This window comes from Gracilinanus agilis, chromosome 6 (genome assembly GCF_016433145.1).
Source record: "Gracilinanus agilis isolate LMUSP501 chromosome 6, AgileGrace, whole genome shotgun sequence".
NCBI lineage: Eukaryota > Metazoa > Chordata > Mammalia > Didelphimorphia > Didelphidae > Gracilinanus > Gracilinanus agilis.
In genome coordinates this window covers 133,197,142-133,269,230 of record NC_058135.1, presented here as the reverse complement: position 1 = coordinate 133,269,230, position 72,089 = coordinate 133,197,142, and the positions used below count along the sequence as shown (strand labels likewise).

Here is a 72,089-nt window from a genome sequence, read left to right as displayed (position 1 = left end):
TGAAGGGACTTCATTTCCCAGAAGCCGCAGCCTGGGCTCGCAGGTAGCGCCCAAAAGGAGGAGTCTGAGGTTCCGGGTGAATTACACGACCAGATCTTAGAGGCGGGACGGAGCTTTATACGTCATTTCGATCAAATATATCATTTCACAATCAGGGACACAGGGGTGATCGGCGAGTTTCCTAAACCCCTAGACTCGGGGTCCTAAGCCTCGGACAGGTCCCATTCCTGGAGAGTGAAACTCCGAGGGCGCACCCCGCCTCTCAGCTATTCTCTCTAGATTGGTCGACTTCGACGTGGTCCTCCGCTCTTTCCTCCTCCTTCTTCCTTTGGGAGGCGAGCGCGCGCAGAAGCAGCCTGCTGTACAAGTGAGAGAACTACCTCAGGTGGTAGAGGAGCGGCAGGCGGGCGCAGGCGCAAAGGCTGACCGACTCTGGCTTTGCATCAACTTGGAAATCGAGGGAGGGGAGGAGAGAGAAAGCCTGGCGAGGGCCCGTACCTAGGCGCATGCTCAGTGGCGGCGGAGGCGGGACCGTTAGTATCAGTTGTTGGGCTTCGTGCTTCGGCTCCTGACCTCGGTATCGTGTGATCCCTCCCCCTCCCGGCGCCTCCGGCGGCAGGTGAGGCCCAGCCGGGGGCAGTCCCTAGGACGGGGTGCTGACGGCCGCGGGGACTGACTAGGCAAACCCGGCTGACGAGATCCGCTGGAGCGGAGCCGGGCGGGGCAGGCTCTGGAGGGAGGCGAGGGGCGGGGGAGAGGGCCGAGGGCCCCAGGACAGCGGCGGGGTGGAGAGAAGCGCCTGGGCCCCCAGCATGGGGGAGGGGCGTCGGGGCGGGGAGGCGGAGGTGGCGAGCGGGCGTGTGTCTGCTCCCAGCCGTGCGGGGAAAGGGCTCCCGCGGCTTTTGCAGGCGGAAAATAATGCCGTCCTAGGCCTCATTCTCCTCGTCTGTAAAATGGGGGAGAATAGGCCCTGCCTGTAAGGAGAACTATACCTGAACGGGATTTGGTGGTGAGGAGGAATGGGGGTAACCGGGGTCTAGAGCATGCGACAGGCCATGGAGCGCTTTATGAAGGTTCCTTTTGATCGTCTGGACCACGACGCCCCCGACCTGTGGGGTAGGAAACAGCTGTCACCCATGCAGATGTGCATCTGCTCTGTAACCCAGTAATCTGAGGCTGAGGCATTCATAGTTTAAATGACTTGTCGGGAAGGTAGGGGAAAGCAAAAAATACTTAAAGTTCCTGCCATTTCAGGCACTTTACAACTATCTTATATAAACCTCACAACACCCGTAGAAGGTAGGTGCTGCTGTTAGCTCTATTTTAGTTGAGGGAGGCAAGTTTAAGAGGTCGGATTTGAAGTTGGGTGTTAAATTCCAAAGCCAGCACTCTTTTTTGATCATCTAGTGGCAGGGTTAGTTTGTGTCAGATAGGATGGCTACCTTATCTATCCTTAGGCTCACTGTTTTTCTCGTTTGTTATCTATAAAATAAGGAGAGTTAGACTGGATTTTATTTTTAAACCCTTACCTTCCATCCTAGAAAATCAATACTGTATATTGGTCCCAAGGCAGAAGAGTGGGAAGGGCTAGGCAGTGGGGGTTAAGCGACTTGCCCAGTCATAGCTAGGAAGTATCTGAGGCCAAATTTGAACCCAGGGCCTCCTGTCTCACAATCCACTGAGCCACCAAGCTGTCCCCTAGACTAGATCATTTCTAAAGGCCCTCCCAGCTCTAAGGCTTTGTGATCATAGGAAATCAAGGTTGTGTACTGATAACTATGTATTCACTAGCCTTTCAGTTCAGAGCCCCTAACTTTAGAGCTCTTGCAAATGGCAAGGTATTTGAAGTTGGGGACTAAGGCTCAAGTCCTCAATTTAAGCAAATCACTGAGGTCGGTTTTTTACCCTTTATCTGCAACATGGGGTGCGGTTGACTAAAGGCCCTTGGGGTTGAAATCCTATAAAACTAAAGCTACTGACATATAGTGAGGGCACTTCTGATAAACTCAACAACTCTGCTTTGCCCTGATTGAAATTTGAAACTAGAGCCAGAAGAAAAGCCTGACTGACCCAAGGGAAGCCTACAGCAGCTGTTTAGGGAGAAAGATTAACAATAAAGATGAGGAAGCATAAAAGGAGGGCAAATTTGTGTATTCTTTTTACATTTGAAGGGAAAAATAAGCCAGAAACAGGTACATATAAATTCTCAGGCAAATATGTATTGTGTCCGTATTAGAATTTGTGCCAACATTTTAGCTTCTGCCTATAAATGAAAGAGCATAGTGTGGTAGAAAGGGCCCTGCACCGAGTTGGGACATAGATTAAAGCCAGGCTCTATTACATACTATTTGGGTGGCGTTAGGCAAATCAGTTCTCTTCCCAGGACCTCTTGCTTTCTCACCACAAAATGATTATGGACCAGATGATGGCTTAACATGCCTTGTAACTGATTATGACAGATGAGGATTGAGTATGGATATAAAATGAATTTAAATAAAGGGAAATATGCCAATAATTGGGAGTAAAGTGGGCAAGTCATTATAGAAGTAATCAGTGAGAAACATACTAATATGTGGATTTGTAACCATGAATATTTTAGCTTTAGCCTTTCCTTTGGTAGCAGTGATAGGAAGTTTATCGTGTTTTAAAGATAAAAAGATTTGGTGGCATGAGAAAATAATGTATAAATTATATTTTTAAAAGGAGTCAGGGCAGCTGGAATATATGGTTTTGAGGCAGCTAGGTATCTCAGTGGATTGAGAGCCAGGCCTAGGGATAGGAGATCCTGGGTTCAAATTTGACTTCAGATACTTACTAGCTATGTAACTGTGTGCAAGTCATTTAACCCCAGTTGCCTAGCACTTACCACTTTTCTGCCTTAGAACCAATATATAGTATTGTTTCTAAGATGCAAGGAAAAGGTCTAAAAAAGGGGGGTGGGAGGGCTCAGCATTTAGCTGTGAAATTTATGGGCAGTTAGGGAATTTAAATCAGTGTCAAAAATAGATTAGTGCTTTTTTTCTCTCCACTTGAACTCATGTTCAGCATCTTCTGCTAATTTGATTATCAGTTATTATCTGGTGTCTAGAATTGGCAGAAATAGGGCATAAGAATTATGATTGAGAAAATCTGTAGAAGGTCTTTATGCCTGATTAGAAGGATTAGGGAAGACCAGTCCAGTTCCAGAACTTGATCAGGGAATTCAGAGCTATACAGGAAGGTTCCTACTATAGGTAGTAGGCCTAAATAGTTCAGCCTAGGATAGATCCAGAAACCCCTAATTCATATAAGAATGAACATCTCCCTAGATTTTAGGTAAATTGATCTAAAATCTATATCAGACTACATGTCTGATACTACATCCATATGTTGGAGTAAAGGAAGAATTAGGCCTGTAGTGATGAGTAATTGATCATTCTGGGAGTTGATGATCATTACTGAAAATCTGCACCCACAAAAAGTGGATTTTTGGCCAATATAGTCATACATCATTTTGAAAATAAGCTTATCGTGAATAAAAAGGTAGTCAGGTTACCTAATCTTTGTAATCTGGATTTACGTGATGTCACCTCTGATCTTCCTTTTAGCTCTACTTCTTAAATTCTGTGAGCCTAAGTAGATAGTACAGCGTACCAAAGCATATTAAGCACAAAAATTGCTGTATATAACAGGTTCAAACCAGTGGATGAATCATGTCACAAAAGACCACCACTGCAGAAGATTCTATATTAATCTCTTGTCATAGAACCCAAATATTCTGGCCCAGTCCTAACAAGAAAAATGACTGCCATAAAAATATACTACTTTGTGACAGTTGTGCCTCCTTTGTGAATGGAGATCCTTGAGAGCAGGAATTGTTTTGTTTGCCTTTCTTTGTACCCACACCACTTAGTATAGTACCTTGCATCTAATAACTGCTTGCTGACTTTGTTTGGAAACATTTTTTCTACGCCAGTTTGTTGGAATTTTTCTATGTAAATAATCTGTGGTAAAACAGTATTTACTCAATTCATGCAACAAACCCACCAAGCCCTGTACTAAGAGCTGAGAATAAAAGAAACCATTTTTGTTCTCAAGGAGCATTCCTTTGGGGAAAACAACCTGAACACAGATAAGGAAGTACAAAATACATACAAATTAGTTTCTTGGTAGGAGAAGGAACTAGTAGCAAGAGACTAGGATAGACTCACTACAGAAGTAATACTTAAGCTGACCTTTGAAGGAAGCAAGGGAGGGAAGGGAGAGTCAATTCCAGGCATGTGGGATAAGTCTATTCAAAATCAGGGAGATGAAAAATCCAAATGATTTTTATAGGAACAGCAAGTAGACCAATTTGCTCACACAGAGTACATATAAAAGAGAGTAATGCACAGTATTCTAGAAAGGTAGGCTGGAGCCAGATTGTAAAGGGCTTTATACTTATCATAAAGGCAGTCGAGTGCCACTAGAACTTTAGAGGAAAAATGACATGGTTTCAGACTTTAGTAACATCAGTTTGTCAGCTACATGGAGGCAGATTAGAAAGGAAAGAGACTGTAGGCAGAAAGACTGATAAAGAATGATCAGGTGATAAGGAACAGGCAGGAGAAGATCAGGGAGAAAATATCCAGAAAATCCAAAGAGAAAGCTTGAGGGGATGGTAGGGCCTTGTAAGAATGGGGGAAGTTAAGGCTCATTTTCCTTCCTTGGTAACTTTCCTATCTATCTAGCATGTCCTGCAGACTTATGTACATTTGTGTATAGTTAACACATTTCACATTTGTTGCTACTTAAAAGAATTAGTTCTAAATTGGTGGGGGGGAGTTGGTCTTTTTAGGTTGGAGATGGAGGTGCTTAAATCATTCTATGCTTAGTGACAGATGCCTAATTTTAACTTTATACTAAAAAAATAAAGATAAGTGTAATGCATTTCCTAAATCAGAATTCTGGATTTCTTGCTTTGTATTATACATATGCATCCCCGCCCCCACTGTTTGTTTTAAACCCACATACTAGAGCACTACTTGTATTACACATTTACAGCACATATTCCTGCCCCCCACTCTACTGAAGAAATATTTGTTAAAAGTAGATATGTGTGACAGTAATGATAATGGCCAAGTGGCAGCCTTTATCACTGAGAAACCTTCCAAGGATCCTAAGATGGATGGTTCTTTGCTGCTTTGTTCTTTCCTGGCCAAGAGATTGGGAAGGAACAGTGGTGGCTTGTACCTTATTGGAAATGTGCCAATTGGGTGTCCAATGATACAGCAGGCCCTCAAGCTTCTTACTGGTAATGATCCCAATCTCTGCCTTAAGAACACAAATTCAGAAGTTAGACTTGGTCTTAAGAGTCGTTGGGTCATTTGGACAGTACAGGAGAATAGGGAGAGGAAAGGCTGTTTTTGATAGAATTGATAACCCTTAATCTCTTATTACTACATTATTCATATCCTTTTTTGGGTATAAACTGACCCTGAGAAGATCTTGGAAAAAAGAAATAGGTAAGTGGCAACTGTTATATCTGGTCAAATGCCAGGAGAATTGGGGTCAGTTTATGACAGACATTAAGCAATTTGTAGTGTATTTTAATTGCATAATTGGCAATACTCTAGGGCAGGGGTCGGCAACGTATGGCTCTTGATCCATATCTGGCTCTTTTGAGGGCCAGATGTGGCTCTTTCCGCAGGAGCCATAAAGTCAATTTTTTTTAGGCGCTGTTACAGGAGCATGCACTGTATGGCTCTCACAAAATTACATTTTTAAAAATGTGGCATTTGTGGCTCTCACAGTCAAAAAGGTTGCCAACCCCTGCTCTAGGGAATATATATTTAATAGCATCTTCTTTTAAATGGGTAAATTCCTGCAGATATGCATGTTCTATATATATATATATATACACATACAAACATGTTTCTACACATGCATTTGTCATACTTTTCACATTTGTTAGTACTTGAACTTATAAGAATTATTTTTAATTTTTTTTTTTACCATGTTTGGGTTGGATAGAGGTGCTTAATTAAATCAGGTATCTGCAAGGTAACATATAAAAAAAAATACTGTTCCTAAAATATTATATAAGGTTAGTAGTACCCATAATACTTAGCTACCTTCCTCACAAAGTTCTTGGGAGGAAAGTGTTGTGTTGTATAAAAAATGAATTCTCTCCACAGAATGATAAGTAGAATGTAAGCTTCTTCACAGTAAAGACTATTATTTTTAACTTGTATCCCAAGTGCTTTGCTTCATTCTAAGCATGTGATAAATGCTTTTTGTCGAGTATTTCAGATATAGCATACTAGTTTGTGTACCAAAGCATTCAAACCAGTCAGGCTTGGGTATAGATTTCAACTTTGTAGTCTTTGCAGAAGATTTAGTAGATATTTTTCTACAACTGGCTATTTTGAAAAAGCAGTTATTTAGCTCAAAACAAGATTCATTTGCCCCTTTTCTTCCCTCTATTTGTTTGGGCCTTTATACAGAAACAGCCCATATTCAAGTGTGAAAGGACCTTTGTTTGGTCATCTGATGGGATAGACTGAACTTCTGAATTCACTGGTATAGTGAATTTCCAAATGAGCAAATTCCATCTACCAAGGAAGATAGCACTTCTCTGAGCCTTAAGAGAATTGTCTAGAGCAGTGATGGGGGCAGCTAAATTGTACATAGCTCATTATGGGCTGCATATGTAATGTTTTATGTTTTTATTTACTTTGTTAAACATTTGCCAAATGCATTCTAATCTACATAGTCCACAAACAGTAAGAAGTTAAACAATTTGCTCACCATCACAGAGGTAAGACTTCCTGCCTGAGGCCAGCTTTCTTTTCATGATGCCAGGCTGCCTCTAAAGTGTTCATATGATACAATAACCAAACCAACCACGATTTTCACAAATGAAGTTTTTCTTACACAAATATCTTTTTTCCTTTTGCAGAATATTTATCAGGGACACTATATTCAAGAGAAAGTTTATATCCTAAGATGATGAATTCGGACATGGATGGTATGGCTACTACTTTTATCCTGGTTCATTGTTTTAAGGGACAGTTTTGCTCCAAAGCCACTATCTTAACTTTGGCTTTTTTTTTTTTAAATCACAGCTGTTGAGGCTGAAAATCAGGTGGAATTAGAAGAGAAAACACGACTTATTAATCAGGTGTTGGAACTGCAGCACACACTTGAAGGTTTGAAACTTGCATATTATAATTTTCTTGAATGAAATTCAGTCAACAGAAAATTCGTTGGTCCTTTATAGATTAAGAGAATACCTTTAAAAAACCACCCAAAAAAGATATTTAACAAACTGTTATTGGATGCATTGCTTACTTTGACCCCCTTCCGAGACAGCATTAGCTATTTGGGAGAGGGAAAATGATATATTTCTTAAGTATGGAAAGGTAGTAAAGTATAATGAAAAGAGTCAGGAGAAATTTGAGTTAAAATTCACCTTTGACTGTTAATAGTTAAATGACCCTGGGGGAGTCTGCTTCAATGTCTTGATCCCAAATATGGAGATAAAATGCTACCTACAGTGCCTAACAGAGTTATTTGGAAGCTTACAAGAAATTACATTATTTAAACTACATGAATTCAATGTCAGTTTTTGTTGGATTGAGTCCTTGATTTTGTCTTGTAGTATTGGGACTTTCTTCCTCATTGTGTCCTACATGGGGGAGGAAGTCACAAGATTTTAAAAAATTCTACTCAGTAAATATTCCCCTTTTCATGTTCTTTGCATTAGTCTCTCTCAGCCTCTGTAAGAGAGGCATTTTCACTAACACCCGTGTATGCCTTTCCTAGGAAAATTATTGGGAAAAATTAAACATCACCATATGTCCATTTTCTCAACCATTCTGCCAACTAAGCATCTAAAAAATAAAGATGACCCACAGGACATATTTAAAAGTTTTTTGAGTAGAATTCATATTAATTTGAATATAAACTTCAAATGTGCCATTAATCACACATTCAAGCTGAATATGTGATTACTGGCACATTTGAAGTTTATAAGGTTGGATATTAGGGAAACTTGATATGGTTTCCAGATGAGGTGGCCCTAGGGATAGGAATCGGACCTATGATTTCTGTTATAGAAATTCTACCAATAATGCAGGTTAGTTTATGGAGTTAGGAGGACCTGGGTTCAAATCTAGCCTCAGACACTTCCTAGCTATGTGACCCTGGGCAAGTTACTTGAGTTGTTACTGAAACAGAAAGTAAGGATTTATTTTTTTTTTAAGTTGTGTGGGACTCTGAGAGATTAGTTGATTTGTACTCAGGCCTTCTATCTCTCAGGCCAGTTTCTCTGTTCGGTACCACCCTGTAGATGTGAACTATATGACAGAAAGGAGGCAACATTACTCATCACGTAGTAGCTATTGGTGAGGTAGTTTGTAGTGCAAAAATTATTTGCCCCCACTTTATAAATATAAGGAAACAGAGATTGAAGTGACTGAGCTAGGATTTAAACCCATGTTTTTTAATTGAACACTTCTTCCATAACTTGCCTATTAAACTCAACTGTTGGGATTTTAAGCATATTTTAGCAAAATAAAATTTTGATACAATGCAGTTCTGCCGAGTTTAGCAATCTATTGAGGTATTTATCTATTGAGAATTAATGTAAAATATGTTTATTGCGGCAAAATGGGAAAAGATGTGTTTATCAAAAAGCAATATGGCTTGAATAAACTTGAATTGATTTTACAATATTATGCTGGACTATTTTCTAAGATATTATTGTCCTATCTGAACATTATAGCCACTTATTGATGAACATTTCTCTATTTGCAAATAAAAAGCTTTGCAGAATGTTACAAAGGTGGGAAAACAACTTTTTTGTAGTATGCCCTGTTAACAGGCAGTCTCAATAAAGCACAACCTGACTAAATAGCATGATTGTTTAGGTTAGCAAATGCATTTTGTTTCCTAAAAACTCATTTTTCTGTCAACAAGGTAATTAAGTATTTTTCCAGCTTTTCCTTTTTCTCTAGGATCAAGTTGAATGAATGAGAAAACAGGATAATTAATCACAATGAAACCTATGAAGCATTTATCAACTAGTTTACATGAAATAATGTGAAATTGTTTCAAATAACTTATTGCTGTTTTAAATTTTTTTGAATAGATCTTTCTGCACGAGTAGATGCAGTGAAGGAAGAGAATCTGAAACTGAAATCAGAAAATCAAGTTCTTGGACAATATATAGAAAACCTTATGTCTGCTTCTAGTGTTTTCCAGACAACTGACACAAAAAGCAAAAGGAAGTAAGGAGTTGGTCCCTGTTTTACTTCTTAGTATTGCTGCTGGGCTTACTCGTTTTTCTCCTTTTCAATCTGCATAGGCTCTTTAAAATTAAAAAAACAAAAACAAAAACAACCATTAGTTTATGGCTTCATTGAATACTTTGGAATATATGGCAGACGTAGGCAGAGTTGAGAGCACTAACATAATTGGAGGTTACCAGTGACTTTATGTATATGTTAGACTTTGAAAATGTGCAAATGTATCGTAGAGACTTTATAATTAGAATTGCATATATTTGTTAAGAAAACTTGAAGATGGATGTTTTGTCATATTGGATTTCATTTGTAGGGTTAAGTAAACAGCTGACTCATTACAGAATCACTTAAAACTTAAAACAAGTTAACAAAATAATTTCCATTTTGTGGAAAAGTGACCAAAATCACATTCTAAAATGTATAGCTTTATCTTAACTTGCCAACCATCTTGTGCCTCTTCCCATTGTATCTTTTTTGTTCTCATCATCAGTTTACCCTAAAATTTGGTCACTTAACTAACCTATTTAAATACAAGAACCATCCAAACTTTAGCTGTTTAAAATAAAAGTTTTTCCCACTGAGACATATAGTATAATTTGATGAGTTAGACCTGTTGGCTTGCCCCTAGCAAACTGAAGAAGATGGACAAATGGTATGAAAAAAAAAAGTAAGATTACTCTTTGGAACCTTCATTTGCTATGAGAAATTAATGTGTATTTCAAAATAGGAATACATTTCACAAAAATAATTCCAGGTTACATCTCAAAAATATATGAGCAAACTGTAAACATATGAACTCTAGTCGATCCTACTCCTTGTCATTTAATATCTAGTTTCTTTGATTTAGGTTGGGTTGTCATTTGGAAGAAAGTGGGGTAAGAGTAGTAAGAAGTTTTAAACTTGTCTATTAGTCAAATGTCAATCTTCAAGGATTCCAGGGTCCAGAAAGAGTAACATTTGCAAAAAACCTTTTAGAGTTTATCAGTATTACATGCTTAAAATGGCAGAGTTTTGCTTGTAGTACAAGTTAATTATCCATTTTTGAACTCCCTAATTATCTCCAAACCCAACTATTTGGGTTTTAGGCATGTTTTGGTTTAAAAAAATTTTTTTTCCAGTACAGATTCCATTTAGCATGGGAATCTGAATATCTATTGAATTAAATGTAAAAATATTTTAGTTATGGCAATGGGAAAGAGACCCACTATTGTCAGTTATAATATTGGCTTTATTAGACTAGAGCCACTTTTAATCAAGGAGTAATCTTATGTTTTTATATGGATATGAAATTAGACAAAATGCTTTTAGCTGTGTGTGTTGTGTGTGTGTGTGTATATACAAATGCAGATATATATATAGAGAGTAGTGAAAGTTAACGTTTTGCATCCCATTTGTGACCTTTTATGTAATTTATGAACACTTAAAATTGTATTGCAATTCTGAATTTCTGTTAAATAAAAGCTTTTTTTTTTGATTTTGTGTGATTTAATAAGGTTGTCAAAATTTGTATGTAGTTTTCTCTCTAAAATGCCCAGTAACTGCATATGCCACACACCTCAGGGATCCTTCACCTGACTGGAGTTACCTCATTTTCATTTAATGAAATGTCTGTAAGCATTTTTTAATGGGATTGTGGTTGTAGCCAGATGCTGCCAGCCCATATTTCACTAGTAGAACACTGCAATCTCCCCAACACTCTAATAAAATATGAAGCTTCCTTCAGATGTGAAGGACCCGCAGAAAGGTTGTTTGTCCTCTACCAAACAACTAACTTTTAACTTGGTAACTACACCTTTATTATTTGGGATTTGTTTACATTTTCTTCTAGTTTATCTCTGATGCAAATTTTTAGACTTTAACTTTGAAGAATAGGCTATAGGTCTGAGAATTGAATTTGTTTTTTAACAACAAATTTTCTTGAACCCAATGTCTTTAATGGAAAGAGCAGTTTCCCTATGTTGTTTTTCACAACATCTAAAATGAAAGGTATATCTATACTCAAGTAATGGACTTGTCTTTGGCTAAATTTTCTTCACAGGTATAACTAATTTACATTAAAGGTAAAAGTTTACAAGGACCCTACAATCAATAATGCACTACAAAATATTTTCTGGTTATTATGATAGCTGATCTGACACCTATTAAGTGTAAGTAGAAAGAATCCAGTAAGAAGTTGGTGCTAAAATAGTAGGCAGGGCCTAGGACCTAAGAAAAGCTGGATTACAGTTAAGAGCCAATTAAATCCCACAGTGGCAAAAAGGGAAAAAAAAAAAAAAAAGATTACGTTTATGTATGAAGAGGGAATTCTTAAATAGCCTACTTCCCAAACTTCAACATGTACTAGTTCAGGAGGGTGAGAGGGAATCGTGTTAGTTTTTAATATTTATGTATTAATGATGTTCCAATTTATAGGAATGTAATTTTTGGCTGTCTCGTCAAACAGCTTGAAAGAGACATAAAAACTGAGCACAAATGCTATAGTAACTTAATGTTGTAAGTAATCTTCCTAAACATGTAAAATCTGCTTCCCCTAAAGACTAGCAAATAGCATATAAGATTATAACCTGGTGAAATTCAATCTATTATAACTTTAAATGAAATGAAGGCTATTCTTAAAAGAATTCAAGGATAAGTAGCTACAACTTATCTCTGTCAAGTTAAAAAAGCCTTCATTTAAAGGCTATTAAAAAGGAAGAAAAGCAAAATGTACTTCTTTTACTTCTTTATTTGAGAAGAAAATGAAATGAAGCCACTTTAAAGACTAGTTAGTTAGGGTAATCAAAGAAAAGCTTTATATCCTTAGATGATAAAATAACATGACAGAACTGTGCTTACTACACTGCAAAAGAACTGGTATGTAGACTTAAACCCCAAGAAGAATTTTCTCTACAATGGGCCCATTAGCTTGACCAAAAATTGTAATTGGAGCAGATCTGTTAGAAATCAGGGATCAAACTTTAGCGAAACTTCTAAAACAAAAAACACAAGGCATATGCATCAGCAAAAGGGCTTCCACAAAATGTGGATGTGAATTAATTCCTTAAGTTTCAAAAGCTCACTTTTTTGAAACAGATTTTCATTTACAATTCTTCATGATGCCTAATTTGTCAAATACACTCTAGAGAAAATCCAGAGCATGAATTAGTTTGGGAAAAGGCCTTTCAGATCCTTGAGGCTGACTATACACTATCATCTCTTACTGAGATTCTATAAGTATCACCACCAATTAGTTCAGTGTTTTTCAATTATTTTCAACCTATTTTGAAATAAATGGCTGTTTGGCTTACTTTGATAAAAAGAGAAAATAGGTTTCTATTAATAGAATTACAAATATTATACAAAGATGAAATTCATTGGAAACATGAAGGAATCCCAAAATAAAGGGTACAAGGAGGGTCCTTTGGACAAATTGTTTTGTTGAAAAAGTCATGAAACAAATGAACTAGGTGAATGAAACAAATGTCAACTAGGTGAAAGCAAAAGGTCCTGAAGTGGTTATAAAAAGACATTTTTAATACTAATTAGCTAGTATGTGACCTTGAACAAAACTATGGTTTCAGACATGTTAAAATGGTAATAAAATACCTTTCTGTGTCTATTTCAGGGGACACTATCAGGGTAGGAAAGGGATTTGAAATCCTATGAGAGAAGGGAGTAGAAAAACTCTTTAAAATAGTCATGACTGACATCTTTTTTAGTCAGTAACATTTTAAATGACCAGCTAAACAGAAATTTTCAAAAGCCTTTCCCACAATAATTTTATCTGTTAAAAAGGCTAAAATGTAAAGAAAAATATTTATTTTCATTTCTATTTTAAGGGCAATTTACATTTAGCAATTTTTTTCCAACAGGAGTGGGCCATTCTGGCTCAAAACTATAAAAGTTTGAAAAATTAATCTATACACCATTTTAATAAAATTTTAACATCTTTCCATTCAAATGTAAAATATGTTGCACCAATAACCAGTGATTCCATGAATGACACTCAAGACAAGTCAATTTGTCTGTCAACAAAGCACCTCTTAAATTACTACTTAAGTAATTTATTTATATTAATTTAATCAATTCTTTTGTTAACAACTGACCATAACTATAAACAGACACAAAGTAGATAAATGTAGGTCATGTACAAATATTTTAAATTGTTGAGAACCAAATACAACCACAAAAAAATTTATTGCATTTAGTTCTGTACAACAAAAAACTATCCCACTTCTGTTTGATTTGCTGTGCTGTAGTTTAGCCATTTTCATTAAAAGGAAAATGCTAAAGTTCATTTATCCAATTGCAGTGGAGAAATTGCAATAAATTCATTCCCCACACACATTTTAAAGAACTAAAATGACCTCCAAAATGACTTAAATAAGTAAACTCTAATGATATTATTGCTCTTAAATCTGTTATTCAACTTGCCATTTTTCTTTTATTCTAAATGAAAACACCAGACAACTTCACAAGTAGTGTTTTTCCTCAAGAGGAAGACTAAAGGAAATTTAAGAAGAATAAAGAGGCTGGCTATTGGGAGCAGGAGGTAGAGAAAGAGTCAAGTCCAGTGATTGGTATATCCATGCTGGCATGTCAATATTTCCTTCAGGGACTAAAAAAACTTGGAAGGATTTCAGTCTTTTCTTACTCTTCTTTTACGTACTGATTTTACTGGCCCATCTCCAGACCCTGTACTTTCATCCGCTTCTTTCATCTAAGGAAAAAGAATGTATATTAGTACTTCTGTTTCTGAACACTTTCTTATGAATGATATATCTAAAGGCATCTAAGCACTAAATTTTAATAACCTTATTTAGTACTACCCTCTGTGGATTATCAATGTTTATTACTCCAAATAACAATGCAGCCAATTTCGGTTAGTCTCTATATGCATAACTCCTAGATCTTGTGAAAATAAAAATATGCTAATTACCTTGATTTGCTAGAGCTCTCAACTATACAGGCAGCCAAGAAGAAACTGCTTGGGCCTGACTTGCCCCAGGATACAGAATGGCCCAACAAACCCAAAATCTTTTGTGGTGACTGAAAAGTAAACCCAGCTGAAGGGCAGTGCCAGTGACCAGCTCAGAGTTATCAGCTATCCTTAGACTTTCTGAAACATCTTCCTTAACCATTATCAGCTGGTCTATGGCTTAGGGTCACCCTGCTCATCTTGTCTACTCAAGTCTTGGACTAAATCCCCACAATATCTAGATTGTCCTCCACGTACCAAAATGTACCAAGAAGTCAGTGTCTCTGTTCCAGAATTAGGCCCCTCCCTTGCCTAGAGCCATCTTCTCCCCTTCAACTCTTCCTTCTCAGATCAGCCCAGTGCCTGCCTGCCTTTGTCAGAAAAAAAGCGGCACAGATCCAGTCAACTTCTGGGTCTTGTCCTTTTCCTCCCCACTCGCAGCCACCTCCTAGTTTAGGCCCTCCCCTCGTGCTGAATGGACAATCAGAAGCGCTTCAAAGCTCTTTGTGTACCTGCCTCCACTCCAATGCATTCTCCACGCAGCTGCCAAAGTGATTGTCACAAATCATGTCACCCCATGGCTAACTCACTCCACTCAGCCCCAATTGCCTACACCACCACCATTTGACATTTACGACATCACCATCTGGCCTCATCCTGCCTTTCCAGCTTCTCCCGCTATTCCTCTCCTTGTGTTCTGCTTTCCATCCATACTGGATGACTTGCTGTTAAGATACACCTGACAATCCATCTCCAGTCTCTGTGCCTTTGCACTGACCATCTTCTATTCATAGAATGCAACAACTCACCTTTGCTTCTTGGCATCCTTTCCAAGTTTCCTTCAAGATTCAATTCAAGCACAATCTCATGAAAACTTTCCTAATGCTCCCAACTACTAGTGCCCTCCACCCACAAATACCTTGTATTAATTGTATATGCATTCTATACATACTTATAGATGCATATGCCATCAGTCCTTTGAGGGCAGGGTCTATTTCACTTTTGTCTTTGTAGTCCTGGTACTTATACTTCGTTAACTATTTAATAAATTCATGTTGATTGACTTCAGATACAGAGTATCCCATCAATTTAAAATTCATTTTCAGTTTTATCCAGCACACTTTTAACAGAAGAATGTAAGGTTCTTCGGGGAGCCCCTCAACTTACCAATGTGCTTTAAACATAGGACATATTTTAAAAAATGCTTGTTGAATAAACAAATGAATAGAAGAATTATGATAACACAGGAAAGACCAATATGTATATCTTTATCAGGTTTCTGGTTTGGTCTTTTTTCCATTTTCTACCCTTTCAGAAGATGTAAACTAGGTTTAAAATCACAGGGCAAGAGTTTTAAAGCTATTCCTTTTTTTTTTTTTAGCCCCTACCTTCTGTCTTAACATCAACAGTATATAATGGTCCCAAGGCAGAAGAATGGTAAGGGATAGACAATGGAGGTTAAGTGACTTGCCCAGGGTCACACAGCTAGAAGTATCTGAGGCCAGATTTGAACCTAGTATCTCCCATCTCTAGGCCTGGCTTTCAATTCACTAGCTACCTAGCTGTCCCCAACACTATTCTTTTTTACAGAAATAAGAGATCAGGATTTTATCTCTTAACACTGGATCTTCTTTGCAATATACTTTATCCTCTGCAATTTATAAGCAGCCAAAGTTGATCATGATCACTGTACAAAAAAATAAAAAACCAACCTAGTCCTTGTCCTTAAGGACTTTGTAGTTTAGTTGGCGAATACAAAACAAGGTATCATTTCAGACATAGTCAAGTCAGTCAAAGAAGTCCCAAAGTAAGGTAGCTGGGAGAAAAATGAGATATTTGAAGGTCCTTTCTCCTTAAATGAAGAATTGGAATTCAAGTTCTTACCCTCCTGTCAGAAGTAGAGGGCAGGAATAAAATAGACTACCCAAGGCTGATTAAATCTTATAGGATAATGAGATTATCCCAATAATGAGCTTCCTGGAGCAGGGTGGAGAAGGGCCAAAGCAGTGCAGCCAGGTGAGAAAGAAAGAGTCACCACAGTTGCAAGCCTCCATAACTAGTGTGTGGAAGAAGGATGGAAGAGAAAGTGTCCTCTTCAAGCAAGCTATTTAAAATATTTTCAGGGTATCCAAATTACTATGTCCAACAGAGATGGTGGGTGATGGTGCAATGGATAGAACACTAAGCCTGGAGGCAGGAAGCTCTTCCCCAAATTAAAATCTGGCCTCAGACACTTACTAGCTGTGTGACCCTGAGCAAGTCACTTAATCCTGTTTATCTGTTTCCTCAAGGAAACTCCAAATGTAGTCACAAAGAGTTGGACACAACTGAAAAATAACTGATGAGTGACTATGAGGGAGAAAGAGGAGGGGAAAGAGAGATGAGAGAGGGAGGGAGGGAGGGAGGGAGGGGAGAGAGAGAATGTGAACAAGAACTGGGAATCATTCTGCAAACAAATTGTTACCATACAAAGGAGTGGATGAAGTCACCTCATAAGAGAACACAAATGGTCCACATGCCATAGCTTTGGAGTACAATGGATGGGATACGGGTGATTGGTGTCAGAGAAGAGGCAATCAGACATGTTAAAGAGAGAGCAGTGTCATAAAAACCCAGAGAGCAGCACACAGCCAGGAACATAGACTAGTTAATACTATTCAAATGTAAGGGAGGTCAAGGATGAAGAGAGAGAAGGGATCACTGATGTAAAAATAACTTCTGTAACTTCCAGAATCAAAAGAGATAATGTAAAGGAGCCAACCCCAACTCTCTTGGTCATCTGAATAGATTTAGAAAACACCTCACACTGAATCCTCTGAGGCATTTAAAATTGAATATACTAGAATCTCATTAAATCTGATTGACCATTTCAGAAGAACAGGTAAAATTAAGTTTCCTAAAATGTGATGACCTATTTCCTCTCTACATACCTTGGTTTTCTTAAGTACAAATGGAGAGACTTGGTCTACATAATCTCCCAGGTCTTTTACAATTCTAAATTGTTTCTAGTCATGTTGGTTCCCTGTGAAAAAACTTTCAGTGGCTCCTGTGATAATTAAATTAAGTCTACACTGCCCATCTTTAGATTTAATCACCAAAGGTGAGAGCACCTTCCAATTCTGGGAGGTCCTAACCCACCGTGTGCTAGAGTGAGTAACGAATCAGAATCAACGCACCGCCCCCTAAGCTTTCTATGAGAAAGCGTCTATTGTGATTGGACACGCAGGCTAGGGGAAGGCACTGGAAGTGACGCATAAGGGACCCCTTTAAAAAGAGGGAGTTGAGTGAGTGGTTTGGTGAAGGGGACCTGAGGGAGCTTTGCTGGTTCATGACTAAGACTGTTCCATGTGGTGAGTTTAAAGACTGAATCTTCCGGAAATTCTATTAAGAAACTTCCTTTTATAGACTCTGTGAATGAAGTTTGCTCCATTCACCTCCCGGCCTCAGGCCCTTTAACCCTTGCTTATCTCCCTACTTCTCTCTTCTTATGTAAATAAATTTCCATAAAAGTCAATTTTGAGATTATTTTTAATTGAGGATTGATAATAGTTCAATCCTCTGACAACCATCTTTTAATATATTGAACCCATAAAACCCCTATTTCACTCACACTCCCTGACACCTAAAATGTAAATTCCTTAGGCCAGCCCTCTCTTCCTTCAATCTGATTCCAACCTGTTATTTTTCTTGCCTTAATATTTCACTAAAATCAAGCTACTTTACCTCTCATGTGCCCTATCTTCTCTAAGAACTTAAACACCATTTTTTATTTAAAGTACTTAAAGAACTTGTCTGTATGTGTCAACAGCCCCACTTCCCCAAACAGCGGGTTCTAGTGATTTCCAGTACCACCTTGGATAAGGATTTGAGTAAATAAGGGGCAAAGTTCAGCTTTGTTCCTCAAAGCAGAGATTGGTGATTCACTGCATCTTTTATAAGCACTACTCTAGATACCAATCACATAGCTCCACATTATGTCATCTTCTCTCTCCCCTTTCCGCAAAGGCTCTGTTCCTTGTTCCTTCTTGGCCAGGCACCTCTTTTTATACAGTTCTATGCCACCACTGAACTATCTATGGTGCTCCATTTCTTGGCTCCATGTATCTCTGCCATTCCAACAAATGTTATGGTTTTTTTACTGGTTTGGTTTTCTTCCACAAATAACTGGCACCATAGCTCCAACTGCTATCTACTATAGTTGTCTCTCACTGTTTGCTCTTCTCAGAGAAGTGTTATAGCTCTTTGAGAATGAGATATACCTGGGGTTAATTAATGGCTGTCTTCTTTGCCTTCCATGTAGTGGGTCTTATTAGTCTATGGTCTACTTATCAGTCTTTATCACATCTGGCAAAGTTTCATCTATTCTGTTCCTTCTCCTAATCAGTCAAAGTATTGGAAATCTTTTTCTGGACCAGAGAAAAATACATCCCATTTCCATTTGCCTGTTTCCCATCTTATTCCTACTATGTGGCTGAGACCAAACCACAGAAATTGTCCTGGTGCTCAAAGAAGCTTCGGAAAAACATTAGAAATAATAATTGCTAACATTTATATAGCACTTCTGTTCTAGGCACTGTGCTAAACATTTTATGATTAGTATCTTGTTTGGTCATCACAACATCCCCAAGAGGTATATGTATTATTTCCATTTTACAGTTAAGGAAACAGACAAAGAAGTGAAATGACTTGCCCAGGGTCACATAGCTAACAAGTGTCTGAGGCTAGTTATGAATTAGACCCAGCTCTCTACTGCTGAACCACCTAGCTGCTGTTCCTACAGGCCTTTGTGGGGAACAAAAGGAAGAAGGACTCTTGTCACAACGGCAAAGATTCCTGTTCTCCTTACACTGATTCATGTACTATTTTGTCCCACTTTATGCTCGAGTGTCCTAGCTATTCCACAGAACTTAGCATTCTATCACCTACCTCCTATGTCTGTATACACAGTTGAACCTTTTACTTGGCATACTCCCCTCCCCCCCATCCACCTTTAAGATTCCTTAATTTAAGGCCCAGCTCAAGTGTTAAATTCTCTGTGAAGTCTTCTGTGGTTTCCCAAGCTGTAAGTTTTTTCTCCCCTTTCAAATACATAGAGCACTACCCAGTCTCTTCATGGTCCCCATAAAGTCTTATACATTTCCCATATTGGCCCTAACACAATGTAAGTGTCTTGAGGGCAGAATTTTGTTTTTGTTTTTCTATCCCCCAATCCAGTACAATGATGGCTAATATAATAGGTACTTGGCCAGTGCTTATTAAATTGATAAAGGGAACAGAGCTGGTCTTACAAACAAGAAACTTTACTATTAGGCCACTATACTGATTCACTTTTTAATTATCACAAATATGAATGGGAGCTATACGATACTGAAAGATTAGTTTTCTTTCTTTTTTAAAAAACCCTTACCTTTCATCTTAAAATCAATACAAATTGGTTCTAAGGTAGAAGAGGGGTAAAGGCTAGGCAATGGGGGTCAAGTGACTTGCCCAAGGTCACACAGCTAGGATGTATCTGAGAATAGATTTGAACTCAGGATCTCCCATCTCCAGGCATGGCTTTTTACCCACTTGAGCCATCTAGCTACCCCTAAAAAGACTATTTTTCAATAAGCCATCCTTTAGACAGGATAAAGAAAACTGTACATTGAAGATGATTTTTAAAAGTCAGGTATATAGAAAAGAACCTCCCATAGCTAGAGGAGGTACAGAGAAGAGGCAATATGGTGTAGGAAAGCAGGCAATAGATTTGGAATTAGGAGGAACTGGGCTCAAATCCCACCTGCACTTATGACCTTTTGCAAATACTTGCTTCCTAACCTACAGAATGACAAGGGCATACTTGCTGGATTCTCAGAGTCCAGCTTTATTCTTCTCATCTTCCAAAGGCAGCATGACCTGGGCAGTTGTCAAGGTTCCAGCCTCCATTGGCAAACGGAGTTTCCTCACCAGAAAATCCATCAATATCAATGAAATCACAGGTCTAATCCTTATTTCTATCTCCACATGACTCTGACGTCCACTATAACTGATTATATGACTGCACCCACTAATATAATAGAAAACAATTTATCTTATAGTTCTTCCCATCTCAGCTTGAGAGAAGATTCTTTTAAGGTATTATTTTATTCAGAATTGTGACCTGCATAATTTGTGACATCCCTTAAAAATAATCCCTCCCCCAAAAATCCCAATCCCAGCAAGAAGTTATCTTTTTTAATACTTTAAAGTACTGAAAAAAATTACATTTCAATAAAAGAAAGGAAATATGAAATTCACCTCAAATCATTATAAAAAATGCTTTATAATAGCTGATATTGTAGATCAAATACTTATTGATATAAATTATCCCTCTGATCCTCCCAACCCTATAAAATATAAATAGGGATTATATCACCATTTTATGAACTAGGAAATTAAATCTAAGAGAGATTAGATGAATTGGCTATGGTTACACTGCTACACAGTGGTGGGGGCAGGTCACTCCTGACTCAAGTCCAGAGGTCTTTCCACAGTAGCAATGAATCAAAAAATTCATGGGGCAAAATCTTATATAAAAAGGTGTGTGAACATCTAGCACAGTGCTCTAGATACAAAGTAAGTGATCAATAAACATTTATTTAACTATGTTGCCCAAATATGCCATTAAAACATTAACTTTCTATTAAAGAACAAATCTATTTTCACAGATGTCATTAGAGGGAAATGATTTCCAAATATCAAAAATATTTTAAAAATTTATAAGGAATGTATCCTTTATGTCCTCTAGTACAACTCTACTAATTTAAAAATGGTTATAGTACAAACTGTGTCTTTGGGATTCATTCACCATCGTCTAAGCCTACTACTATTGCATTGGGAATGAAGATAATATTAACTGTTATATTTTCCTAACTTCCTTAAAAAGAAATTTATGACAATTCTAAGAGCTGTAATGCTGTTAGGAGAAAGTGTGATAAAAAACTGACATAAGCATCTTTGACCATATCAAATTGAAACTAGTTCATTTCTATTTAAGAGAATTCACCTCATCTTCTGATCCAGATTTATTGCCTTCTTCTTGCCCTTCTATAGTTTCATTTTCTCCTTCACTCTTTTCTTCAGTCTCATCTTCTTCCTCTAGAATAGAGAAGCCACAGAAATGCTTCACTTTGTAAACTCAGAGCTATGTTATTGAAAATACCAAAAATACAAAAAGGATTATAAAGAATACAACATTAAAAAAAAACCAAATTCCTCTATTCAAAAAGTTCCTGTATTAATTGTAATATAACTCATTTTGATAAATATATTGCCTTTTGTTATAAATTTTGAAATAAATGATTCATATTTGACTTTTTTCTCAATTACATGTAGAAATAATTTTTGACAATTATTTTCAGACATTTTATGATTCAGATTCTCTCTTCTATCTCCCTTCCCTAAGGTGGTAAAGAATCTGATATAGGTTAACTTAGTGCTTTCATGCAATATATATTTCCATATTCCTCAAGCTATAGTGGAAGACACCAACATAAAAAACTCATGAAGGAAATAGTGAAAGATGACCCAGCAGATAACTTTTTAAGGAAGAGACCAAAATATCATATAAAAGTTTCTAGTATTCAATCTCTATATCATGTGAAAAGTTGATGTTTGTAAAGAAACCATTATTCCTTTTCTTGACGATAACTTAAGATAAATGTGTCTTCTCTTTTTTCATGTTTTGATAATATATCACCCCTTCCTTTTCATTTCTTGTGCTTTCTCTCCAATTACTAGTCACTTATGCTCTTCTATGCACTCTATTATCTCAGACATTCAACATAAAACCCACCAATCTCTCTTCTACAGATATAACCAAGTAAGGACTACCATCACCAGAAGGATTGAGGAGACCACATTTGTGGACATATGCTGGTAGTTTAAATCATAAATACAGTACTACCTGCCTTTCTTCCCCAATGTGGCCAAAAGGACCACAAAACAAAAACCCCGCTAAGCACCATTAGAGGGTGAAAAAGGGCCTTACACAAACAAAAGTAATCCAAACACTAGTCTGCTGTTTCTGGATCAATGATGCTGGTAATAACTGGATATAACCCAGTATTTCAAACACACTTCAATACATACTTCTTAGACAGGCTCTAAGACAAATGAGCCCAAATCTGCTTTCAAATAACATATAAAAAGGTCATAATATAGTTAAAGCAATAATAAGCTACACAGTTTCTGTCTACACAGCTATACAATTTCAGTCTTCTAAAAACGTATAATCTGTATCGCCTCGTATTTTGATTTCTAAGTCTCATGCTTTATATCAACTATGTATTATATAGGAAAGCTGAATTGGGGATGAGCAAAACCTAAGGCTGCTCTTCCTCACAGTAACAATTTAATAATATCTATAATCTTTTCAAAGTACATTCATTATATGATTCCCAAAGCCTTCAAATTAATTTCGCCTCATAATCTTGATATAAACCCTTTTAGACAGTGTATTAATTTTTTAATATTCATTTTCTGCATTAGGATAGCAAAAAGATATTTAGATTCATCCAAAAGAAAAAACTAAAAGAAAAGTAGGAACTAGAATTCAGTGATTTTTAGAATCCAGTATTGCTTTATCTACACCATGTATTTGTTATTCCTAAATAAGGCAAAAATCCACTTGAAAACACAAAATTCAAGATCCAACTCCGTATTTTTCTCTTGAGACATAAAAAGGACAACTACAAGTAGTGAATCAATTAAATAGAAAAGAATACATCTTATTTGGATTCAGAAGTGAAATTCTGAACATTCCTCTTGTGTGCTAAAATGTGATTACCTTCCTAGAGGTATAATATGCATACTTGCTCTATATTTACTTCCAGGGTCTTTAAGTAATTTGCTATTTCTTTTATCCTAGTTCTGGGTCATTTCGATATATAAGCATAGCAGACAAAGATAAAATCAATTAATTCCTCTTTAACATCTTTCTATTTTCAAGCTCTACTAATAATCTGACAACAAAACAAACAAAAGAAAAAAGTCCCTCAGGGGGCAGATGAACATAAATTTAATAAGATATCATTTTTAAGTTTTATATTTGTATTCCTATCTCTCACTCAGAAAATAAAGTATACGGAATGTCTACATCTCAAGGGATGCCAGAATTTTCCAAAAATAATCTTGTAACAAAAACCTGGTAGGTCATTTGGAGTTTAAACCACCTTTTTGGCATTGAGGTTGATTTGATGTTCAAAAGAGTTATTTCAAATTATTAGTACTTAGAACTGTCTAGTGTGGAGGAACAATCAAACCTAGGGTTTAGTTCAGATCTGGCATCTTCAACTGGACTAATTTGGGAGAGAGAAGGTAGGAAAAAAATTTCAGCAATCTTTTAAGAGTGGGAATCACGTTCTGTGCAATGGATATTTTGGTGGGCATCTGCCAGTGAAGAAGCAGTTATCTGTCATCTAGTTACTTCAAATGGTGGGTGGCTACTAGGCACCCATTACATTTACGTTCCTCCCTAACTCTGCTATAGACCATATTTCTGGGCCCATATTAAGAAACCAATCCATTGAAAATAATTAAGATTAATGAAACCCTGGGCACTTGACTTTTATCTCTAGAAATTCCCCTAAGTAACCTGCTCCTAGGAAGCCAAAATTCCAGAGATTTATAGACTCATGGCAAATTAATATTTCAAGGGATTCTAGATGTCACCTAATCCAAACCCTACCCTAATCATTAATCCCTGCTATAATATTCTTAAATTGTTATCTAGCATTTTATTGAAAAGCTCCAATTAATGGATAACTCACTAACACATGTAGCAATCTGTTCCCTTTTTGGAACTGATAGAGGATCTATTTATTAGCACTACTAGGAAGTAATTTCTTACACTTCTTTATACTTCCTTAATCTGTCTCTGTAACTTCTACCCAGAGGTCCTAAATCTGCCATGTGGAGCCACAAATTGTCAAAACACTTTTTAATGAAAAGTTTGCTAATTTTAGAATAAGGGATTCTGGGTTCAAATGTGCCTCTTATACATACTAGATACCTACTAGCCATGTGTGACCTGTAACTTGTCATTAAATAACTTAGATCTCTCTGAATCTCATTTTCTTATCTGTTGGATTAAACAGCCTCTAACATACGCTTCAACTCTCAGTAAATAATCCTCAGAAATATTTGAAGATATTCATTATGCATTTCCCCACAATCTTCTAAGAGATGCTGGTGATAACTCTTAAGTTCTTTAATGTAAAGTCAAATAGTACCTTCAGTTTGTTTGCCATCTGTTCTTCAGAACCATGCTGATGAACTGTGGCACTGGAAGCAATGGATGGGGCAAGAAGGGGTCAACATCAGCAACTGGGACTTCTCTAAGTATGCATCATCAAAAACAATGGAAAGGCCTGTCAGACCACTATGTCTGGAACTGCTTTGAGAGATGTGTCCCTCCATTGCCACTGGCTTTGGGACTTGGGCCCACATATATAATATATATATATATATATAAAAAAATATATATATATATGGTGGACCTATATATCCAAACAGTCATTATAACTAATACTAAAACTAGTATTTACCAGAGAGCACTCACCTTTTTATATATGAGCGTCTCCCAAATACCCATCTAAATACCACTGCTATCATACCTTTTTCCATTTCACCATCATCTTGATTTTCTTTTTCCTCTTCTAGGTCTGCAACATTTTCTAGGGCTGCCTTCTCCTCTTTCACTTCTTGTTCTAGTGCTCCCTTTGTTTGTGGCTTATGTATACCAGTTTTTTTGTATTCTGCATCTTCATCTTTTTTCTGTGGTGGTTAACATAAGCTAATCTCATTACAATTAGCAATTTGTATGTCACACCAATAATGAAGTATCATTAAAATATTTCAGAAAGTTTAGTTCACTACTTAAATGAGCCATTTGTTTAGCCAACAGAAACTCTAAATACTGAAAAAAACATGAAAAGAAATCCTGTTGTGTTACCTTTCTTGGCCAACAAAATAAAGTAATCAGTACTAAAGGCAGCCCTGCTGTCAAGGCATAAATGATCCAAAGCCACCACCGCTCTTCAGCAGCAGTCAGCAACTGAGTGAATACACCAGGCTACAGGAAGAAAAAGAAAAGGAAAAAAACTGTCATATTTAAAAATTCTTTTTTGTAAAAGACACTCAATCTTACCAAAGCAGCTGGTTGAAGGAATATGTAAACAAAAAAAGTATTTTATTCTGTCACAATGCCTATAATAGAAGTTTTAATATAATTTAGGAATACTGAATAGTAGAAAAAAATCATCTCTGCAGAAACACTAGTTGGTTCAACATAAGGAAGATTATAAATAAACCATATTATTAATATTAAGAAATATATCGATAGTCTAAAAACATTCATTTCTAATAAAAACTCAATTATGGGAATAAATGGACTTTTCATTAATATAGTAAAGTTTTAATCTAAATTCAAGAGCAAATATTACATGTAATGGAGAAAAATTAGAAGCCTTTCCAATAAGAACAGAGATAAAGTGTGAATATCCATTATTGTCATTACTATTTAAATAGCTATAGCAATAAAACAAGAAAAAGAAAATAAGAATACAGAGAGAACAAAAGTATTGCTCTGCAAATGATATGATAGTATATACTTAAAGAACCCTAGAGAATGGACTAACCATTTAAAATAATTAATCACTTCACCAAAGTTACAGGATGTAAAATAAATCAACATGAATCATCAGCATTCTAATATATAGCCAACAAACCCAGCAAGAAGAGTTTCAAGGAGAAGCTATGAACTATTTGAGATTATCTACTAAGATTTTTCAAGGGAATATATGACATCTAACTATAAAATACTCTCTGTAGAAATACAGACAAAATAACTGGAGAAACATTAATTGCTCAAGGTAGGTCAAACCAATATAATAAAAATGATAATACTATCTAAATGAATTAACTTATTCCATCAAATGAATATTTATAGAGCTACAAAAATAATTACAAAGTGCATAGAGGAACAAAAGGTCAAGCATGTCAATCAAGGGTAATGAAGAAAAAATGGGAAGGAAGATCAGTAACAGATTTCCAACAAAGCAGTAATCATTAAAATGACTTGATCCAGGTTCAAATTAGGCTCATAGCAAAAAGAAGCAAACACAGTAGAAGCATAAACCAAAAGTACCTGGTAAGTGAGGGAAGGACTTCATTTATTTTGCCAAAAACTACTAGGAAAATTGAGCAGAAGTCCAGTAGAAATTAAACTTAAACCAGCACTTCATACTTTATGACAAGATAAACTCTAAATAGATATAAAAAGTCACACCATAAACAAATTAGAGGAGCAAGAATGAAATTACTTATTGGATCTAAGGATATAGGAAGAGTTCATGTCTAAAGAGGTGATTGGAACACAAGATAAAAATAAGAAGATAACTATAAGAAGATAAAATGGATAATTTTAGTTGGGTGAAATTTAAAAGTTTTCACACATCTAAAGTAGGAAACACTAGGAAACAAGTAATTGGGAAAAAAAAATTTGCAATGAGTTCCTCTGACAAAGGCCTCATCTATATGATGTACATAAGAAAATGATTCAAATGTATAAAACTAAATCAAATTTCCATTATATAAATGGTGAAAGGCTACGAACAGTAAGTTTTCAAAGGAAGAGATCTAAGCTAATATTATATTAGCTTAATATATATAGTATATGTGTAATAATATAATAATCAGAAAAATGCAAATTAAAGCAACCTTGAGGTTCTACCTCATAACTATTAGATTGGCAAAGATGAGAGAAAAATGGCAAATGTTGGAAAGGTTGTGGAAGAACAGGTTTATTAGTACACTCTTTGGAGAGCTATGGATCACTAACATCGTTTTTTTTTTTTAAAGGAATTTGGAACTTTACCCCCCAAAAAATGCCATATTGTACACACTCTTTGACTCGTCTTTATGTACAAAAAAATTGTTAGCAACCAATTTCATAGCAGCCAAAATTTGGAAACTAAGGAATCATCTTCCTATGTGGGAATGACTAAGAAAACTGTGATGTATGAATGTAACAGAATATTATTGTTCCATAAGAAATGATGAAATGGATAATTTTGGGGGAAAATGGGAAGAATGTTCTGAAATTATGCAGAATGAAGAGTAAGCAGAATATTGAGAATTACAATAATGATAACAGAGAAAAACAACTCTAAACTAATTTAGAATTCTGAAATGTTAAATACAAGAGAATGAAATTAAATATACAATTCTAAAATGCAGAAAAAGATATAACATTTTTTGCATAATGTGGGAATATATTTTGCCAGAAACTGTGTAGAGATTTATAAGGAACTTGACTTTTGTTTGTTTTGTTTTGAAATTTGCTAAGGACGTACATTAATTTTTAAAAATACTTGTTAATTGAAATTTTTTAAAATTAAGAACCAAAAACAGTGTTAGATAAGATTTTTTTAAAGTATCTGAAATCATAGAAGAGCTAGAAAAGAGAAAAAATAGAAATTTTTGCTTTGCCACAGAGAATAATTGGAATTTAAGTTGTGGACAGGAAAATTTTAATTCCAGGGAAATCCTAGGACACCACACTTCCTATTCATAGGCTAAATATAAAGCTGTATCTCTCCAGGTATAATTTACTGTGCCTTTTCAAAGAGGTTGGTACTAATGTCATGTTACATAATAAATGTACCTTTCGCTCAAAGAGTATCTTTCTTCTAAAAAATTCTACAATTAGCCTGACTTTCCCCAAGGACTTACTTTATATCCTCCCTCTTTTCAGTCATCTTGAACATTATGACCTCCAGGATTTAGGTTTAGTCTAGCCCAGTGATGGGCAAACTACAGCCTGAGGGCCAGATGTGGGGGGAGCCCCCTGAAATGTTCTATCTGGCTTCCTGACATTATTCCTAATCTGACGAATACAATGAGTAGGATACAATACAATGAAACTTCGAAAGAGTTGCCTTAGAAATAGACTGACAAATGAGCATTTCCTTTCCTTTGGCCCCCTCTTTAAAAAGTTTGCCCTTCACTGGCCTAGTCCATTTGTTCTTCCTAGTTTTGTTTTCTTCTGTGCTCTTTCTACTTCCTCATACACAATGCACCAATATTACTGGGATTGTAAGGTTAAGAGTGGCCTTGCTTTTGTGTTAAATCCCTGAAGGTAAATTATATGTTTGAGGAAGGTTTTCTACCTTCTTGGACTCCTGGCTATGGAAATTCAACTAAACGTGTAAAACTTCCTGAAGAAATGGTTATATATGTACAACTTAGATCAGTGAGATGGAGGAAGAGAGGGAAAGAATTTGAAACTCAAAATTTTGGAAAATAAATGCTAAGAATTGTTATGACATATAATTGGATAAAAAATATTTAAAAAAAAAGAAATGGTGATAGTATGTGTCAGTATCTGATTCCCTCACCCCCCATTTCCATTTTCTTTACAACTATAGTTTGGTTAAATTGCAGTTCTCCCTCAATTGCATGCCATACTTTCTCAGTTTTACTTTCTTCTAATTTGGCATTGATTTGCACTCTAAAATTTCAATGTAACATAAGTATCTGTTTGTTAGCTGTCAGCAGAGAGATGATAGTTAAACCCACTGGAGCTGGTGAGGTGCCAAGAGAAAAAATGCAGGGGGGCTTGGATAATGGAAAGTAATATAAATGTAAAGTAAATGAATGTATACAAGTTTTTAGATCCTTGATTATCCCACTCTCATCTTCAACCTCCATCTATTGGTTCCTTCCCTACCACTTTCAGATATACATATCTTTACCATATACATATATACTTTCAGATATACATATCTTTNTTTCAGATATACATATCTTTACCATATACATATATACTTTCAGATATACATATCTTTTTAAAACCAATTAAAATAAAAGCTCCTTCACTAGTCCCTACCCAACAACCCCACTCAATCTATCCTTCTGTATCTCTCCTCTCTGTTTAAGTCAAATGCCTTGAAAAAGCTGTCTACAATCACTGCCTCTATGTCTTCACTTCAAATCTTCATAATCTAGTTTCAAACCTTACCATTCAACTGAAGATTCTCTTTAGTTTTCAATGATCTCTTCACTGCCAAATCTAATCTCAATCTTCATCTTTAACTACCCTGCTACTTTTTCCTCCTCATGATGTCCATTACACCTGGCTTTCCTCCGTGTTTGAATACTTTCTCAAGTTTCCTTTCCTTTGATGTTCTCCAAACTCTATCCAAGGCCCCCTGCACTTTTTCTCTTGGCACCTCACCAGCTCCAGTGGGTTTAACTATCATCTCTCTGCTGACAACTAACAAAAAGTTACATATATTCATATGTATGAGTGTATTGTGTATGTCTGTTTTTTTCTTTACCCAGCTTTCAGTCTCTCATCACCAATTGTCCCTTGGATAGTTACCTCAATTGAATACCATGTCTTTTTGTTTTTAATCTTTCTTCTAAATCAAATAGCTAGAAAATAGCTTGAACCCAAGTGTCTAAAACTAAACTCTTCTTTCCCTGAAAATCCTCCCTTCCCTACTTTTCAAGAAGACACCACCCCCCACTAGAAAGCCTAGTCAGCCAAGCTTGTTATATTTACATTATCTTATATTCTTTACTTTCCCTTACCCCACATAACCAATCAATTGACAAAATCCTGGTATTTCTATCTTTACAACATCACTTCAATCTGACATCTCTTCTCTTCTCTTCTCTTCATTCATACAGATAACAGTCATAGTTAAAGCCCTATACTATGGCAACCACCTCTTTCTAATCAATCTCCTTGCTGCCTTAAGTTTTCCTTAAGCATGATTCCCCTATTCAGTACACTCCAGTGGTTATTTCTTCTAGGATTTAAAAAAATCCTATTTAGCTTTTAAAACTCTATACAACTTTAACCCAATTTTTCTTTCTCAGTCTTTTAAAGAAATAACTCTGCACCTCTTTTTCTGCACTCTGAGATCTAGCCAATCTAACCTCTCTCTTCCTCAAACATGACATTCCAACACCACGTATCTACGACCCTTCACCCTTTGCCAACTTTCTCAACTACTGCATGGAATATATTATGCCTACTTTTGTATTAAAGTACTTAAATATATACACTGATTTTACTTGACTATTTGAGTACAAAACTTCCACAAAGAGCTCAAGTGCCCTCTGATGTTTGGCTGTTGGACTCTAATGAGCAATTTGGAAGAAGTAGAACTTTAATGAATGGAATCAATTCAAGATGTCTATATATCTGTCTCTATTGAATCTCCTCTTCCTACTATGGCAAAGCAATTCCACTTAACTACTGAATGATCTGCAAGTGCCTCATTTTATTCTGATGTTAAACATAAACTACTAAAAGACTAACATTAGGCCTAGCCCAGAACACTAGTTTCCAAGGTTTTGCATAATTTAGGCTAACCTTTTATTCACTTACCAAAATCCTTTGTTCCAACCTTATTTATCTTCCAGATGCCAAAGAATACATATTTACCTACCCAGTAAGGTAAAATAATGGATGTGCTTTGTTGCCCAGTCAGGAATCCTTTGTTCTAGCATCCTAGACTATTACTAACTAGTCAAATGACTGACTGTATCATTCATTACATGTACCTTTAAATGTTCAACTTGTATCCCATTGCCTCTTCAAGGTCTTCTCTGACTACTCAAACTTTAGATCTCCCAGCCCAAATGATTCCGTTCTCAAATTCCTATTTAATGGTAAAGAATTTCTCTATTTCCCTGCCTTTTACAAAAGATGTACTTTAGGTAGCACATAAACTGTAATTATCTCCATAGTGATTTTTTCCTTATATGTCCATCATGTCCATTGCAAAACCACTGGGCAGATTGAAAAAGGTCTCCTAAAGAAAGTGGAATTTGAGTTGAGTTCTGAAGCAATCTAGGGGAAATGAGTATGGAGAAGAGCATTCCACTATGCAAAGATATAGGGATGGGGAAGTAAGCTATTCAAAGAACTGCAGGGAGGCTAGTGTATCCTGATTGCATAATAAATACATAAAGGAGACAAAGATATAAGAATAATGGAAAAATAGGAAGGCACCAGGTCATAAAGAGACTTAAATGTCAAAAGATGACTTTATATTTGATCTTGGAGGTAAATGAAAGCCACTGGAACTCAATTAGCAGAGAGGAGACCTACATGTAAGATTTTAAATTATTATATATACTTTTAATAAAAGGTAACTAAATTAAATGAAGTTTAACATCTATAGGGCCTTTCAATGTTTTTATAAAAAGTATCAGTGATTTGATCTTGTGAAGTGAGAAATAAGACTAATGATAAGAAATTTCACTTAGAAAAAAAGGAAAAAAATGTTGTCTCCATGAAAAAGATACCATTTTAAACTAAATAAACTTAAGAACACCTATTTAAAATGTATCAGAAAAGACAAATTAAATATATCATGCCCAAATAAAGTAAGTTATATCAAAGTTTTAGTATTTATAGTTTTACTTACCTTTTAAGGTAAAACAATTTTATCAATCATTTTATTAAAAATTCCATGTGGAATTATATCAATAATAATTATGTAATAATTAACATTATAGTACATACTATACCTCATTAGCCCTTGCTACCATTTTTTTCACCATCCAACTATCTTCAGCCCAATGATCTGCTATTTCCTTATCTGAACAGATGATAAAATTATCGAAGTAGATGTCAGATGTCATAGACCACAATTCTAAGCCAAGAGCACTAAAAGAAGTCAGAAGAAATGGATTCCTATCCTCAAAATAATCTGGATTTGGAATTTTTCGAGGGGTCCATTCTCCCTGGGTGAAAAAGACAAAACCAGAAGTAGATAAGATTTATATATCTAATTGCCAGGAGTAAGCTAAAATAACTTATAAAAAGAAATATCTACTTAAATAAATTAGTCATTCTGGCTGAAGCAGCAAGGAACCAAAGAGAGAGAGAAGCAGTAGCATGTATAAGGCAAGTCAAATCACCACCTTGACCACCATCTATCCTCACACAGTAATGGAAACAGCCCAGGACCCTGACTTCAAAAGCCTTGTGAAGATAGTATCCCCCAAACCACCAGCCTTGCTACTAGACGAATGCCTCATAGACACCATTAAAAGGAGAAATCATTCTTAGGAGGGGATTCACCTTCCTCACTATTACAAGCAACAATTGTTAACCAATAGCCAGCAACAGAAACAGGCCCAAGGGCCCTAGAAGTGGCAACATTACTCTAACTACCAGTCCTGCCTTCCAGCCCAATCCACAAAACATCACCCAAAGAAAGCAACAACTGTGGGGAAGGGGCCAGTAACTCCCACCATCTGTCACATACAGGACAGGCCTATCAACCTGACTGAAGCAGCACAGGGCCCTGAGAAGGAGGAGGCAATAATGTGAGGGACAAATCAAAACCCTACTACCTCCATTTCCCCATTGATCCTAATGGAGACAGTTCAGGAGTCTGAACATAAAAACCCTGGAAACAGTAATATTTCCAACCTACTGCCCTCAGCCATCACACTCGCAAACAGCCTCTATGGAGATGCAGCTTGGCCACTGCTCCCATGAGGGACATAACCACCCTGAAAATTCTTACCAACTAAATTCCTTGGTGCTGTCAAATGCTTCTAACATCAAAAAGCTAATACTTTTTCAGTGGAAACAACATTAGAGAAGAGGCATTAATATCTGCTTAGCTGCTATGCCCTATGGACTATGGGACCTTGCAATTAAAACCTTCTAGATGTATGTGGTCTCCTCCATGAGAATGTTAGCTCCTTCAGAACAGACCATTTTACTGTTTTATTTAAATCCCCAGAGCTTAGCACTATGTAATTAATAAATGCTTATTCATTCATTAACACAACTTGAAAAAAGAAAAAAAGTATAGAAACTCAGAATTTTAGAGGAGAAATTAGAGAAGAAAAGAAACCTAGAAAGAACAGAACCAAATCCCTCACTTTAAAAGATGAGAAAACTAGAGGTCTATAATTTAAGCAATTTGCTTTTGGTCAGGGAGGGATAGAGTTAGGATTAGAAACTCCCAACATTGTGCAAAGCACATCAGTCATTTTACTCAGCTTGTTAATGAGTATGCTAGATTAAATTATTACATTGGTCAGACAATTTGTTCTTATTTTGTCCTATTTTCTAATAATAATACTCAAATATTGTAGGCATTTTCAGTTATCTGTGCAATACCTTGAGCTTAACATAAAAGATACTATACAAATCTAAAAAAATAGCAAAATTTTAAAATGTTTTAGTTAGGCGATATGCACACAGGCACATGTATGTAAAATATTTACTCAGAGTAAGTTAATTTTATTCTGACAATTTAAAGTAGTCATTTTTTTTGGCCATAGCAAACTGAAAAAATTACAACACGCAAGAATTAGTCTGAACTGATGTAGAGTAGTAGCCACAAAGATAAAACTTCTCATATTTTAAAGTACGTTGAAGAAATTTTATGTATTGTTTTATAAGGTCATTCTAAGGAAGAAATTTGCAGAAGCACCCAAATTTATTAATGAATAAAGTAAAGAATTACTAAAAAAATGTTTTTCTCTATTCATAAACTGTCAAACTATCCATAAAGTAGAAATAATATAAAATGGTAATAATAGCAATATAAAAATTGACAATAAATCATAAAAATATCAAAATTAAAATAAAAATTAATATACAATTTAGTATTCTAAGACAGAAAAACTGACATAAAAATTTTTTTAAAAAATTAAAAGTTGAGAATAATCAAAAAGCAGTAGTTATGTTACTCCCTTATGTAACTAACAAAAAAACCTAGTGTTTTTATTATCAATTATAAAAACTGAAAAATAAAAGTGGTAGGGTATAACTGATAAGAGAAAAAAAAACAAATATTTAATGAAAAGTTAATATGTTAAATCAGATAAAAATATCGATTTTATTATTTGATAACCCCTAAAACATGTGTTCTTAATAATTAAATTTGGCCCTCTAGTTATAAAAATGTAACATAAAGTAACATGTTGATATAGTACTTTACAGATTAAAGAATTTTTTCCTCTTATCTCATCTGGTCCTCAGGCACAGTCCAATGAAGCTATTGGGCTAGGTAGTGTAATTCCAATTTTGCTAAATAGAAATCTGAGCTTCAGTGCAGTTAAATGACTCCCAAGATAACAAAGTTATTAAGTAGGATAGGATCATATTATTTATCACTGGAAGAAACCATAGAGACCACCTAGCCCCAAGCTCCTCATGTGACAGAGAAGGAAACTGAGATCCAAAGTAGTAGAGTCACTGATGGTTACATTGGTTGCTATATGAGGATCACAATTCCAATACAGGTCTAGATTCCAAAGTCACTCTTCTCTCTCAGGGAGCTCAAACTTAAGCCAGTTCTTCTGAATCAGTACAGATTTTTTTCAAATATATATATGCTGCCTGACAGTATATACTTTTACTTAGGATTAATTTGTAAATGAAATCTATTTCTGCATGAAGCTTTATACCTAACTAAAAACAAAAAACACAATAATTTTTTCTTTTAAATAAAATCTCCAAATTTATTAAATTGGCACTGGAAAATTAAGTCAGGATTTTAACATTTTTAATATGAGTTGATAAAACTCTACTACGCCCTAATAAAATAATTATAAAATGTTTTTATACATTATTTTCTGAAGTCAGTGTGGACTTAAAAAAAAATCAAAACTAGTCTAAAAGATCACAAAAATGTTTCTTGAGAATCTGGAACAAGTAAGTATTACCTGATAGTTGGGGTTATCAATCATTGGAGGTTCCCATTTTCCTCTGTATTTTGGATTGTCAATCATGGGAGGCTGCCAATGTCCACATCCAATCTCACATGCTGGATTAGGAATACGAGGGGCTTCCCATTTGCCATCCATGTTTTCATTCCTTTAGATATGAATACATCAGAAAGTAGCAAAAAGTAGTTTTCACATGTTTCTCCTCTAGGTTAAGTAAAATATTTGTTACCCAAAAAAGGGAGAAAAAGTATATAATCAGAAATCAAGAATCCTTACCAGTCTGGAGGTTTTTCAGCATTAGGATCTGCAATATATTCTGGTTCATCATCAAGCCAGCCCACAGGTTTAAAAGCATCAGGATCTGCTATTTGAGAAGGCTGACTTTCATCCCTTTTGAACAGAGAATCATTTACTATTACTATAAATCCAATGTATTCTCAAAATGTGCTGCCACTGTTTAATTTAATTTCCATATGTAATTCTTTTAGAGGCTATATACACATACAATTAATACTATATAATTTTAAAAGGTAAACGTTTAAATAAATATATTAAAATTACTTTAAAGAACAACCTTTAAGTATTTTCCCTGTTAGTCTTAGTAAGGTTAATAGACGTAACTGATGGGAACATTTTTTTAATCATTTTACATAACAAATTATAGCAGCATTTATCCATATGTATTATGGGATTATTTATGGGTCCCTGAATCTTAGAGATAGAAAGGACTTTTGAGATCATCTCATCTAAGCAGCAGAGTAATCCTCTACATCTTGGTTTCAAGTCCACTGATGAGTAAAATATACTATTTCTTCTCAAGGTAATGTATTCAAGTTTGGGACAGTTTGTTAAAAGCTTTTCCTATAGGTTTGAGTTTTTTGGTAGTGGTAGGAGAATTAGAAAATCAGTTCCCTTCCTTATCTCATTTAGAAAAAAACACAACTAAACTACAATATTTACAATGATCTACACTGATAAAAACTTTCTTAATTATTTCAGGAAAGATACCTTTACGAAGACCAAAACTGCTTTGATAAAATACTATCCTGCTCCACTGGAAAAGTAAATCTGATATTCACAAAATAGTACTGATACCACATATGAAAGTAAAAGGGATGTATACATGATTTTGTTTTAATTAATTTTATAATGCATCTTTGTATTGGTATATATGCAATGTTTTTTCCATTATTTTTCTTTATTAAAAAGAAAACAGTAGATTGTTCTTGCTGCTATATGAAAAACCCTTTACCTGTAGCCTAGGTATCTGAAATAGAAGACATTATCATAAATAAGTATTCTCTTGCTGCATCCCACCCCAAACTTAAAACAAGTATCATGGCCTAGCTCAGGCTAGAAATCAAGATTTCTAGGTTTTATTCTATAGCAACTATATGCATTCTTGGCTTAATTTCCTTGGGTCACAATTTCCTTGTTAAAATAAGTGGGTTGTACTAGCTGTTATCTGAAGTTTTAAGATTGCATTGTTCTTTTGAATGCCTTACAGTTAATTTCTATATTAGCTGAACCCCAGTATTATTTCCATTTAAAAAACCCACATCTTTCAATATAATTCGGGCAAAAGTTAAGGGTTCATCTCAAGTCAAGAAAATAATTCTTTTCCTTAAATACATAACCTAATTTTATGTACAAATTCCTGGCAAACTCAAACCTAGCTTTTTTGTTTTATATTATTTTGTACCTATACTAAGATTGAGAAGTTTTACCTATATAGGATTGAGAATGATGAAGGGAAAATGTAATATTTAGTGTTTTATTGTGCAAAGAAATGGAGTAATGAAATTTATCATGTGTCATCTAATATTCAGTTCAGAGCAGACTTTGTAGAACAAAAAGGTCAAACTAATATTCCCTCTGGATGCTTGACAAATGTATGATGCAAGGATATCACAGCCTTATATATCATGATTTTTGCTTTAAAGACTTAAATCAAAACTATAAGTGTAATAGATCTTCCCCTGAGGGTCCCTAATAATGAAATAGCTATAGGCTAGTCTTTTAATAACACATCAGAATGCCAATTTAACAAGAGCTGCTTAGAAATTATCTATTCCACTCAGCTTCAAGCACTTCAGTAATTCTTGTGAGGATTTCTATATTAAAGTATAATAAAGTATGTCCATAATGATGATTCTGAGACATAAAGATAAGGTTAAGTAATATTCATCATATTCTGTTTTAAAAAGGAAGGGAACTTCATAGAAACATTTTCATTTAAAAAGTTTCTTAAAAAAAAAAAAGAATCAAACCTTTCGTATTTAAACTGATATAAAATTTAAAAAGGTAGAAAAGTAAAAAAGAATAACATAATTCACTGTATCACTGATTTAGTAAGCATTTATTGAGTACATAATATGTGCAAGCCACAAATGAAGTGTAATTATATTTTAAAAAACAGGAACTTACCAATCTTCTGGTTTAACAGAAGTATTATCAGGGATTTCTAGTCTATCATCCCAGTCATCAGGTTTTTTGTCATTAGGATCTTCAATTTCTTTAGGAGGGTTGATTGGAGGTTCCACGTCCTCTAAAAGGCTCCCCTGGTTTATAATCACTTGGTCAATATACACTTCAAATGTATTATCTGGGCTCATCACTAAAGTCCAATTTGAACACATAGTTAGTTTGAGCAGCAAAAAACTGATTGCAAGCCAAATTGAAAAAGTTCTAATTGGTAAAGGTTAGGTAAAAATACAATTGGAATTGAAATAATGGATGCACACAACTCACTATAAATCTGGATCTCTCTCCCTGCTAGATATAGCCCAATCACTGGTATTTTGAAAAAAAAGGAATTACAATGGTTTGGAATTCAAATGCTAACATCCTGATACTCCCTTGGAGAATAGCAATAGCAGCTTGGAGACAGGCAAGCCTACATTATGTTCTTGACCCTGGGGGCAAAGGGGTCACTGAACTTGTTTAGTCTCCAAGCTCCTTTAGCTTTCTCAGTAAATCTTCTTGTACTCCCTAATCAGGATGAAAGGAAATAAGAATCTCAAATTTACCATTCACATGTACATCATAATATTTAACTTCAGTGGGAAATATTACCCAATAATCTTCATACTCTAGACAAGCATCTGGTAGCCTAGGCTGGGAACTACTGTTCTAGACCACTGAATTATGAGATAGGACACTTTCTTTACCTAAAAGAATAATGAAAAAATTGTACATTGGGTCGACTAGAATAACATCCTGTCGTTTAGATAATTTTTAAACACATTTTTAAAAATATAACATTTGCCAAATTCTTTATGATCATTTCTTGTTATTTTCACAATAATGCAATATTATCAAAATAAATGTAAGCTGAAGTTGAAAAGTTTTTGCATGAACAAAATTATCAAGGATAAGAAAGGAAGGATCAGGGAGAAAAAAATTTAGTATAAATATCTCTGAGAAGGGGATAGTATCTAAAATATAGAAATAATGGAGACACAAAATAAAAAGTTATTCCTCAATAGGTAAGTGGTCAAAGGATATAACATATGGTTCTCAAAGAAAAATTGAAATGATAAACAACCACATGAAAAAATCCAAATCACAAACAATAACAGAAATGTACATCAAAATAATCCTAAGGTTTTATCTAAAACTTAACAAATGGCAAAGATGCCAAAAGTCAATAAGGGAGGTACTACAGACAGACATTTTAACACATTGTTGATAGATCAATAGTTGGTTCACCCATTCTAGAAAGCAATACAAAGAAAATGACTAATATGTCCATGCCTTATGACTCAAGAGATTCCATTGCTAGGCATACTGCACAAAGAAGTCAATGGGCAAAAAAAAAAAAAAAGAGATGATCATCAATTGAAGAATGACTAAACAAATTGTGGTACATGAATATAATGAAATATTGCTATAATATGATTAATACAAAAAAAGTATACAAATACTGATGTGAATTGATGCAAAGTAAATAAAGCAGCATCAAGAAAATAATATACACAGTGACTATGATGCACATGAGAATAACAATAAAATAATCAAAACTGAATGCTTTGAAATCCTAAAGAAGAGATATAATTGGTTACCTCTACACTCTTCCCTCTCCCTGCCCTGCTTTTTTTTTTTAACAGAGGTGGGGGAAAATGAGTATGAAATACTATATGTAATCAGTCTTTTAAAAAATATTAGTTTTTTTTGATTTAGAAATTTTATTTTAAGAGATAAAAAGAAATTAAAATTTAAGAGAATTTTAATTAAGCCAGAGATGGCTCTCTGGGAGGGATGGAAAGATGGATGCAAAGGTAAAGGATTAAATGTTACCTCCATCTACTCAGCAAATTGGTATATGGGAACTTTGATTCTAAGTCTCCTTTTCCTCTAAGTATCAAAGTACTAGGGGTTACCATTTCTCTATTGAAATATACTTAATATCTCTGTTTTTAGAGCAGGTGCTTAATGAGATAGCTAAGGGAGTCCTGCATGGCTAGTTAGTTTCACTGTAATTCATGCATTCTTGACATTTTTTTTTTTGGTGTCATGGTAGTTAAGTCTCCCTTTTGGTGGTTTAGACTCCCTTCTCAGAATGTTTACAGCTGCAAAAGATACACACAATTACAATGGAAACCCAATTCTCCTGGGATATAGTTATCAAAATATTATAAAAAACCAAGTTTATTAAACCTAGTTCAAGAATACTCAAGCAATTCTATGGACAAAGACTACTACTTAACTCCAGCCGGCATACTTTTCTATCCCAAAAAGACAATGTGGGAGAATATGCATGGTCAGAAAAATAGTTTATCATTACTTAAAGGGTATGTCAAAAGTTCATATTCTACACTAAAGGTAAACTGGTTTCATATAACACACATAAGAAAATTTTTTCAAACCTTGGAAAAGTTTAAAGAAAATAATAACTGCCTGGTTCCATTATTTCTAAATGCAGCCAATGAGCAGAATTTCAGACTTCTGTTGTTTACCACAAAGGTGAAAGAAGAATCAAAGGGTCATTGAAATGAAGCCATTTATAATGATTACTAATGCCTTTTCTTTGCAAAGAATTAAATACAATTTCCTCATATTGGTTTTTCAAAACTATGGAAAAAAAACTATTTTACAATGCTGTCATCTACAGTAGAGCCTTATCAGAATGAGGAATCACTATGCATTTCTCCAAAGTAATATTTAATAACAAAGTACCTATCATTAGCAAAATACTTAGATGGCAATTGCCCCACTATTCACTAAGATTCCTTCCAACAATGATATTTTTATCAACAGAAATGTTTACGTCAGGTTAACTTCCCCTTCCCCCCTAATAAATAAAAGATAAAGATACTGCCATGGTAACCATTCTCAGAAGCCTAGAAAACCTTGCCAGTTTTACAAAAGTAGAGAGGTTACATGGGGCAGAGGGCAAATAAGGAAGAAATTTAAAGAGCTGTCTCATCTGTAAAACAAATGTCTTTCACTAGGATGGTCTCTAATTGGTAAATAATGATAAAAGCAGTAACAACATCAAGGATAGCTAGCATTTATATAGCACATATTATATTCCAAGCTTTGTACTAAGTGCTTTACAAGTATTTCATTTGATTCTTACAACAACCTTCAGAGGCAGGTATTATTACCCTCATTTTACAGTTTTGGAAACTAAGGCAAATAGAGGTTAAGTGACTTGCTCAGTGTAAAAAAGTTAGTAAGTATCTGAAGCTATATTTGAACAAGCCTTCCTGACTCCAGATATAGTACTCTTATAACTGTGCCACTTACCTGTTTCTATATAAATATCTAGTAGCAAAATCTCCAAAGAATTAGTTATGAGCCAATTCATTATCCCCAGTGGACATGTATAAATAGCCTCATGTCATTAAGGAAGAATCATGCACTAAAATATGCTAACATATAAAGGAGATAGATAACTACTAAAGAAGAGTTTTGAGAGATAACAGATCAGAACTCATTTGTAATGTAATATCCAGAAACCTAGGGGAAAGCTTCCAGTACAGTGGAAAATAAAAAGCTATGAAAGCTACACAGGACCCAAATGAACACTGAAGAGGTTAAAATGTAAATAGTTTGCAAATTATGACACTGGAAGGAATACTCGCATATTCAAAGTACAGTTTCCTTTCTCTTGAGCTTGCAGTACCTCAGATAACCCTAAGACCAGAAGTTAAGAATACTTTGGAGGATCAATACATATCAATTGACATGGTTTTTACATTTTTTAATATTTTAATGTACTTTTGTATCCATATGCCAAAGAAAATTAAGACAGTATGATCAAAATTTCCATTTCAAAAAAGTATTTTTGCATGTCTGGTTTTTCTCATGTTAAGAATATGCCTACCAAAACAAATGAAACTGAATGCTGGGTAATTATGATGACTGAACTTGGACCCCAAAGAGATGAGAAAACACACCTTTCCTTTACAGATGGGGGCTGAAAGGTAGAGAACATTGTTCCTCCTCATCACCGCCTTCTGGCTATGCTAGCTTCCTTGATCCCCTTAACATGAATGACCTTCTGTTGATTACTTCCAATTTACCCCCAAAGAAAGCAGAGTTTGTGCACAGTTGTTTGCTGTTTGCTCCCCACTTAGACTATGCTCCAGAGCAGGGACTATTTTTTTATCTTTCTTGGTATCCTCAGAGGGCTTAGCACAGTGCCTGGCACAAACTAGCCATTTAATACTTTTTGATTGGCAACAGTAGAATGTTATTTGAAAAATGAGCTTTTGTTTCCATGAGAAGCTTTAATAAAGGCAGTAAAGCAGTAGGATAGATTAAAGCAAGAGCGATCCTGTCAGTTCATATTTCCATCTATGATTGTGGATGGTGGACAAGGCATTTAATCAATCTGAGCCAGTTTCTGTAAAATGGAGTTAATAGCATCTCTGTCATGGAGTGCTTGTGAGGATGAAATGAGATACTCCCTATATAAAGCCCACTGAAAACTTTAAAGTAACAATTCTATGTAAGTGTAATGATTGACACTCGATAATTGTCTTCAGTTCCTCTCTAGTCACTTTTAAGAGAAAACTATGAAATTTGGATGTTGGCTACCAAAAGCTCTAATGGCCTCCTCTGAATTGACCTTCCTATGGCATCTGACACTGTCAAACTCCTCTGCTAAATAGCCCTAGGTTTTCATCACATTTCTCTCTACTAGTTCTCTAGTCTAATCTCTTCTCAGTCTCCTTGGCTGGATTTCCCCCACGTCAGTCATACCCACTAACTGTGGTACAGCTTGAGGCTCTGTCCTGGGATCTCTTCTCTCTCTCTTTCACTCTCACATTATGACCTCATTAGTTCATGGGTTCAATTTTTACCTCTATGTCGGTGACTTGCAGATCAATATATTCAGCCCTGATCTCTCTACTAATATCTACGAACGACTATTTGACTTTTTGAACTTGCTATCCCAGAGGCATCTCAAACTCCACATGTCCAAAAGAGAATTTTTATTTTTTTCAAAACTGTTATGTTTGAAAATCAAGGTAAACTTAGAGACTAGGTTCCAATACAATCAGTTTATTAGTTAGGCTAACTGTAACCAATGAATTGAGTCTTTGGCCTCTGAATAACTAAAGATCTTGAGCAAGGGTGGAAGAGGTCTTTTATAACAATTAGCGAGATGACAGAAAAATCTCTAGCAATGTAGGTGTTTCTTCTGATTGGCTATCAATGGCATAGTCAAAAAATAAGATTACATTATGTGGACACCTCCACCTTTGAAACCCCCTTACTCAAGACCAAGATGTAATTCATGTAATTCAACTTAGATATTTAATTTGAATCACAAGACAAAGGTTCCCAGACAATGAAAATAGTCTTCAGGACATGGAAGGTGCTATAATAGTTTAAATTGATGAGACCTGACTTTTGAGTTTAACCAAATTTCTCAGAAAGGTGGGCAATGGGTGTGTTAACCTGGGAAAAACACAGAACTACTAAAGTAGTCAGCAAAAACCAAGTCTTTAATCCAGAAAGAGATAGCTCCAGTAACTAGCCACTATCACAGAGCCACGTACAAAAAAATACACAGAATCAAAACCCTGGGGCTCTGGGGACAGTATCCTTGGTAGAATGCACTGTGCTAGACAATTCTCTGAAAAGTGACATTATTTGAGGGCTTTTACACCCTCTGGAGAACTTGGTACATACAACAAGCATGCACAGACAAGCTGTAAAGAGATTGCAGCCAGAGAGGTCAATTACAATGAATACAAAAAGGTAAGGGTCAAGCCAAGAGCTGGGCTTCCTGAGAGAGGAAAGAAAGGTGGTATTTCTTCCTAATGTGGAGAACATACAAGAGTCTAATTAAATAAATCTACATACAACAAATGAATTGCCATACACAGAAAGGGAGGAGCCCATCAATGAAAAGAGTCAGGCACCGGGCCAGCAATGCCCTTTCATGGTTAAACTAAACACTAAGTGGTTCAATTGTCAGTCTTCATAATAAATCTAGTGTCCCAAAAGTCAGTGTTGTTTTAAGCTTATTTAATAGTTTAAATACATTTATATCTTCTTGCTTTAATAGCATAAAATCGAGAAAGTGAGCTACTATCTCAGCCTAGACATTTCTTATAAGATCTTTGATGGATAGTTAGAATAAGGAAATTTATGCCATCACATTTTAAATAAGTAAATATATATCAACCTAGGTTCATGGTATCCTTTCATTAGCAGCACATGTGCTCAGTAATACTATATTCTATTTCATCTTGAAGGAAAACACAACTAACAATTATCTGCTAAAAACACTTTCCTTCCTACTATAACTTAGATTCTGAAAATAGCTTTAGAATCAAAATTTAACTTAAAACTTCAAAAGCCAAAATAAGGAATAATATAAGAACAGTATTAATCCAATGGTTATATTATGACTTAGGAGTTCACTAAATAAACTCTATATTCTTCTTAACAAAAAAATAATTTTATTTTTTCAAAATAATTATGAATGAAAAGTTTTTAAGAATAATCTTGTGGTGAATGTTGGAAGTGGTGTGGCAAAATTGGGACATTAATGCATTGTTGGTGGAGTTGTGAATTGATCCAGCCATTCTGGATGGCAATTTGGAACTATGCCCAAATGGCTTTAAAAAGACTATCTGCCGTTTGATCCAGCCATACCACTGCTTGGTTTATACTCCAAAGAGATAATAAGGAAAAAAACTTGTACAAAAATATTTATAGCTGCACTCTTTGTGGTGGCAAAAAAATTGGAAAATGAGGGGATGCTCTTCCATTAAGGAACAGCTAAACAAATTGTGGTATCTGTTGGTGATGGAATACTACTGTACTCAAAGGAATAATGAACTGGAGGAATTCTATGTGAACTGGAAAGACCTCCAGGAATTGATGCAGATTCAGGAGAACATTGTACACAGAGACTGATACACTGTGGTACAATCGAACAAAACAGACTCCTGTACTAGCAGCAATGCAAGGATCCAGAGCAATGATGAGGGACTTATGAGAAAGAAAACTAGCCACATTCAGAGGAAGAACTGTGGGAGTAGAAACACAGAAGAAAAACAACTACATCAACACATGGGTTGATTGGTGATATTAATGGGGATGTAGATGCTAAACGATAACTCTAGTCCAACTATCAATAACATGGAATTAGGTTTTAATCAATGATACATGTAAAACCCAGTGGAATTGTGCTTTGGTTATGGGGGGGTAGGTTTGGGGGAGAAGGAAAGAACATGAAATATGTAACTATGGGAAAATATTCAAAAGAAAAAGAAAAAAAAAGAAAAATAATCTTTTTAAAATAACTCACAGAAACTGCAATCCATTTCAGAAGAGTATACGAAAACATAGCTTTGACAGATAATAAAAATCTGGTTAAAATATTTGGCAAAATGATATCATTTCTAACCTGGTCTATTAAATGATTACTTTAAATTAAATTAAAAGGATATACCAAGTGTATAGAGATGTGTCTTCTTATCAGTGAAAAACTTTTTCAAGTCTACATTTGGAACTTTAGCATGCTTCTCTTCAAAAACTTCAGTTTTAGGATGCTTATATCTAAAGATAAAATGAAGTTTATGCTCTTCTCCACATTTATCTGGTCCAAACATAATAGTATAGGGTGTTTTATCAAAGAAATTTTCCTGCAGGGGGTTGGAGGAAGGAGAGAATGTGAGAGAGAGAGGTCTTAATATTAAATAAGTAATAGAAAATATTTGAGTGAACTATTCTCTACTCAATATATACAAAGTTCATCCCTTAAGATATATTTCATAAAAGAAAATAATCCTTAATATTCCAAAAATTACTTTAAAGTAAGAATTTTATGAACACTATAGACTACAGACTAAATTGTTTATTCTTACTGGATCTTTTAAAAATAGCCTTCTTTCCTTCCTTCCTTTCACCTTTACCTTCTGTCTTAGAACTGATACTAATTCTATGGCAGAAGAGTGGTAAGGCCTAAGCAATTGGCATCAGTTAATTTGCCCAATCTTACAATTAAGAATATCTGGGACCACATTTGAACTCAGGTCTTCCTAACTCCAAGGTTGGCTCTCAATCCACTGAGCCACCTAGTTGCCTCTAAAAATGCCTTTCAGAAATTATTTCAATTACTCTTAATTTTAAATGTTTTTTCATAGTTTACCAAATACATTCTCTAAATACATGTATCAATTCAATAAAATATCATACCAGATTCAAATAATCATTTTCTGTTAGAAGCTTAATGTATGCACCGCCACAATCCATACCATTTTGAAAATTTACTTCGTATCTGCATAAATGGAAAAGAACTATATTGTAGATAAATGAAAATCATTAAAATGGCTAGTTTATTCTTATTTATCAATCTGAAATCAAGTAAGGCACACTGAATATGAGGTCAATAAGTGACCTCATAAAACATAACTCCTACAATCTATATAGCAAATAAGCTTCAATATTTCCTGTTAAAATACAAATCAAATTCTTGAAACACTAAAACTAGAGGCAATTCTCTTCCATTCAAAGAGCAGGCGAAATCCTAAAGAACACCTGCTAAAAATAAAATTGTAATTCAGAAAACATTCTCTGTTCACAATATACCCTGATAAAACTTCAAGGCAGAACCTACCAATGAAACAAATTCATATGTCAAGAGGCACGTCCACAGGCCTGTTTTCTTTTTCTTTTTTTTTTTTAAACCCTCACCTTCCGTCTTGGAGTCAATACCGTGTATTGGCTCCAAAGCAGAAGATTGGTAAGGGTGGGCAATGGGGGTCAAGTGACTTGCCCAGGGTCATACAGCTGGGAAGTGTCTGAGGCTGGGTTTGAACCTAGGACCTGCCTGTTTTCTTCATGATAATTTTTTGTATCTCAGTAACAAAATATTTAATGGAACTTCCAGAAATCGAATCATCCAGACTACCTCTCTGTCTGTCAGCTGACCTAAACCAATAGTAGTAGTTAATTAGTCAATTAAATACTTCATTGAAAAGAAACTTTATGATCTTCCTCAGTAACCTTTTCAAGTGTGTTTCATAAAGTTTACAAAGCCAGACTTAGGACAAAACACCAATTAGAATGAAATTCTTCTCTTCAGTCTTCTACTACGGCATGTGCCTTTGTTGTCACATTACTTCCTGGATAAAAGAGGGAATAACAGTGTGGAGGCACAAGCCAGCACGCCCCAGACTGCAGGGCAGCATTTCGGTGAAGTTGCCTGTACAATCCTGCGACCATGTCTCTTCCCCTCTCAGGAATGCTCAGTTGCTATCCCTTCCATCCCTGCCTCTCGTTAAAGCCCTTCATAGTCTGGCCTCAGCACCCGATTCCAAGCTTATTACACATGATTCCCTTCCAGCCAAACTGGCCTCCTGGCTCTTCCTCAAAGTGAGCATTCTATCTCCTACCTCCATGCCTGACAAAGGCTGCCCAGCACGTTAATCTTCAACTCTTAGAAACCCTCTTCAAGGCTCAGTTTATGTGCTACCTCCCACAGGCGATCTTTCTTAAGCCCACTAATTTTTTGTGGTCTCTCCCCCTCAAATAATCAATTACATATTTTATATGCTCACTATGCTACATTCCCCCACTCACATGTGAGCTACTTGAATGCAGGCATTTTGTTTCATTTTTATATATGCTAGGAACTAGCACATAGTAGGACCTTAATGTAATATTGAATTGAAAATAGCCTTTAGTTACAGAATGACTAGGCCTAAATGAAAATATCTGTACAGTAATAATTTCTTTAAAGAAAAGTCTGTAAACAGATCAATGGAATTCTTATAGACAACTTCTTGCTACCTTCTGATAAACATTAAAATGTCTCTAGATTCCATCTAAATCCATTTATTTAGTGATATTTCTCACTAGAAAGAAAAAACAAATATTCACTATTTCCCTTAAATCAACTCTTCTCTGAGATATGAATTTTCAACCATTATAGCTTGCTTGCAAGGTACTGATTTGTGTTGAGAAAATAAGAAATAATGCTAATTTCATTATCTCATCCCTTAGCCTTTCACAAATGAACTGGGGAAAAAAACTTTAAATATTGGTAAATTTTTGTTGCTTTTATCTAGAATGTTATTTAAATTTGAGTCAAAAACATAACTATCAAATTCTAAATATGGTGGTAGCAATGACCTTGAGACTGAGGAAAAGTGAAGAAAAAAACTTTATTATGATAAAATCTTAATGATAAGCTATTTTAAACTCTTAACAACATTGTTTTTAAAACTTCCTATAAATGAATATGGTATAGATTTACATGCATACTTTGATGAGTTACAACTGTGTAAAAAATTGTTTATTATTAGTAAAGCTCAGAAAAGAATTTATAGTGATGTAAACAGTTTAGAATTTGTTTGCTAGGTGTTTTCTTTTCCTGTCAAGTTCCTAAAGTCCTCAAGAGAAAATAAAATAAAATTTCTATCTATATCTGTTAAATTTAGATCAAGACACTGAAACTTTCTGTTACATTAAAGATAGTGTTATCTAAATTAGCTTTCTTTTTTTGGTAATAATTCTTTTTTTACAGTCTTTGAATCCTCATTAATAGCTGACTTATAAACAATCAGTCATCATTCAATTTGACTACTATCTTATGCACAAGAATTAAACCCAAAATAAAAGGTGAGCTCAGTATAGTCAAGAGAGCTCTGGGATTTGGAATCTGTATTTTCAAGTTGGGTATGACATTAATTTGTTGTGTGAACTTTTCACTTAACAACTAAGTTTCTTCATCTGTAAAATGGGGATGATACCATTTATAATATTTACCTCACAGGCTTGTTGGGAGGGAAACACATATCACAAGATAATTTATTTTTTAAATAGCAAATTTTATATCATAATTTTTAAATAGTAAATTTAGGTTGCATCACTTGGTTGATAAGAGTTAAACATATTTAAATGTGTAAATAATTAATGAGTCAACTATTTCATGCCTAATTCAGTTAGAACTTGACAGTAACTTTCTGTAAGGCAGGTAAGTTTGCAAAGGAAAGTTAGTGCTCTCATTTAATATTTAAGTAAATGTATAAAGTATTTCAAAATTCATAAAGTTAAAACATTCTGAGAAAGCGGTCATAAAACTTACTGAACTATCAAAGGTTTATCTGCAAAAATAAATGGTTTTGATAAAAGAGCTGATATTGCATGATGCTTTGCTTGTGATTTCAAAACTAGGCCTCTGTCACCTGGCACTCTATTTTCTTTCAAATCTTCTATTTCCCATCTTCCTAAAAAAAAAAAAGACAATGAGACAAGAATTTTTTATAGAAGAAAAACAATCAGTATATATTCTCTCTCTCTTTTTTTTTAATCATTAACTTCTGTGTATTGGCTCCTTGTTGGAAGAGTGGTAAGGGTGGGCAATAGGGGTCAAGTGACTTACCCAGGGTCACACAGCTGGGAAGTGTCTGAGGCCGGATTTGAACCTAGGACCTCCTGTCTCTAGGCCTGGCTCTCAATCCACTGAGCTACCCAGCTGCCACCAATCAGTATATATTAATAATGTTAGTTTGATTTCCGTGTTAGTCTAGAAAATTTACAAGTATCCTTTGTTAGTACAAGACAATTCACTATGTTAAAGCTGGTTTATTCAACCAAAAGTTTCTTTTATGTGGTACTCTCAAAAAATGATTGCCATGCAATGATTCTCATGGTTTTTACCTAATGATATCTGTGGGGACCTATAATATCCCAAGTGGTGAGAGGGATTAAATCATGTTCAGAATGATTTTCAGTCTTCAAGTCATATTCTGCACCATGATCATCAAGTAATCTCACTGCCTTTTAAATTGGCTTCTTCCCTTTGCTGTACCTAATTAAACATTTATTAGTTCTGGTCTATAAAGCATCTTCGTATCCTATTTTGTTTTAGCCTAACCTCTAGTTTGACCTTGATCTTTTGAGTCTTCTCTCTTCTCTTTACTCCCTAAGTATTTTTAAGTGCCTCTCTAACTGGGAGTTAGACAAAAAAGGAATAGTCTTAACAGACCAGTACTGTTTAGCTTTGGTCCATTATTTATCCAAGGATTCCAATATTCCTTCTATTAGAAACTTTATTATTGGTATTGTGATTATTCTCTTCTCTCATAAACATAGTTTAAGGGCTTTTAAGCCTATTTTTCTCTATACCAAATAGAATACCTTCTGAAAAAAAACCCAAACAAACCCTGGGTTCTTAATGTTTTCTATCCTCTCAATCAGTTATGATGACAAAGATATGGTATACTACGGAAAAGCACCTGTGAAAACTACCTTTTAATGTCTTCAGTTATGAACAATTGATGCATGCATATTCAATTCTTTTGATAGTTTTACAGAGATAAACTAGCCATAAGGTTAGTGGTTATCTTTTCAAGTACCTTTTTTGGTAAAAGCACCTCCTTTGAAACTACAGTAAGAAGTCTGAAAATAGTCTCAAGGCTTCCTATAACTTGACTTTTTTGGCTTAATCTTTCACTTTTTTCTGGCATATGAACTTGGTCACAATTTTTTTTTAAACTGAGTAATTACACAATACATTTCTTTAGTTCTCTCTCTCCCATGAGAATGTTAAATTTAATTCTACAGTGAACATTTACCCAATGGTATTCTTTCACTAAGTAACAACCCCACCTTGTGGATTTTCAGCATAATGTGGATATAGACTTAAAGCTACGCAGAGTTTATACAATTACAAGCAATAAATGGGATTTATCAATGGGAAAAAGGCATCAGACAGATACAACTTTAGAAAACTTTCAGTGGACAGAATGATATCAAACTTAGGAATAATTTTAGCCCTTGCACTAGAATATCCCCCACCCCACTATACATACTATATATAGCAAATAATAGCTACCTACTGATCAAAATATTTAACTGATCAGGAAACTTTAATCCCAGACTAATTATATAGAATTTCACAGAGCATTAATTTAGTAAAGTCCAATGGTTCTCAGTGTTATTCATAAAGACCTGGTTTATGGCTAAATTTAAAGTATTACATTTCAAAACAAACCTTCAATAATGTAATAAACAAAAATAGTATTCTATTTCCAATTATAATTTATTTTTATGGCAAGTAGAAAAAAATGGGACAGGAACATTGAATCATTTTTACCACAATCCTCAGGGAGCTGGTAATTCAAAGAGCAAATATATTAATAAAACTAGTCAAAACTGAACTTAAAATTTGATTTGATGCAATTTGAGGGTTCACTAATCTATTCCTGGAGCCACAAAAAAAGCTCATTACTAGTATTTGGATAACAAAAACATCTGAACTTCTCAAGCTCTGAAATGGGTGACAAGAAAAGGAAAAAGTAAAGGGGCTGGAAGATTTTAAGTATTTTAATAACTTTTTTTAAAAAGTTTGCCGACTAGTATTTTTGTTTTCATTTTATGCAAAGAATACTAACAGAAAAGGCTTAAGAGTCTTCCTTAATAATTTACTAAGAAATAACATAGAAGGGAAATTTTGAAGGCATCATAAGATGAAGTGTTCCCCCTACCTGCTACTAACTAATCTGTCAATGTGAAAACCAGAAGATAATCTGAAAACTGAAGATGACCCCAGTATTCTTTTTCTCTCATTTTTTGCTGAGGCACATGTCCACATGAAAACCATCAATTTTTAGTTTAAAATGACTTGTGCATTATAAACATGATGAATTTTTTAATGCACATATGTACTTTTAAAAATTGCTAAAATTCTTAAGGATAGCAAATTCAAGTCACAGAAAATTTTTTAAGTTTCTATTCTATAAGGTGTGGCACACTGATTTGTACTTAATGACAAAATGTACAGCAAATTATCATTGTCCTGATTCCTCCACCTGGTTATCTCCCAAAAGGACCCAATCCTTTGTCCTTCCTTTTTCCTCCAATACAACATTGCTACCTTAAGGTTTCTGGCTGAGATTAGCTTTATCAAGTTCTAGGTAACACCTAGCAGCTTTTTATTTTAAAAGAAGTACTGCTCAAAATACTATCAACTCAAAGGTGTTTGGCTTAAAATATGGATGTCTGGCTCTACTAATAACCCGTTAGTTATTATCAACCTCAGTGTTGGTGTTTAAAATGGGGACAGTAATACCTGAATTACCTACCTGGGAGGATTGTTGTAGAGTACTCTGTAAAGCTTAAAACGCTATGTAAATGTGAATTATAAGTCGATGACTAAGTTTTAAATTATTTGTAGCATTGGCAAGTGTCTATATACCACAACTATAAATAGTTAATACTGCTTTATTTTAAAAATAACAAGATCTATAACCCCCCTCTATAAAGTTTACCAAACACTTTTTCACCACACACCCTATGAGAGAGGTAGTATAAATACCATTGAGTGAAAATGCAGATCAGAGAGCTAAGTAACTCCACCAGGGTCATACAGCTGCAAAGGAACTGAGGCAAGGTTTGACTCCTGGTCTCTTAATTCCAAGGTCAGGCTTCATTTTACTGCCTCACTACTAACCCTTCCTGGCTAATTGTACATCATACAAGTGTATTTTTGAAAAATCTACATTTCTGCTTTAAAGATCCCTGGCAAATTCCACCAAAAACGTAATTAGGTCAAATATGTTAAACACACAACCACACAATGTAGCTTCAACATGTATATATTTAAGTAATTTACCATCATATTTAGCAATGTTCTCATCAGTGTCTTCTTTCTTTGCTTTGGATAACACCCACCTGTAAATAATTAGTTTTTTAATGAATAATACATATGTTCATCAACTTTCCACAGATAATTTAGAAAATTTAGAAAGAAGATTAAAATGAGTAAATTCCATAGAAGCTGTTTTATATACTTAAATACTATAAATTGTTTATTATTTCTAAAAGTAATTGTGGACTTAATTTGAAATGAAACCAAATAAACACATATGTAACTATTTACACTTAAAATTTTTATTTTAAAACATTTTTTAAAAAGTATTTTATTAAACTTAAAAAACATATGTCCCTAATAAGTAATTTATTTACTTTTTTCTGACTTTCCTCCCTTTATTCATTCATATCTAGGTTTTTAAGTAAATTTTTCTTTTTATATAGTTACTCATCTTTGGATAGACTGTTTCATGTTACTTGGCATGAGTTTTCCCAAATTCCTTTTTGTTCCTGATATTTATTAATAACAATATGTATGTAGCACAGTGGATATATCACTGAGCCTGGAATCAGGAAGGTCTGAATTTCGATCTAGCCTCGGATACTAACCAGGGTTATTTTGAGAATCAAATTAGACAAAAATTATAAAATGTTTAGTACAATGCCTGGCACATAGCAAGCACTATATAAATGTAAATTATAATTATTATAATATTATATAATATATTACATTGATGGTTTATTCAATTTTTTAACAATAGTTCAATTCGGCGTTTATTGAGTAACTATGTTGTGCAAGTAATTATTTTCCTGGTGCTAGAGATAAAGGCAAACTCAACAGACCTTATGGAGTGTCTACTACTATGTATAAGATAGTGTGCCAAGTGTTGAGGGGCTCAAGGAAGTATATAGATAAATTTCTTAAAAGGTAATTTAAAAAGAACACTGACTACTGGAGGTAGTAGGAAAGATTCCACAGAGGAGGCAGCTACCTCTGAACTGAGTCTTACTAGAAGGTAAGGATTCTGAAAGGCCATGATGAGGCATGGAGATAGTTTATACAAATTAAACACATAAGGGAAATGGAATGTTAAATTTAAGAATCAGTAGATTAGTTGAGTTTGGTTAAAATAAAGGGTATCTGGAGGAAAGCAATAAAAAAATAAAGCTAGAAATGTAGGCTGGAGCCAAAAAGTGGAGGGAAACCAAGGAGGAATATGGTTGGATCTGTGTCTTAGGAACATTCTTTGTTCCTAAATATAAATAGGAGAAAGAAAGAAAGGAAGGAGGAAGCCTTTATTACTATATAATTTCTCAGCAGAGAAGTAATCAGGGTATGAACTAGCATGGTGGTAGTACAAATCAAGAGAAGACAGATGAGAGGTCTAAGACATTTAGATTTCTTATTCTCAATTACAAATAATGCTGATTTTACATACATAATTTACAAGAATATAAATTTTATGTGGGTTTACCTTATATCCTGCATCTGTTGAATTAATTTTACATTTCAATTTTTTGTTGAAGCTAATGCATTTTATAAATACTCATGTAATTCTTGTCATTTTTCTTTTTATTTCTGATGGCAATTCCTCTGACTTTCTTCTCCCTCTTATAACTAATTTCTAATATTACATAAAATAAGAGCAAAAAGTGAGTGGATACCTTTATTTTTATTTTTTTAAACCCTTACCTTCCATATAAGAACCAATGCTGTGTATTGGTTCTAGAGCAGAAAAGCAATCAGGGCTAGGTAATGGGGGTTACATGACTTTCCCAGAGTCACACAGTTAGAAAGTGTTTTGAGGCCAGATTTGAACCCAGGATCTCCCATCTCTAGGCCTGGCTCTCAATCCACTGAGCCACCTAGCTGCCCCATACCTTTATTTCTGTACCTGTAATTTATTGGAAATCCTCTAATATTTGTCTGTTGTATATAAAGATGACTGAAAAATCCCTCTAGTCCTTTCTTTAAGTTGGCTAAAATATTTAAAGTAATTACTATAAATGAATCTTAAATTTTATCAAAAGTCTTTTTTCCATCTATTAAGCATTTACATAGGTGAGATCACAGATCCATTCAACATTTCATTCAACATGTATTTATTAAGTTCCAATAAAGCATAAGGCAACTTGCAAAAGATAAGACTACAAAGATAAAACAAAACAAATAGGTCCCAGCCCTCACTCAAGAAGTTAACATGGAGGTTAGGGAGAAATACTTACATAGAGAAGTAAATACAACATAATTTAAGGAAGAAGACAATACAAATAACTAGGAAAACCAGAAAAGGTTTCTAGTAGAAGATATTATGATTCAGTAGTTTTTCAGTTGTGTCTGATTCCTCATGGCCCCATTTGGGAATTTTTTGACAGATACTGCAGTGGTTTGCCAAACTCCTTCCCCAGCTCATTTCATAGGTGAGGAAATCAAGGCCAGCAGGATTAAGTGACTTGCCCAGGTGCATATACTGCTAGTAAGAATATGAGGCCCTATTTTAGGGGTCGGCAACATATGGCTCTTGAGCCATATCTGGCTCTTTTGAGGGCAATGTGGCTTTCTGCAGGAGACATAAAGACAATTTTTTTTAGGCGCTGTTAACAGGAGCTGCACTGTGAGCACTGTACGACTCTCACGAAATTACATTTTAAAAAATGTGGCATTTATGGCTCTCACGGCCAAAAAGGTTGCTGACCCCTGCCCTATTTGAACTCAGGGAGATGAGTTCAAATGAGTGCCAGGCCCAGCCCTCTATCCATTTAGAAACCTAGCTGCCTACTAGGAGGTAGCAACTGTGAGATAAGTCTGGAAGAAAGCTAAAACAGATTCAATTTATCAGTGACTATTCCCCTAAAGGGAAAAGAGAAGAAACTTTAAAAGAATTAGAGAAAGGATCATAGATTTAGTGTTATTTGAGATCCTATAGATCTAATTACATTTCACAGAAATTTGTCAGATTCTGGAAAGGTTTATACTTTTGTTAAAAGATCTGTACTGAACACAATTTTCAATGGTCTAAAATCTTTAGTTTAAAGCATCAAGTAAAAAAAAATTTTTAGTATTCACTATAAACTTACCCAGTCAATATTCCATTATCAAAGGTTTCAGTGAAATATACTTCTCCTATAGGTTGTGGTGTCTTGTATTTAACCTAAAAGACATGTTAAAACACTGGTCTAGAGCTATTCATTATAAATAAAAATGAAGCTTTTGAAAATAATTTATATTTACAAACAACTCATAGTGATAAACCTGAAGAAAACAACTTCGAGAAACAATCAACCTCTGGATCTTCCTCTATGTGAGCCCTTTGTAATTACATTTATATATTATCTTTCTTATTAATGAGACTATACTTTAGGAAAAGACTATAGCTTAATATATTGAGCAACACTATGTCTTGACTGGAAAAAATTTCCAATTCCTATAGAAGAAAGAGATTATCTTTAATAAGCTTTAGTAAGCGAGATTCTACATACTTAGAAAAATTATGATTACAACTATGAAATCAGATTCATTAGTTCACTGAAATACACCTGTTTTTTTTGTAAAAACCTTTACCGTCTATCTTAGAATCAATACTTTGCATCAGTTCTAAGGCAGAAGAGTGGTAAGGGCTAGGCAATGGGGTTAAGTGACTTGCCCAGGGTCACACGGCTGGGAAGTATCTGAGGCCAAATTTTAACCTAGGGACCTCCTGTCTCTAGGACTGGCTCTCAATCCACTGAGCTACCCAGCTGGCCCGAAATACACCTGTTTTTGCTAATTTTCCTTCTTTTTTTTTTTTAACTCTTCTTCCATCTTAGAATCAATACAGTATATTGGTTCTAAGGTAGAAGAACGGTAAGGGCTAGGCAATGGGGGTAAAGTGACTTGTCTAGGATCACAACGCTAAGAAACATCTGAGGCCAGATTTGAGCCCAGGACCTCTAGGCTCCAGGCCAGGATCTATCCACTGAACCACCTGGCTGCCCCCAGAATAAGTTCCTATTTTGATGTTTTCTTTAAAATGATAGCAATAAAACTTTCTCCAAATGACTTTATTTAAAGAAGCAAAACCTGCTAGTTACCACACACAAAAGAGAACAATTCCTATTGATAGGTTAACAATCTAGACAACCTGGTTAGAAGTATGTTGACATAAGTAAGGTCACAGAGTTGTAGACCTATAAATATGCCAGCAATTAATCACATATGAGTTAAGGTAAAAAAAGGTAATGTGTACTTTATAGTTAAAATTTCATTGCACAGTAATATTACCTCAGGGGGGACGTTATCTTCATTGGTCATAATTTCTTCTGAACTTTCTTCAAAATCCTCCATTTCAACATCTTCCTCCTGCAATTCAGCTTTTACTGAGGTAAACAGCAGAAGACTCAAACACAACCAAAAGCCTTGGAATTGCATATTGCTTATCTGTAAAATTAAGAACAAATTGCCAGTATAACTCTCATGTATAGAGCCACCTTTAAAATTTTTGCAAATAATAAGTCAATCTTCCCACCCCTTCCCTATTTTAGAGCAACATCTTAACCAAAGCATATACAAAAATACTGCATTATTATTCTATGAATAAATACAACTCTAAATATCTAAGAAAACAGGATCTGTAGTGTCATATATTCTTAAAAAACATGACACCTTCCTGTCCCCCAAAATTTAAACTACAAGACTGTAAGAAAGAACATTTGGTTGGTTCAACTGTTATAGAGTAACCTATGGCAGAAATGGGCTGAAGATGCATCATCCATGCCCTTTTTTAAGGAAATCAAATTTTACTCTGGACTCTAGAGAGCTATCTTATAATAATGCATCCCTGATAAGGCCATGTGGAGAAATTAAAAAAAAGACATCATCACCATTTGATTTTTTTTAAGTGTATGTCATTATATTCAAAATGGGTTTGCAATGTTATCCAGGTAAACCAAGACTTTTGTGAATTAAAAACATTACATATATGTGGAAGTCCATATATATATATATATATATATATATATATATATATATATATATATATAGGCCTTCCTGTGGCAAAAATGACTATATGTAGGTTAAGATGGCGGCAGAGTAAAAAGCAGCTGCTTAACCTCTCCTACCAGAAACATATAGGACTCCTCAAGAAGACATAAAAACAAATCCAGAGGAACAAAAGGACCCCACAACAGGGCACAGCATTGGAGATACATGGAATCGGGGCATTTCCATGCTATAAAAGGGTGAAACAGCTCTCACTAAAACACGAGCTGACCAACCCCCTTCCCCACCCCACACCACCTACAGTGCCAAAGCCAGTACACAAGAGTTAGAGCAAGTTTGGGGCACGCATTAAGTCCTTGGCAGCTACCTGGGGTCATCAGGGCCTGCTCCTGAGAGCAGCAAGACTTAAGACCCCAAGAGGCTAAAGAACGCACACAGACTTTGAACACAGACCCTGAGCACAGGCACGAGTGTGGGCGAGCATGCAAACGCAGACACGGATCCTGAGCGCAGGCAAGGACTCGGACCTTGAGCACAGGTGTGGACCTTGAGTGGGGACCCAGTGTAGAGGGGTGCACGGCTGTGGAAGCAGCGCCCTGAGACTGTTAAAGGAGCTTCGGGCAGAGGAACAAGCAAGGGGACCACTAGGAGGCTTGACCCTGAGAACAACTAGACCTGAGACCTCAGGAGCCTAAAGGGCACAGATAGACCCCGAGTGTGAGGATAAACCTGAGAGGCCGCAGGGCTAACAATGGCAAGCCAGAGACAAGAACCCAAAAAGGGAAAGATCATCAAGAAGAAATCTGTAACACTCAACTTTTACACAGATAAAATCCAGACAAAAGAGCAAACAGCAGAGGAGAACAACAAGTAATCATATCCAAACCTTCCCAAAATAATGAAAACTGGCCACAAGCTATTGAAGAGTTCAAATCTGAGATGATGAGAAAGATGAAAGAGATTTGGTGAGAGAAGTGGGAAATAGCTCAAAAGGAAATAAACAGGTTAGAAGACAGAAACTCCCAATTGGAGAAAGATGCACAAAAATCAAATGAAATGGTAAGCAAATTGGAAACCAAAATCTGGCAAGAAAATAATAGTTTAAAAGGCAGAATTTCACAATTGGAAAGTGAGGCAAGTAATTTGAACACCAGAAATGGCCAGATTAAAAAGGAAAACCAAAAGATTATAGCCGAAAACCAGTCCCTAAAGGCTAGAATTGAGCAATCAGAAGCTAATGATTTCTCAAGACAGCAAGAACAAATAAAACAAAGTCAAAAGACTGATAAAATAGAAGGAAACATGAAATGTCTCAATGAGAAAGTGACAGACCAAGAAAACAGGTCTAGAAGAAACAATCTGAGAATCATTGGTCTTCCTAAAAAAGCAGAAATTAATAGAAATTTGGACTCCATACTAAAAGAAATTATTCAGCAAAATTGCCCTGAAGTTCTACAACAGGAGGGCAATATAGACATTTAAAGGATCCATACATGACCCTCCACACTACACCCCAAAAAGATAACTCCCAGGAATATAATAGCCAAATTCAAGAGCTTCCAAGTAAAAGAAAAAATTTTACAAGAAGCCAGAAAGACAATTCAGATATCAAGGAGCAACAATCAGGATCTCACAGGATCTGGCAGCCTCCACACTAAAAGACTGCAAGGCTTGGAATATGATATTCAGAAACCAAGGATCACCTACCCATCAAAACTAACTATATACTTCCAGGGGAAAGTTTGGGCATTCAAACAAGATAGAAGATTTCCAAGTATTTGCACAGAAAAGACCAGGACTAAATGGAAAGTTAGATATCCAACCACAAAAATCAAGAGAAACATGAAAAGGTAAATAAGAAACAGAGGGGAAAGAAAGAAAACTCGTATTTTTTAAATTTGCCTCTTTAAGGGCTTCGATATGATCTAATTATTTGTATTCCTATGTGGAGAAATGTTATGTATAATTCTCTGTAAGGAACTCTATTCACTATTATAATATTCACTATTATAGTAATTAGAAGAATTATTAATAGGGAGAGATTGGAATACTAAATGGTCTAAGATGATATGGGGGTGGGAAAGAGGGAAGTGAATAGTAGAGGACACCAAGAAAAACTTGAATGAATAAGAAAAATAGGATATTCTATTACACAAAAGAGGGCATGGGAATGGGGGAAGGGATGAATACTATTATAAGAAGGAGAGGAAGAGAGCATTAAGAGGTAATATTTAAACCTTAGTCTCAGTGGAATTAACCCTGAGAGGGAAGAGTAGCTTTATCCATTGGGTTATAAAACTCTATCTAACCCTACTGAGAAAGTCGGAAGGGATAAACCAAAGGGAGCAGGGAAGTAAGAGAGGTCAAAAAAGGGAGGGGTGAAGAAGGGGGAGGAATTCATTAGGCCTTAAAAATAAAAAGAGGGGAATAATAAGGGAAGTAAATCAAGGGAGGGGACAAGGGTTACTGGCATAAAGCAAAACACTGGTTTAAAAGGAAATAGTGTAAGAAGAAGGAGTAGAACTAGAAGAGGATACCAAAATGTTGCCAAATACACAACTGATAATTATAACTCTGAATGTGAATGGGATGAACTCGCCCATAAAAAGGAAGCAAATAGCAGAGTGGATTAGAAACCAAAATCCTACCATATGTTGACTAAAAGAAACACATATGAGGCGGGTGGACATACACAGGTTTTTAAGGTAAAGGGCTTGAGCAAAATTCTTTGGGCCTCAAATGAGAAAAAGAAGGCAGGAGTGGCAATTATGATTTCTGACAAAGCCAAAGTAAAAATAGATATGATTAAAAAAGACAGGGAAGGTCATTACATCCTGATTAAAGGCAGTATAGATAATGAGGAAATAACATTGCTCAATATGTATGCACCAAATGGCATAGCAACCAGATTCGTAAAGGAGAAACTGGTAGATCTCAAGAAGGAAATAAATAGTAAAACCATATTAGTGGGAGATCTAAATATTTCTCTTTCGGATCTATATTAAATCAAACCACAAAAATAAATAAGAGGTAAGAGAGATGAATGAAGTCCTAGAAAAATTAGATTTAATAGATATGTGGAGAAAAAATAAATAAGAACAAAAAGGAATACACCTTCTTCTTTTCAGCTGCACATGGTACATTCACAAAGATTGACCATGGAATAGGGCATAGAAACATTGCAAACATATGCAAAAGAGTAGAAATAATAAATGTAACCTTCTCAGATCATAATGCAATAAAAATAATAATTAGTAAGTGCGTCTGGACAGACAAATCAAAAAATAATTGGAAATTAAATAATATGATTCTCCAAAATCAACTAGTCAAAGAAGAAATCATAGAAACAATCAACAATTTCATTGAAGAGAATGACAATGATGAGACATCCTACCAAACTCTGTGGGATGCAGCCAAGGCAGTACTCAGGGGGAAATTTATATCCTTGAGTGAATATATTAACAAATTAGGGAGGGCAAAGATTAATGAATTGAGCATGCAACTTAAAAAATTAGAAAGTGAGCAAATTAAAAAACCCCAGATGAAAACTAAATTGGAAATACTAAAAATCAAGGGAGAAATTAATAAAATCGAAATTAAAAGAACTATTGAATTAATAAATAAGACTAGCAGCTGGTATTTTGAAAAAACAGATAAAATAGACAAAGTACTAGTCAATCTAATAAAAAAAGGAAAGAAGAAAACCAAATTGACAGTATCAAAGATGAAAAGGGAGACCTCATCTCTAACGAAGGGGAAATTAAGGCAATCATTAAAAACTATTTTGCCCAATTATATGGTAATAAATATAGCAATCTAGGAGATATGGATGAATATTTACAAAAATATAAACTGCCTAGATTAACAGTAGAAGAAATAGAATACCTAAATAATCCCATAAAAGAAATTGAACAAGGCATCAAAGAACTCCCTAAGAAAAAAATCTCCAGGGCCTGATGGATTCACATGTGAATTCTATCAGACATTCAAAGAGCAACTAATCCCAATACTATACAATTTATTTGATATAATAAGCAAAGAAGGAGTCCTACCAAATTCCTTTTATGACACAAATATGGTACTGATTCCAAAGCCAGGGAGATCAAAAACAGAGAAAGAAAACTGCAGACTAATCTCCCTAATGAGCATAGATGCAAAAATTTTAAATAGAATACTAGCAGAGAGACTCCAGCAAGTGATCATTAGGAAAACCATCCACATAATTGACCATATCAACAAGCTAACAAACATAAAAACAAATCCAGAGGAACAAAAGGACCCCACAAGAGGGCACAGCATTGGAGGTATGTGGAATCGGGGCATTCCCATGCTATAAAGGGGTGAAACAGCTCTCACTAAAACATGAGCTGAGCAACCCATTCCCCCACCCCATACCACCTACAGTGCCAAAGCCAGTACTCGGACCTTGAGCGCAGGTGTGGACCTTGAGTGGGGACCCAGTGTAGAGGGGTGCACGGCTGTGGAAGCAGCGCCCTGAGACTGTTAAAGGAGCTTCGGGCAGAGGAACAAGCAAGGGGACCACTAGGAGGCTTGACCCTGAGAACAACTAGACCTGAGACCTCAGGAGCCTAAAGGGCACAGATAGACCCCGAGTGTGAGGATAAACCTGAGAGGCCGCAGGGCTAACAATGGCAAGCCAGAGACAAGAACCCAAAAAGGGAAAGATCATCAAGAAGAAATCTGTAACACTCAACTTTTACACAGATAAAATCCAGACAAAAGAGCAAACAGCAGAGGAGAACAACAAGTAATCATATCCAAACCTTCCCAAAATAATGAAAACTGGCCACAAGCTATTGAAGAGTTCAAATCTGAGATGATGAGAAAGATGGAAGAGATTTGGTGAGAGAAGTGGGAAATAGCTCAAAAGGAAATAAACAGGTTAGAAGACAGAAATTCCCAATTGGAGAAAGATGCCCAAAAATCAAACAAAATGGTAAGCAAATTGGAAACCAAAATCTGGCAAGAAAACAGTTTAAAAGGCAGAATTTCACAATTGGAAAGTGAGGCTCAGAAATCAAATGAACTGATAAGCAAATTGAACACCAGAAATGGCCAGATTAAAAAGGAAAACCAAAAGATTATAGCCAAAAACCAGTCCCTAAAGGCTAGAATTGAGCAATCAGAAGCTAATGATTTCTCAAGACAGCAAGAACAAATAAAACAAAGTCAAAGGACTGATAAAATAGAAGGAAACATGAAATATCTCAATGAGAAAGTGACAGACCAAGAAAACAGGTCTAGAAGAGACAATCTGAGAATCATTGGTCTTCCTGAAAAAGCACAAATTAATAGAAATTTGGACTCTATACTAAAAGAAATTATTCAGCAAAATTGCCCTGAAGTTCTACAAAAAGAGGGCAACATAGACATTGAAAGGATCCATAGATCACCCTCTACACTAGACCCAGAAAAGATAACTCCCAGGAATATAATAGCCAAATTCAAGAGCTTCCAAGTAAAAGAAAAAATTTTACAAGAAGCCAGAAAGAGACAATTCAGATATCAAGGAGCAACAATCAGGATCTCACAGGATCTGGCAACCTCCACACTAAAAGACTGCAAGGCTTAGAATATGATATTCAGAAAGGCAAGAGCCCTGGGTCTACTAAGGATCACCTACCCATCAAAACTAACCATATACTTCCAAGGGAAAGTTTGGGCATTTGACAAGATAGAGGATTTCCAAGTATTTGCACAGAAATGACCAGGACTAAATGGAAAGTTAGATATCCAACCACAAAAATCAAGAGAAACATGAAAAGATCGCAAAAATTTCTTCCAATGGGGTCTGAAGAAGGAACTGTGGAGGACCAAGAGCTGAGTCAGATAGTAAAGACACCCAAGTCATCCATTGCATCCCAGACTATCACTGTTGTCCTGATTTTTGTTTGTCATTGGTCTTTAGTAACTCTGGATGTAAGAATGAGGCTGACAATTTTGTAGAACTCTACCCTAACTAAATCTAATTCACATGCCACTCAACATATCACTTATGATGTTTTTGGTCCTCTTTGAAATGAAGAATGAGCATGAAATGGTGTAAAGTAAAATGAGCAGAACGATGAGAACAGAGTATAAAGTAACAATAATGTATGATCAACTGTGAGTGACCTAACTATTATCAACAAGGTAAGCATCTAAAACAATTCCTAGAGACTCATGTTGAAAAATAAAAGGACATCCAACACCATAGAAGGAAAAGATGGATTCTAAATGCAAATTTAAACATATCATTCTTTATTTCCTCCATGAATTGTTTCTACCATAAGCAAAATGTGTTAATTTTCACATGATGAATATGGAAATATGTGTTACATAATAATATATCTACATCCTAAAAAATAAGATCCCCTATTGACTTACAAAAAGAAATGAAAAATTCCTTTGTGATATTGATTGTATTTCCATGGTATTTGAATTTTTTCTGGCTGCTTTGATAATATTCTCCTTGATTTAGATATTATGGATGTTGGCAATAATTTTCCTGTGAGTTTTCATTTGGGGTTATTCTTTAGGAGACAATCAGTGAAGTCTTTAAATTTCTACTTTGATTTCTGGTTCTATGAAATCTAGGCAGGTTTCCATGATGACTTCTTGAAATATAATGTTTGGGTTCTTTAGAGGGATGGGGTTGAGTAGTCTAATGATTTTTAATTGTTATACCTTGATCTATTTTCCAGATCACTGGTTTTTTTTCTATGAGAGATTTCATATTTTCTTCAAATATTTTTCTATATTTTTATTTCTTCCTTTTTTGGTAAATCTTTACTTTCTATATTAGAACTGATAATAAGTATTGTACTAAGAGAGAAGAATGGTAAATGCTATGCAGTTAAGGTTAAGTGACTTGCCCAAGGTCACACAGTGAGGAAGTGTCTGAGACCAGATTTGAACTTAGGACCTCCTATTTCCAAGTCTGCTTCTCTATTCACCGAGACACACAGCTACTCCTGCTCTATTGTTTTTTATTATCTCATGAAGTCATTAGCTTGTCCTTACACAATTCTTTTTTTTAATTTCCCAATTACATGTATAATAATTTTAACATACATTTTCTGAAATTATGAGATCTAAATTTTTTCCCTCCCTTTTTTTCCTCCTTGCTCCCTGAGATGATAAGCAATTTGATTTGGGTTATACATTATTATCATGCAAAACATATTTTATGTTGATCAAGACATGAGAGAAAACTCATATAAAAACCAAAAGTTTAAAAAAGCTCAAATAAAATAAAGTGAAAAGTATTATGTGCATTCAACTTAAAAAAAAAAGAACTGGAGGAATTCCATGTGAACTGGAAGGACCTCCAGGAATTGACACAGAGCAAAAGGAGCAGATCCAGGAGAACCTTATACACAGAGAAGGATACAATGTGGCACAATCAAATGTAATGGACTTTTCTACTAGCAGCAATGCAATGATCCAGGACAATTCTGAGGGACTTATGAGAAAGAACACTATCCACACCGAGAGAAAGAACTGTGGGAGTAGAAACACAGATGAAAAACAACTGCTTGATCACATGGTTCGATGGGGAAATGATTGGGGATGTAGACTAAATGATCACTCTATTGCAAATACTAATAATATGAAAATAGGTCTTGATCAATGACACATGTAAAACCCAGTGAAATTGCTCATTGGCTACAGGAGGGGGAGGGAAAGAGAGGAGGGAAAGAACATGCATCATGTAACCGTGGAAAAATAGTCTAAATTAATTAATTAAATAAACTTAAAAAAATATAAATAATTCAACATATTAAAAATAATCTCTCTCAAATACTTTGTTTCCTTTAACTTGCTTCAGGTAACATCTTCTCTGCACAGTTTTTCTTGAATTCCTCCCTTGATCAAAGTGTTCTATTCCCTCCTCAGATTTTCTTAGATCACTTTATCTGGATATCTCCCCATTTGCATTCATCATTTCCCACTTTGTATTATACTTCTGCACATATAACAACTACCCCAGTAAAAACCAAGATCATTGAGGGCAAGGGTTATCATTTTTGTCTATAATACAGAACACAGTGCACTGGAGTCACTTAAAAAACCTACTGAATGACTTTGTTTATAATTGACATTCATTTACCAATTTATTCTAATTCTTTTTGAAACTATATTAATTTTCCACAATAATTATTGCTTTGCTGATTTAAATGATAGTAACTACAGAAATTATTTTTCATTATTCAACTTTTATAAGGTTAGGTAGCAAATAATTCAAATATGAGAACCACTACCTAAGTTCAATTTACAGAATATTTCCATCTTTATTACTGCATTATAACCAAGAAGTCTCACTTGTTGTTTTGTTAGGAGCAAATACTGCCCAGAATTCCCTGAAGTGTTCAAACTGGAGTCAGGAGGAAGAGGCAAAACAGGGTAGAATAGCAGCTGTTTACTGAAGTAAGAAGAACAAAGCTTGAGCTATACAAATACACATACAATAGGAGCTTGCTAAGAAGAGAAATGTAATTACACCTGCAACTTTCCTAAACATTTTATAAGGTAAATTTGTTTTACTCAATAAAGCAATAAATACACATATAAGTTTTTCCATACAAAGCACATCATGTTTAGAATTCTAAAAGGCCCTAAAGCAATGCAAAATCCTTTCATGACAGAGTAACAATAAAGCTTAACTTCCTTCAAATTTATTATTATAATTAGAGTCAGGGTACTTGCTAGGCCATCAACAAGAAGTATTGAAGAATTTTTATAGCTAAATCTAACAGTGGCGGCTGTCTCATGAGACTGATATGATCAGGCCTTCTGCACACCAGCTAAAAAGCAGGTGTGTTTGTCTCAGCTATGTCAGAAAAATGGAAAATGCTGACCAGTAGGCATTTGTTCATCCATTGTTCAATGCCACCACTGCTAAACAACTATAGAGTATACAGATGAATAATAATTATTATAAAAACAATAATGGCTAGCATTTATATGTTGCCTTAAAGTTTACAAACTGCTATACAATTATCACCCTGATTTCTTTTTTTTGAATCCTTACTTTCTGACTTAGAATCAATACTGTGTATTGGTTCCAAGGCAAAAGAGTGGTAAGGGCTAGGAATGAGGGTTAAGTGACTTGCCCAGAGCCAAAAACTTTTATATGGATTTTTCAAGCCCCTACACCAATGATGTGAAAGGGATGCCTATACAAGCAAAAAGAAAAAAAAACTCTCCCTCTAGGAGGGCAGGTGGCCTAGCTGTTCAAATGTATATCTTAATCCAAAGAAGAGGTATTTTCCATAGGTTTAGTTTTCCCTCATTAAAAGAGATTAGCTGGAGAATCTTACTAGCTATAACAAATGACTTTCAAACTGGGTTCTAAGGGACATCATCAACAACTTTGTTGAACATAATTTTTCCTGTTTTTATTCTCACTAGGCATTAAAAAGAATGCATTTTAGTTACCTCTATGGTTGTACCTGCCAAGGAATCTTATATTACACAGAAAAGATTATGTATTTTGGCAATTAATAAACAATAAACATGGTGCCAGCTAGGTCTAGAAACAGGGGGTCCTGGGTTCAAATCTGCCTCAGATATTTCCTAACTTTGTGACCCTGGGCAAGTCATATTATCCCAAATGCCTAGTCCTTACCACTCTAAGACAGAAGATAATGATTTAAAAAATGGACAAAAAGCACAGTAAAGTCCTGTATTTTACTTTTCAGTCAGTTGTATGATTATAAAGATATAATCCGAAGGGGATCACATGCAAAACTTGCTTGTTCTTAACTCATTTTTGTGGCTACAACCAATATAAAATATAACATTCTTATCATGAAAATTTTATAAGGATTGTCCAGCCAAGATGGCTATCTGAATGGGAAGCATACAGCCTTGCTGCATCATACCTCCTCACAACAAAACCCTGAAGTTTGTACCAGATACAATGATCAAGAATTTCAGTAAAAGAAAAAACTACAATAAGTGACTTCTTCCACCCAAGAACTGTACAAAACAGTGGACACATAAGCCATGAGAAAGGCCAGTCTCCTATGTCTAGAACACAAAGAACCCCACACCCCAAAAAAGTACCCCCCCAAATCTCCATAAACTAAGTCACCCCGGGGCAAGTTCATTTAGCAACCCCTTCCACAACAGCCACAACAAGCTACCAGACAAGGATTCACTAGCCCACCAGATCTACAGGCTTAGAAAGATATGAAACTGCACACCATGGTCCCCACTTCCTCTTTTCAGTGCTGAGGAGATCCAAACTTCAAACTGCAGAAATTTGCTGAAACCTTAATAACCAGCAGTGTGGCAGCATTCTTTTCTGCAAAGGATCTCTGCAGGGGAGTAAAGAATAGAGGAAAAGACTGGCAGGACACATCTGGATTCAACCCTACGACAGACACCATTCTTCCCTTCTGTCTGAGAGATCCAAACTCCCAATGACAGAATTCAACCCAGGATACAAGAATGCTAGCTTGGCAGTGCTCTGAACTGGGAAAGATACAGCTGGGGAGCCATTTTTCAGTCATATCTGACTCCTCATGATCCCATGAAGAATTTGGAGTTTTCTTTACCAAAGTCCTAGAGTGGTTTGCCATTTCCTTCTCCAGCTCATTTCAAAGATCAGGAGACTAAGGCAAATAGTGTTATGTGACTTTCCCAGGGTCACCCAGACAGAGGTCAGATATGAACTCAGGAAGATGAGTCTTCCTAACTCCAGGCCCCACACTGAGTTCAGGTATATATCAATAAATACCAGAAAACAAAGGAAAATACCTCAACATCTGATGAAAAAGAAGACTCTGTGGTGTTTGATAAAATGGAACCACAACATTCTATTCCTGGGAAGTTTAAATGAGAAATGAGAGAGCAGATTTTACAGATGGCAGAATAAAAAACTTGAATCTGCAATGGCAAGCTGAAACAAATGAGAGAACAATGTGTTGGAAATGCAAGTATCCAGAAATAAAAGACAATTACAGGTCTCCTAGAAGAGAATGGCAAGTCAAAAAACCTGAATGTCATAATGCAATAAAATCATCCAGAAATTCTGAACACAGAAGCTAACATTAAGTTGAAAGACTCCATAGATTACTTCTCCCTCAAAATCCCAAACAAACTAAAGTCAAGGCTGCAAATGCCAAGACACAAAGTGGTTAAATTTAATAATTCAATTGGGGGAGGGGGGAGCCAGGAGAAAGACCTTTAAATAAACAAAGGAAAGGAAATCCGAGTTATCACAAGATAACGAATCCCAATACTATACAAATTATTTGATATGATAAAGCAAAGAAGGAGTCCTACCAAATTCCTTTTATGACACAAATATGGTACTGATTCCAAAGCCAGGGAGATCAAAAACAGAGAAAGAAAACTACAGACTAATCTCTCTAATGAACATAGATGCAAAAATCTTAAATAGAATAATAGCAAAGAGACACCAGCAAGTAATTAAGAAGATCATCCACCATGATCAGGTGGGATTTATACCAGAAATGCAAGGATGGTTCAACATTAGGAAAACCATCCACATAATTGACCATATCAACAGTCTAACAAACAAAAATCACATAATTATCTCAATAGATGCTGAAAAAGCCTTTGACAAAATACAGCATCCATTCCTATTGAAAACACTGAAAATTATAGGAATAGAAGGACCTTTCCTAAAAATAATAAACAGTATATACCTAAAACCATCAACAAACATCATATGTAATGGGGATAAATTAGAAGCCTTCCCAATAAGATCAGGAGTAAAACAAGGATGCCCATTATCACCTCTATTATTCAACATAGTACTAGAAACACTAGCAGTAGCAATTAGAGAAGAAAAAGAAATTGAAGGTATCAAAATAGGCAATGAGGAGACTAAGCTATCACTCTTTGCAGATGATATGATGGTCTACTTAAAAAATCCTAGAGAATCAACTAAGAAGCTTGTAGAAATAATCAACAACTTTAGCAAAGTTGCAGGATACAAAATAAATGCACATAAATCATCAGCATTTCTATACATTTCCAACACATTAGAGCAGCAAGAGGTAGAAAGAGAAACACCATTTAAAATCACCCTAGACAATATAAAATGCTTAGGAATCTATCTACCAAGACAAACACAGCAATTATATGAAAACAACTACAAAACACTTTCCAAACAAATAAAACTGGATCTCAACAATTGGAAAGCCATTGATTGCTCATGGGTAGGACAAGCTAACATAATAAAAATGAACATTCTACCCAAATTAATTTACCTATTTAGCGCCATACCTATCAAGCTACCAAAAAACTTCTTTACTGAATTAGAAAGAACTATAACAAATTTCATTTGGAATAACAAAAGATCAAGAATATCAAGGGAAATAATGAAAAACAATGTGAAGGAAGGGAGCCCTAGCAGTAGCAGATATTAAACTATACTATAAAGCAGCAGTCATCAAAACAATATGGTACTGGCTAAGAGACAGAAGGGAGGATCAGTGGAATAGACTTGGGATTAATGACATCAGCAAGACAGTGTATGATAAACTCAAAGAGCCCAACTTTTGGGACATGAATCCACTATTTGACAAAAACTGCTGGGAAATTTGAAAAACAATATGGGAGAGATTAGGTCTAGATCAACATCTCACACCCTACACCAAGATAAATTCAGAATGGGTGAACTACTTGAATATAAAGAGGGAAACTATAAATAAGTTAAGTGAACACAGAATAGTATACTTGTCAGATCTCTGGGAAAGGAAAGACTTTAAAACCCAGCAAGAGTTAGAGAAAATTACAAAATGTAAATTAAATGGTTTTGATTATATTAAACTAAAAAGCTTTTGTACAAACAAAAACAATGTAGTCAAAATTAGAAGGGAAACAACAAATTGGGAAAAAATCTTTATAATAAAAAACTCTGACAGGGGTCTAATTACTCAAATATACAAGGAGTTAAATCAGTTGTATAAAAAATCAAGCCATTCCCCAATTGATAAATGGGCAAGAGACATGAATAGGCAGTTTTCAGGTAAAGAAATCAAAAGTATCAATAAGCACATGAGAAAGTGTTCTAAACCTCTAATAATTAGAGAAATGCAAATCAAAACAACTCTGAGGTATCACCTCACACCTAGCAGATTGGCTAAAATGAAAGAAGGGGAGAGTAATGAATGCTGGAGGGGATGTGGCAAAATTGTGACATTAATGCATTGCTGGTGGAGTTGTGAACTGATCCAACCATTCTGGAAGGCAATTTGTAACTATGCTCAAAGGGATATAAAAGAATGCCTGCCCTTTGATCCAGCCATACCATTGTTGGGTTTGTACCCCAAAGAGATCATAAATAAACAGACTTGTACGAAAATATTTATAGCTGCGCTTTTTGTGGTGGCAAAGAACTGGAAAAGGAGGGTATGCCCTTCAATTGGGGAATGGCTGAACAAATTATGGTATATGCTGGTGATGGAATACTATTGTGCTAAAAGGAATAATAAACTGGAGGAGTTCCAGGTGAACTGGAAATACCTCCAGGAACTGATGCAGAGCCAAAGGAGCAGAGCCAGAAGAACATTGTACACAGAGACTGATATACTATGGTAAAATCAAATGCAATGGACTTCTGTACCAGCAGCAATGCAATGACCCAGGACAATTCTGAGAGATTTGTGGTAAAGAACGCTACCCACATTCAGAGGAAGGACTGCAGGAGAGGAAACATATAAGAAAAACAGCTGCTTGAACGCATGGGTTGAGGCAGACATGATTGGGGATGTATACTCGAAACTACCACACCAATGCAACTATCAACAATTTGGAAATAGGTCTTGATCAATAACACATGATAAAACCAGTGGAAATGTGCGTCAGCTATGGGTGGGGGGAGTGCGGGGGGTGAAGGGGAAAGTAGGAGCATGAATCATGTAACCATGTTAAAAAGGAATATTAATAAATGTTTAAATTAAAAAAAAACACTAGAGGGAATGGGATGTGTTCTGAAAAACAATAGAGCTCAAGATGTAGACCAGAGTGACCCATGCTGCAAATCTGAGCTTAACTATGAATGAAAAGAAGATCGGCATTCGATAACAAGAAGCCATCAGAACATTCTTGGGGAAAAAAAGTTGAAAAGATTATTTGCCCCTCAAATACCATGTGCTCCCCCTCCATCCCCCTCCATATATACACAGTAGTAATGCAGGAAGAGTGAAGGAATGCAGCAGCCAGGGACAGCCACAGCCAAAGACAACAAAGAGACCAGTAGGGACAGATGAAAAGGCAGAAGTCAGGCAGAGAAAAAGGTGAAGAGGCAATTATCAACTTACCTTGAGATACCTCACTTACATATGAATCATTTGGGGGGGGGCATTACAAAATAGGAGAGTGAATGGGGGATAAGGGCAGCGGGAGGAGGGGATAAAAGGTAATGTGTGGTGTGTCTGGGTGAATATGAGGACTAGAAGTGTAAGAAAGATGATCCAAGAAGTCTCTCAGGAACAAGAGAGAATGCAGGAGAACAGGTAGGAAGGAGATGCTTCAATAAAAAGTTCTGTGATGGGAGGTAGAGATCATATGCTGGCTAGGGGGATCTGGTTCATGCTGCCTTCCGTGTGTTGGGGGTGGGGGCTCCTGGGCAAGCAGCACCTGCAGAAGTGGGAGGACATGAACTCAAAAAGAAGATTCTGAAGCAAATGAGGAAGTGATGTGCTATATAACTAGGGATGGGAGAGGGGCAGGTCTGGCCATAGGTAATGTCCTCTCTGTCACCAATAGGAATTGGACTTTTTCTGCTAGTGAGGAATATTGGGAAAGGGAGATCTGCAGAGCAAGCTTTCCAAGGGGGCAGGAGGCAGAAATGCCTTAGAGAAGAGTCAATTATGGATATGATTCCATGAAGAATGCGGAGAACAGAGAAGCACTGGATGATAAGGATCATCAATCTGAGGAGGATCTAGAGTAGAGAGAGATGGGAAAATAAAATGAAAATGACTAAAGAGGAGAGGAAGAGGGAATGTACAGAGGAAGGGGGAATGTGCTCGGCTAAGGGCAAAAAAGTGGGCAAAAACTAAATAACCATATAAAAGTAGTTAAAAAGGAACTAATA

The 72,089-nt window shown here is 35.4% G+C and overlaps 2 protein-coding genes across 4 annotated transcripts; one reads left to right on the top strand and one right to left on the bottom strand.

Annotated features, from left to right (window-relative positions):
- The first annotated feature begins 362 nt into the window (after positions 1-362).
- On the top strand, positions 363-10,738 carry SCOC (short coiled-coil protein). The gene is made up of 4 exons (XM_044680252.1): positions 363-619; positions 6,920-6,988; positions 7,086-7,169; positions 9,113-10,738. Exons 2-4 carry the CDS (start codon positions 6,967-6,969, stop codon positions 9,253-9,255), a joined length of 249 nt encoding a protein of 82 aa, XP_044536187.1. The 5' UTR covers positions 363-619; positions 6,920-6,966; the 3' UTR covers positions 9,256-10,738.
- Positions 10,739-13,884: 3,146 nt separating this feature from the next.
- On the bottom strand, positions 13,885-56,437 carry CLGN (calmegin). 3 transcript variants are annotated; one of them, XM_044681020.1, is made up of 14 exons: positions 56,291-56,437; positions 55,108-55,181; positions 52,052-52,110; positions 48,521-48,662; positions 45,628-45,709; positions 44,882-45,074; positions 37,387-37,576; positions 35,236-35,349; positions 34,957-35,107; positions 31,792-32,007; positions 25,171-25,315; positions 24,858-25,010; positions 21,248-21,339; positions 13,885-13,965 (listed from the first exon to the last, which is right to left on the bottom strand). In XM_044681020.1, exons 1-14 carry the CDS (start codon positions 56,435-56,437, stop codon positions 13,885-13,887), a joined length of 1,839 nt encoding a protein of 612 aa, XP_044536955.1. The 3 variants fall into 3 exon arrangements, with proteins under 3 accessions (XP_044536955.1, XP_044536956.1, XP_044536954.1); XM_044681021.1 differs by having other exon boundaries at positions 24,858-25,019; positions 25,192-25,315; XM_044681019.1 differs by having other exon boundaries at positions 24,858-25,017; positions 25,196-25,315.
- Between the last annotated feature and the right edge of the window lie 15,652 nt (positions 56,438-72,089).

Bases quoted from the DNA above. Each gene is read 5' to 3' on its own strand.
- CLGN (XM_044681020.1), bottom strand. From the start codon at position 56,437: ATGCAATTCCAAGGCTTTTGGTTGTGTTTGAGTCTTCTGCTGTTTACC. The intron at 52,111-55,107 runs GTAAGTTTATAG...AATTATTTACAG, and splicing joins GATAATGGAATATTGACTGG to GTGGGTGTTATCCAAAGCAA. The intron at 32,008-34,956 runs GTAATACTTACT...TTTTTCACCCAG, and splicing joins TTGATAACCCCAACTATCAG to GGAGAATGGACCCCTCGAAA.
- SCOC (XM_044680252.1), top strand. From the start codon at position 6,967: ATGATGAATTCGGACATGGATG. The intron at 6,989-7,085 runs GTATGGCTACTA...TTTAAATCACAG, and splicing joins GATGAATTCGGACATGGATG to CTGTTGAGGCTGAAAATCAG. The intron at 7,170-9,112 runs GTTTGAAACTTG...TTTTTTGAATAG, and splicing joins ACTGCAGCACACACTTGAAG to ATCTTTCTGCACGAGTAGAT.